The sequence below is a fragment of the Hibiscus syriacus genome, unplaced genomic scaffold (genome assembly GCF_006381635.1).
Source record: "Hibiscus syriacus cultivar Baekdansim isolate YM2019G1 unplaced genomic scaffold, ASM638163v2 tig00110656_pilon, whole genome shotgun sequence".
NCBI classification, from domain to species: domain Eukaryota; kingdom Viridiplantae; phylum Streptophyta; class Magnoliopsida; order Malvales; family Malvaceae; genus Hibiscus; species Hibiscus syriacus.
Window position 1 is genome coordinate 1291456 of NW_024062816.1, and position 72089 is coordinate 1363544.

General features: G+C 34.8%; 9 pseudogenes; 7 read left to right on the forward strand and 2 right to left on the reverse strand.

Annotated features, from left to right (window-relative positions):
* Positions 1-15741: 15741 nt before the first annotated feature.
* On the reverse strand, positions 15742-17538 carry LOC120137280 (annotated as a pseudogene).
* Positions 17539-18491: 953 nt separating this feature from the next.
* LOC120137281 lies at positions 18492-20856 on the forward strand (annotated as a pseudogene).
* Positions 20857-22747: 1891 nt separating this feature from the next.
* LOC120137339 lies at positions 22748-24831 on the forward strand (annotated as a pseudogene).
* A 1479-nt stretch (positions 24832-26310) lies between these two features.
* Positions 26311-26963, forward strand: LOC120137282 (annotated as a pseudogene).
* A 444-nt stretch (positions 26964-27407) lies between these two features.
* Positions 27408-29832, forward strand: LOC120137313 (annotated as a pseudogene).
* A 216-nt stretch (positions 29833-30048) lies between these two features.
* LOC120137314 lies at positions 30049-33106 on the reverse strand (annotated as a pseudogene).
* Positions 33105-35522, forward strand: LOC120137315 (annotated as a pseudogene).
* A 1834-nt stretch (positions 35523-37356) lies between these two features.
* Positions 37357-40040, forward strand: LOC120137316 (annotated as a pseudogene).
* Positions 40041-55976: 15936 nt separating this feature from the next.
* Positions 55977-57933, forward strand: LOC120137342 (annotated as a pseudogene).
* The last annotated feature ends 14156 nt before the right edge of the window (positions 57934-72089 follow it).

Genomic DNA, 72089 nt, shown 5'->3' on the forward strand with positions numbered 1-72089 from the left:
ATATGCGTCATCGACATAATACCTTGGACAATTGATCTCAAATGGAGTAAACTATGTTGATTTTGTAAAATGGAATGATAACATTGTGGATCTACTAACCAAAGGGTTAAATCAAGATCACATTGAGAAAACATAAAAAGGAATGTGACTAAAGCCCTTAAAATTTAAAAGCTTTGTGTAAAGGAAAACCTACTTTGTTGACTGGGGATCCCAAGATCTAGGTTCAAAAGGACAACCTAATTGCATATGTAACTCCCCAAATTCCAAGCTAGTAGTTTTGGGTTTACCCGAGAGGTAAGTAGACCTCATAGAATTAATAATTCAAGTCGTTGGACTTAATTGGGTTTGTTTTGGCCCAATTAGCCATAGTTGGGATTTTGCATTATAAGAATATGAGGAGGGACCAGTAGTGTAAATCCCCATTTTAAGGATAAGAGCTTTTATATTCTCTCATTTCCTTTTCTTCATCTCATTTTCCATTTAGGTCTTCTTCCTCCTCAAGCTCCTTAAGTCAAGGTAAGTCATTTGAGCCATTTCTTACCTCTTTCAAGTTTAACTTTTGCTCTTAATCCCTCAAGCAACTTGGATTTACCCATTCAATCCACGGGTTCTTTGTTTGTAAGAGAAAGTTGGGGGTTTTATCATCCAAGTCGTGGTGGGGGATGATTTCTAGCTAAATGAGCTTAATTTCGGGATTCAATAAGCAAAGTAGTGTATTTATAATCATTTGAAGCACTAAGCTTTCATAAATTTCAAGAATTTGCTAAGATTTGTGTAGTTAAACATTTTAGGGTTCAAACTTGATTCATAACATAGATGATGTTTTAGATGTAAATAAAGTGATTTTATGATACTTTAAGACCTACATGATTTAGAATTAAACCATAACCTTTAGGGTAATTTTTAGGAGTTTCCCGAGCCTAAAATATCCATTTATAGGTATGAGTATCGATATTGGGATGAACAGTATCGATACCATATGAATCAAGGCAAAAATTTGAGTTCTTGGTCAGAGAGTATCGACACTGCCAAAAGAGTATCGATACTACCCCTTCAATTTCGAAACTGAAAGTGTTGGTCTCGAGACCAGGCCTCAATTTCAGTAGCAGAATGAATTTTTGGTACCCATACTCATAGGGGTATCGATACTTGACCGTAGGGTATCGATACTACAACTAGAGTATCGATACTACCCATCTCATATTATCAGTTTCGACCCGATTAAGGTCCTTAAGAGCTTGGGATAGTCTATAAGGATAAAGTTTAGTCTGTGAGGGACATAAATGGGCAAAGGGACCCAGAGACACTCGTAGGAGTGGGTTACAACCAATGTAACCATAACAGGTGTAATGCGTCTAAGTATCTTTAGTATGCATGTAACAAATAATTATAGATAGAGGATCAACATACAAGGTGTACCGACGAGAGGTATGACCAATGAATCAAATTATGAGACAATAATGACGTATATCGCAAGAACGACCGAGAATTTTGGACGCACATGTATTCTTTTAATTCGAGGGAAAATGTATGATTAGCGAATAAAGCATCGCTACCAAAAATGAATTCGAGTCAGATACCAGGCCAATCAGAACTCTAGCCAGTAAATAGTAGACACAGTAATCACCATGAAGTCTCGAAATACGTAGAGACTTCCACAGAGTCAGAGAATGACTAAAATATCCTTGAATAGCATATAACCTAATTTGTGTAGATTATCATAAATAACATACTAGTAATTCCACGTATAACATTCTAGATTAGAGGATGAGCGAGTTAACAACTAGGGTGAATAGTAAAAGATATCAGTAATAACTCAAAACAGTCAGAAACAGTAACAGTAACATCCAGAATAGTAACAATAGCATCTAAAAAAATTAACAGCTAAGATGTCATAAAACTAGCATTCGTATGACATTCGAGAAATAGCCAGGACACCCAAGTTACTTTAGCAGAGGATGATTGTCTTGTTTGTCAGTCTGTCCCAGTATATACCAATCAGTACCAAAGCAATACTTTTGCCAGCTGGATGTAGATGCCCCAAGACTCGATGAAGTAAGTTGGTGGGGTGTTAATTTTCGATGCAGCTCTAGATTTCACCCCATATATCTGAGGGGTCGGGTGTACGTTTCTGATGCAGTTTTGAATCTAACCCTAGTGTACCCGTAGGTATTTAGTAGGATAGAGGGGTGCGTGAACTCTAAGATATAACCCCTCAACCGCACCATGATACCTACCATAGCTAGTATATGAGTCACACCAGAGTCAGATTTACATTTAGATAATGCAAAGTATAGCCAAAATCCCATTTAGATCATGCGTAGAAGATTCAGAAGTTTGGGTTAGAGACCCATACTTCAGCGATAGAACCATAAAGCCTTAATTAGGTAGTGCTTGATCCACATTATGTATGTATCTACTACATAGTACCTTATCTTCATCATGCTTGCATTTATGAAATTCTTATGCTGCTCTTGATTAGTGATTATACAACTGGGCTTTCTAAGCTTAGCCTTCGGATGTTTTTCGTTGGGCGGTTAGTAGCATGAGTAGTTCGTAGAGCATCATCACGGAAGGACGTCCAACATCTCTTTTAGAGTAATGTACCATAATTTAGTGGGCATATGTATTTATAGAACCTTATTCATGTATTCAATTACTTAAACTCAGAATCGATATTATTTTGTCTTTAAATTATGAGTCACAGAGCTTTGATTTTGTAAAATAATTTTAGTATAGTGTTTATGTTTTATTAATGATACCGTTCAACATTTTTAAAGAAAAAATGTACATATTTAAAAATCAAGGGTTGCCTCGGTAGCCTAATGTGACACTTTAGACCCAATTGGGTTTAGAGTGTTACAACAAAAATTGTGTACGATTACTGTGGGAGTTTTTTATCTCAGGTTTATTCTTATGATATAAACAATGATCAAAGTGGTATAGGATAAGAAAAGCTTTTAGTGACCATTGTGTTCTGAGGTGAACTGAGCAACATAAGTCACTTATGTGATAGTGAAGTGGGGTCACTTCAACCTATGATATAAACAACGATCAAAGTGGTATAGGCTAATCAAAGCTTTTAATGACCATTGTGTGCTGTGGTGAACCAAGCAACATTAATGACTTATGTGAGAGTGAAATGAGGTCACTTCAACCTATGATTATTGGGTATAGTTCTTTCAAACTCTTGCAGAACCATGTAGATGTCAATGGCTTTAAGGACATACCCATGAGAACTAAATTCTTATTAAAGAGGTAATTGTATTAAGTATGACATCGTTTACACAAACGACATAACAGTTCAAGGACATTGCATCTACTATTTAACCAGTAAAGTAAATATATTTTCACAAGGGAAGGTTCAAAATAAGGCACCTAACTATCCTATGCAATTATCGATCGTAGAGGCTATCACCACATCGTGTCAAAATGTTTTTGATAAAATCATCAATTATATTCATGTGGGGGACTGTTGGAAAAAGGGTGAATTTAATTGATAGATTTAATATTTATATTAAATTTATATTCCTTTTAACTATTAGAAATTAAAAGATAATTTTTAATTTGAATATTATTATGATAATTAATATTAGAATATGTCAATTTAAAATTGTATTTGTTATCTTTTGAACTTTGAATATTAAAGATAATTATAAACTTTTGTATATTTCAAATTAAAATAAATATCTATTTAAGTTTGAATGGTAAAGGGAGTTTATCTTTTGAATATTTTAAATTAAAATATATTTTTATCTGTTTAAAGTTGAATATTAAAAGATATTTGGTTGGATTAAATCTCTCTTGAAAATCCCCTATAAATAGTGAGTTAACGTGTTAGGTTAAACAGAAGTTTGAAAAACAAGTTCTCGTATGAGATTTCAATAATTTCTCTTATCTTAAAAAAAGTTTTCTCTTCCACTAGTTTTTCGGCTACTGTAGTTGATCATCTAGTTGTTTTATCCTGAGAGCCATAAGACTAATGAACTCGAGCAACAAATGAGTGGCCAAAAACATGTCTTAAGCAAACTGTGTAGCAAAAGGCCTCAACTATTTCAACTCACAAAATCAAAATAAAAAGAATATTTTTCTTTCTATATATTTTTATCTTTTTTTAAGATGTTTAACTTCTTTGTTTTATTTTCTCAAGTTTGATTTCGTCTCATATTGTTATTTTGAATAACAATATCAAGACAGAGCAAACTAGTTATATCACTTTGATTTTATAATGATATGTTTCATTATTATTTTTCTATATCATTCTCAGATTAGCGCGTATTTTTCTAACATAATGACTAGTAACAGTTTGGTGAGAAAAACATAAATAGCTGAGGTAACGACATCTAAGGATGGATCACTCTAACATTCCAAAACATTAGACATAAAGAGAAGAATAAAGAAATTATCCAAAGTGAACGAATGAAAACAATCTCCCCTTAATCGTAATTAACTGTTAGTATCATGAAAAAGAAATGAGTGAGGACAAAAGACATGTCATCGAAAAGAATTTATATACCAAAAAAAGAGAAACGTGACTAAGGGGTGACATCGCAAGATTATCGAGATCGGAAACCAAGTAGACATGTTGAATATCCAGACTGTGCATAAAACTCATTGTGAATGAATATATCAATTATAGTCTAGACAAATACTAACCAACACACACACACACACACACACACACACACACACACACACACACACATATATATATATATATATATATATATATATATGAAAACCAATAAAATGTTATATATAAACGAACGGAGAAACCATGCATCAGCAAAGAAAGCAACTAAGGAATCTCGTAGAACCTCATATCAAAAAGAAGACCAATAGAAAAAACCTACACCAAGAGCCTAAAAACGCTAGTAGCTATGATACATTTTACTAAAGAAAATATCAAAAATTATTATAAATGCATTAAAATATAATTGAAGTGATAATAAAATTGAACAACATCCAACTAAAAAATAAAAAAAGACATAAAAGTGGCCAAGAAAAGTCATTATCGTTGTCCTCAACTCCAAAAGCTTGTGGTAACTATACCACCCTAAATTTTGGGCTAGTAGTTTTGGGTTTACTCGAGAGGTATGTGGACCTCTTGAGGTTCATAATTAAAGTTGTTGGACAATTTTGAGCTTAATTGGGTTGAAATCGAGCCTAAAAGGGTAGAATAAGGAGATTTTTTAATAAAAGGAAAAATGTGAATGACCAAAAGAGTAATTATTCTATTGATGAAAAGTAAGGCTGATATTAGAGATTTTGTTACATATTGGGCGTGGGTTTTTTGTTGGATAAAAAGCTTTTTTTTCATCTTCTTCTCTTTTTCTCTAAGATCAGTAGATCAAAGTGGAAGGTAAAATCTTCCTTCCTCACTTCTATAGACTGAAAATCCATCCTCAAACCTTCCTATAATCTTCTTTTTGCTAAAAGATTCTTGGGTATCTTGTTTGAGTAGAGAAAGAGTGAGAAATCAACCAAGTTTTTGAGGATTTGAGTGTGCTTATAATCTTTTGGAGTATCAAGGCTTTCATAAGCATGAAGATTATCTAGTAATTGTGTATTTGATCATTTTAGGGTTTATGCTTGATTTCATGATTAAATGACATTTTAGATATGAAACATGTGTTTTTATGTCACTTTAAGACCCTACGTAACTTCCTAAAACTTTAGTAAAACTTTAGTACATGATTAGAAACCAAAGTAAGATCTTTGGGAAGATTTGTGGGTGTTTCTTGAGCTTAAATAAAACATTTATGGGTTCGAGTATCGATACTAGATAAACAATATCTATATTGGATGAACTGAGATGAATTTTGGGCAAATTTGGCTGGGAGTATCGATACTGCTAGGGAGATTATCGATATTTCCCTTATAGTATCGATAATCAGGGTAACAATATCGATATTTTGGGCAAATAGAGTCATTTTGGTAACGATACTCATAGGGGTATCGATGCTGCAAGTAGAGTGTCGATACTACCCACTTTGGATTGTTAGATTTAACCTTTTTAAGGCTCGTATGAGTTAAGGATGATCCATAATAGTGTAACTTGGTCTGTGGGGGACATAAATGACCAAAAATACCTAAACAACTCGTAGAAGTGAGTTACAACCGATGTAACCATATTAATCATAATACGTCATAGTATCTTCAGTCAAGCACATATCAATAGTTAAAAATGAGGATCGTTATAGAGGATGTATCAATAAGTGTTATGCTAAGTAAGTTAAATTCAGTAATAATAGAAATTGCGTGCTTTGAGAATGTCAGTGAATCGAGATCGTATAAGTCGTCCCTCTAATTAAAGGGGTATTGGACAAAAGTATGATAAAAGTGATTATAGTGTCGCTACCCAATAATGAACCCGAGTCAGGCTTTGGGATAGTTAATGTTACAGGTGGTGAATAATAGGTGCAGTAATCGTCATATAATCATGAAATGCATATAGACTTCTCTAGAGGCAGAAAATGACTAAAACACCCTTAAGTAACGAATGTCCATAATAGAGTAGCTTAATAAACTAACGGAATTAATGAACTAATAAATGCTTAAATAATATTTTAAGTAAGAGAACGAGTGAGATAGCAACTTGTGAGAGGATGACCTCACTTTAGTATGTTTAGCTATGCTAAAGCGTAGTCAGGCTACCTTATTTGCCATAGTGGGGCATTGTCAACATTAAGTTGCCTTAGGGCCCTCAGATATGCATGTGTAGTTGCTTCAGTCCAGTACAAAAGAAATACTTAAAGCTTGGTTTAACAGTTATGTGACACTGGGTTCCCCCTCTATGATCTACCTGATGGCTATGTGAGATCAGAAGATCATTAAGTAGTTTAGTGGAAATTGTATCGATATTATGTGGCACGAGGTTCCCTCAGTTAACTAGTGTCTGATAGCTATGTGAAACAAGATAGTAGCAATGTTGCATTTAGATAATACACAATAGAGTTAGTGTCACATTTAGATAACACAAAGAAGTTACAGTCAATATGGGTAGAGACCCAATAGAGATGTACTCATAAAGAGGCCCTTAAAAGAGGATTAAGGGAAGCGTGAGACTCTTTCTTCAGCGATAGAATAGTAAAAGCTTAAAGTAGGTAGCACTTGGTTAAGATCATGCATGTACATACTGTTTAGTAATAGTTCTTTAGCATGTTTATGTTTATGAGACTTATAATGCTGCTCTAGATTAGTAATTATACTCATAGGCTTTGTAAGCTCAGCGTTCAAATGTTTTACATTTGCAAGTTATTAGCTCGAGCCTTTCGTGGAGTATCGTCGTAACAGGACTTTCAGCATCTCCCTCAGAGCACTGTACTATAGCTATAGTGGGCATATATATTCATAGAACCTTAATCATATATTTGGTTTATCAAACATGTCATGAATCTTTGATTTTTATAAAGTGTTTTTATAACTGTTATTTATATCTATTATGATACCATTAAGTATGTTTGAAATGAAAATAAACATATTTTAAAAATTTGGGGTTGCCTCGACAGTCCAATATGGTACTTTAAGCCTAATAGAGTTTAAGGTGTCATATTTAGTAGCATCAGAGTGTCGTTTGAGTCAGTCTTAAGACCTAGGGGTCAGTTATAGAATGGTGTCAGTGAAAACATGTCCCTAGGTGCTAATAGTACTCGTATAATTATGGAATCCTGGTGGTGCTTCTTTTCTTTGTTTGTTTTGTTGAAATTTTTTATGGTCGACAGTTCTGAACATGATCTCAAGGGTAGGATGGAGAACAGTGTATCCCATCTCGATAGTATCAGCAATGAGTTTTTGCTTAGGGTAGAAGATCATGAGACCATGTTTAGTGCGTACGAGAGTCACAAAGATGACTTTCTTTAAAGGTTTACCTTTCACTCTTAGGGAAATAGTGGATGTCATTCCTAGAGAACAGACCGTTCAACTAATCACCTAGAGTGCGTTGTGCTGATAAAGTCCCTAGTAGAGAGACTGAAGAGGTACAGGATAGTTGACTTCTATGGTTCAAGTGATGATGATTTGATTTCAATCAATCATTGGTTCAGAGGGACCATGAAGACCTTCAGACAATTTCACCTTACCCCAGAGGATAAGTTAAAGTGTGTCACCACATTGCTCAAGGGTGATGCTATTGACTGGTGGGAGACTGAAAGAGATGGCTCCACAGTCAGAGGTGCCTACGTAGGATCATTTCCTAAATAAGTTTAGAGGCAAGCATATCGACAAGACACAAATAGATTGTTAGAGGATGTAGTTCTCTTATTTAGTTCAGGGAGATCGCTCAGTGTACGAATACGAGAGATATTTTCTTTGGTTGAGTTATTACAATCTAGAGTTAGTTGGGACTGAGTCCTTGAGGTGAAAGAGGTTCATTGAGAGACTTCATATTGAAATCCATGCACAGTTGGCAATAGGCCTTCATATAGTGTTTTTAGAGTTGACATGACATACTAAGGACATGGAGATGGTGTAGAATATGAGAAATAGTTTGTTGGGCGAATCAGGTATCCCAAGTATGAGGGCTTGTATAGCAGTAGATCTATCTCAGTTAGTGGAAAAGAGGGCTAAAAGTTCATGCAAGTAGAGGAGAGTGACATCATCTTTGTCACTCCAATCAAGTCAGGGGTCTAACCTAAGGTCTCTTAGGAGACCACTAGCTTCACCGCTCTGATAGAGTTTTGAGGTATCCAGAGTGCGAGCATTGTGGAAAAATCATCGAGGAATGTTCTTTAATCTTTCTAGAAAATGTTATAGATGCAGATCCTTGGTGCATTTAGTGAGGGATTGTCCTAGTTTGGATGGTGATGTATCAGCTTGACTTGGGGAAGTGATCCCACTAACTCAGCATGGTAAAAAGCCTACATAGAAAGATGCTAGTTTTATTCTCGGACAGGAGAGTAGATGAGCAGATCGACCTATTCTTGATTCGACTATGCACGATTCTTCTTGTCAAATCATAGAGAGGAAAAGATCGGACGTTGATGATGCAGATGGGATGTCAAGTATGTTTTCAGCTATCTCAGTTTTTTGTGTTGCTCTAGTGGACATAATGGTGTGCATTCTTTTGTAGTGTCAAGTGAACTAAATGGAAAAAACTTTTTTTAAAGTATCCTGGTGAGAGGATCTATGTTTCAATTTGGTTGGACTTAATGGAATAGACAAGGCTACCTTTGATATTCTTTGGGGGCATAGGTCAGACTTAATAGTTGACTCAAGGGAAGTCGTTAAGAAAAATGTTTCTTTTACCTCAAGGTTGCGGGTCTAGAGATATGAGTATACATGATTGTTCCTTGTTGAGTTGAAGGTAAACTCTAAGAAATGTGTATCCGCAGAATCTTCCACTCTTATGTGTTCCCTAGGAAAATATCCGTACGTGTTGGCAAGTTAGATATAAGACTATAAGGACGTCTTTGAATTTTTAATTAAGGGTTCGTGTGGCCTATCCCATAGAGATTTAGTAATCTTGGGTTTAATCTTGGAGCCAGAGATCTGTAAGATAGTCTTAAGAAAACCCAAGTCACTCTAACTTGTAAGATGATCATCCTAGTAGTCAGACTATTTAGAATATATCTCAGCTAGTTCCAAGGCACTTTAGTTACTAACTGGGCACAGATGCTTCAAATACTCATAAGAAGTAAGTTAGAAGAGTATATATTTCGATACTACAGTTTCGAAATTCCATTTTAAGTATTAAGGGTACTACAGGTTAAATAGTAAGTTACGAGTCTTGAGGTGATTCCTCTGATTTTACCAGGATGCATTCATGCTTGAATAGTAAGTGATTTAGCTAGGTGAGCCAAGCCTCATCTGTGATGCCTTCACATTGGTATATGAGCGTGAGCTATATATAACATGTAACGGTATGCAACGTTGTGTAGTACCATGGATTTTAGTGCCTAATATTAAAGAAAATCAAGTACGTTCAGCATCGTTTGACTAGCATTAGTTGTCATCTAATAGTTCAATGGTGGTTAGTGAGTGTAAGACATAGAGTCTCAAAACCTTTAAGATAGAGTACAGTTGTGTGAGATCTCTGCTTTGTGAGGTGTGCTCTTCAAGAAAACCATATATTGCTAATTTTGATATGTAAGTGGCTGATTTTCAGTTATAAGTACCTTAGACACACAATCCAATGAGTTGCACGTATATAAAATACAAGGCAAATAAGAAACAATCAAGTAGCATGGTTGAATATTGATCAGAGTTACACAATGAAAACGTATATCAATATGTAAAAAGCTAGGAGTTGTTATCATATCTTCAGTGGTTAGTATCGATATCATGTTGGCAAGTGCCTGTAAGATCTCGACATGTAGCATGACGAGTTACATATGTTCAATAAGTAAAAGAGGATATAGGGTTATGCAATACGTTAACTCGATTGAGTAAGGTTAGTCAGTGAAGGGTTTAACGATAGTAGTTGAGTCGTGGAGTAACATTTTCCTTATGAAATGTTCTAAGTATTCAGTGTTAGGATAACCAGATTAAGAATTGATGATTTTTTGTTTCACAAAGGTTGTTCCTTAAGGTTTGACATAGGTAATACCATATAGAAAAGGGATCCTAGATCGATTTTGTGAATTATTAAGTTGTATATCATGTGGCATGGACTTCTTCCTTGATGATCAGACTTGACAAGAGTTTAGGTGCTCAGAGGTTTCTAAGTGTATGACCTAAGGATATGTCATTATTCAATCTAATTAAATTTCAAGGATGAAATAACTTTCAAGGTAGGGAGAGTTGTAACACACCAAATTCTAGGCTAGTAGTTTCAGCTTCACTTGAGAGGTATATGGACCTCCTAGAGTTCATAATTAAAGTTGTTGGACCAAGTTTGGACTTGACTGGGTTAAAATCGACCCCAAAAGGTTATAAAAAAGGGATTTTTTGAATAAAAGGCAAAATATGGTGAACCAAAAGAGTAATTATCCTTTTGAAGAAAAATAAGGCTGATATTAGGGGTTTTGTTACATTTTGGGTGTGGGTTTTTTGTTGGCTAAAGAGTTTTCTCTTTATCTTATTCATTTCTCTTCTTCTTCAAGCTCCAAGATCAAAGTGGAAGGTAAGTTCTTCCTTCCTCACTTCTTTAGACTGAAAATCCTTCCTCAATCCTTCATATGATATTGTTTTTGCTAAGCGATTCTTGAGTTTCTTGTTTGTCTAGAGAAAAAGTGAGAAATCAACCAAGTCCTAGAAGATTGGACTGTGCCTAAACAAGGAGATTCACTTTGGATCCTAACATCAAGATAGTGTATTTCTAATGTTTTGGAGTGCTAAGGATTTCATAAGCATGAAGATTATCTAAGATTTATGTATTTGAGCATTTGAGGGTTTATGCTTGTTTTCATGATTAAATGATATTTTAGATATGAAACATGTGTTTTTATGTCACTTTAAAACCCTAAGTAACTTTTTAAATATTTAGTACAAGATTAGGAACCAAAATAAGACCTTTGAGATGATTTTTGGGTGTTTCTCAAGCTTAAATAAAGACATTTCTAGGTTTGAGTATCATCCAGTATCAATGCTGGACGAACTGAGATGAATTTTGGGCAAATTTGGCTAGGAGTATCGATACTACTGGGGACAATATTGCTAGTAACCCTAAAATATCGATAATCAGGGAAACATTATCGATATTGGGCCACGTTTTAGCAAATAGAAGTCATTTTTGGTACCGATACTCATAGAAGTATCAATACTTGACCCTAGGGTATCGATATTGCAAGTAGAGTATCGATACTATCCACTGTGGATAGTTAGATTTAACCTATTTAAGGCCTGTAGGAGCCAAGGATGATCCATAATGGTGGAATTTAGTTCGTATGGGAGAGAATAACAATAAGAGCGATTAGAATATCGCTAACCAGTAATGAATTCGAGCCAGGATCATGCAAGCTAATAATACAGGCGGTGAACAACAAGCACAATAATCGTCTTATAATCACAAAATACGTATTGACTTCTCTAGAGATAAAAAATGACTAAAATAACCTTAAGTAACGAATGACTAAAATATAGTGGCTTAATAAATTAACAGAACTAACACACTAATAAACCCTTACATAATGTTTTAGGTAAGAAATCGAGCGAGATAATAACTAGTGAGATGATGACCTTACTTTAGTGTGTCTAACTATGCTAGAGTATAGTCATGCTACCTTAGTTTCCCTAGTGGAGCATTGCCAGTTTTATGTGACCTTAGGGCCTTCAGATATGCATGTGCAGTTCCATTAGTCCAGTATAACATAAATCCTCAAAGCTTGGCTTGAAAGCTGTGTGAGATCGAGCCAATGCTTTAGTTGAGTGGGAATTATACCGATTCTATGTGACACTAGGTTCCCATATATGATCTACATGATGGTTATATGAGACCAGGGGATCATTCAACAACTTAGTGGGAATTGTACTGATGTTATGTGACACTGGGTGTCTGATGGCTAAGTGAGACTAGATACTAACAGTTTTGCATTCTATAATGTACAACAGAGATATACTCATGGCGGGGCTCTTAGCATAGGATTAAGGGAATCGTGAGACTCCTAATTCAGTGATAGAATAATAAAACCTTAAAGTATGTAGCACTTGGTTAAGATCATGCATGTACCTATTGTTTAGTACCATGTCTTTAGCATGCTCATTTTTATAAGACTCATAATGCTGCTCTAGATTAGCGATTATACTACTGGGCTTTGTGAGCTCAGCGTTAAGATGTTTTCCGTTCGCATGTTATTAGCTTGAGCCTTTTGTGGAGCACTGTCACAGTAGGACTTTCAGTACCTCCCTCATAGTACCGTACTTTAGCTTTAGTGGGCATATGTATTCATAGAACCTTACTCATGTATTTGGTTTATCAAACTTTGAGTTTGTATTATTTGGTTTTAAATGTCTCACGGAGCTCCAATTTTTAGACATTGTTTTTATAAATGTTATTTACGTCTATTATGATATCATTTAGTATGTTTGAAATAAAAAAAAAAGAATATATTTTAAAAATAAGAGGTTACTTAAGCAGCCCAAATGTGATACTTTAGTCCCAATCAAGTTTAGAGTGCTACAATAACCTCCCAAATGCAAAATTTATGAAGAAAGTTAATTCAATCATTTCAAATTTCCTTTAATTCACTGATAGTAAGTTTTTCTTCCAAATTCGAGCAATGGAAACGTAAAAAATAATAAAAAATTGCAATATATCTTTATTACAAGCATATCAGATCCAAAGAAAAAGAAAAAGAAAAGCTAAAAATATTTTGATGTTAGTTATGTCACAAATGTTAATGGATAGTGAAAAAAATAGAAGAAAAATGTTAAAAGTTTATGTCAATTTCAAAAATAAAAAGCCCAAAACCGTAACACTTTGGTACTAACACTAAACAGCTAACGATAAAAAATAGTTTACCCATAATAATAGTATGGATAAACTATACCAATGGTCACTAGTACTTGAGTAAGTATTCATTTTTCTCACTAACGTTTCAAAAATAACAAATCGGTCATAAATATTATCGATTTGTAACAAAATGGTCACCAACATTACCGATTTGTAACAAAGTAGTCACTATGTCGTCATCTCGTTAAATTGATGATGTGACAATGTTAACAAAATAGTTAATATTTCATTTTACCTCTAACTATTGCTAAAACATCAAATAGGTCATTGAACAATGAATTTATATGTAATTCACCCCAAAGTTTTCTAATTTTCATTTTTTCCAAAACCCCACCATCTCCATTATATTCGGACCACATTTATTAGAAAACAAAAAATACACTTAAACAATTAGGGGCGATTTTCTTGGTATTTGTTTCAACCACACTTAAACAAAACATTTATATTTAGGCAATAAGTTGTCTTCTCTTTTGTTGCAAAAAAAGGTATTTTTTTCATTATATATTGTGGGCAATTAATAACCCACGAACCCAAAAATCAAATACTAAAGAGAGAATAGAGAACACAAGTAAATACTTTACTCTAACGTAACGCTACAAGATATGAAAAAAAAACATTGTGTTTCGAAGACTAGTATTGCAACTGAAGATAGTTTTAGACTTTTAGGTTTTGTTTAAGTGTGATTGAAACAAATACTAAGGAAAGTGTTCCTAATTGTTTAAGTGTGATTTTCTTTTTATAAGGATCTTGGTTCGAATATAGTGAATATAATGGGGTGTTTGGAAAAAAGGGAAATTAGAAAAAAAATTGGGGTAAAATAGATTTAAAATCATTGTTCAAGGTCTATTTGGTATTTTAGCAATATTTTAGTGGTATTTATTACTTTTAAAATTTTAGTGGAGAAAATGAAAACTTACTCAAGTACATTAATGACCATTGGAGTAGTTTACCCTAATATTATAGCATGCAACGAACTTTTTTTAATTAATCTGCGATAAGTACAAAGTAGTATATATTTAAAAATAACTCTAAGCTATTTGACATTAATCGTCCACACCTCTGACATTCCTGATTCTCGACTTCAAAAAAAAAATCTTGTGCATGCAACCAACTGAATTCCGGGAAAGTCATTTTCATTATGTGAGAATGAAGCATCAGTTACATTTCTTTCTCACCATTCAATGTGCAGAAAATTCATGAGACTTTTCTTCGGGCTTTTTTTTTTTAGGTTTAAGGGTCAATTTTTTTCTATGTAAGAAGCTCAATTTATTATTTTTTTCTTATGATTTTTTCGTATTAATTTAAGCTTCGATGTTATTCAATTACATAAATGTTTAAAATATTACTATTATTTTGAGTTTTAAATTAGAATTTAAAATTTAGAGTTTATTATTTAAAGTTTAAAGTTAGAGTGTAGAGTATATATGAACTAAATTAATACGAAAATATCACAAAACAAAAATGATAAATTAAATTTATTAGGAAAACAAAATGATCCTAAAGTTTTTTTTATTGATATTTTCTCTTGTAATCAATTCTGATTTGATTGGTAAATGAGTGATATGTTTTCTTCCCCTTTTGGTACAACTAAACTCAACGTGGAAAGGGATCCTTATTTTCTCTGGGTAGTTTGTTCAAACAATCAATATAAACGTACCATCCAAGCAACTCCTCGATACTAACCCCACCACAATGAAGTCTTCAATCAATTTAATTTTGCAACTTGTTGGAAAAACATCCCTCCTAGTAACTTAATCTTTTTTTTTTTTTAAAAGTCTCTATTGTTATTTTATTATAATATTTATATTTTTTTGATAAATTTATATACACCTTATAAATACTATTATTTGAATTAAATCATAAAAAACATATCATGTTATATTTCTTCTTGCGGAGGGATATTATGCAATGAAGAAGGTCAATGGCAGCTAGGTTTCTATAAATCAATAGGTACATGTATGGCTTTAGAAGCGGAGCTACGGGGGAGTACTGAAAGAACTCATCGGAGCATGGAATTTTGTTACCCTGGTGACTCTCGAATGCACTAAAAAAACTGCAGCTTAATGCACATTGAAGATGACTAATTCTTCCATTTTCAAACTCAAGGATGAAGTATCTTATATTAGTTACTGCAATGCGTGACTCAGTTAACTAGTTTCTGATTGAGTTCATTATATTCTTGCCTATGATTTTGCCACAAAGATTGAAGTTCAATAAATTTTCAGGATATGCAGAGTATGCTAATAGGTTACTAGTGCATATATCAATTACAGAAACACAATCAACGACCTCTCGACAGGAACGGTTCAGTGATTTTAATTACTGCTGCAGTCGACTTTTTTGTCCATGGTTCAGAGTAGTCCAAGTTTCAACACTAGATTCATTTCCTCAATGCTAAAGTCATTCTCAAGTTTGGAGTCTGCTGTCTTCAAGATTTCCCCTTCCTCCCAGCATTTAAACATCCAATCCAACAAACTCACTTCCTCAGCTGATGCACTTTGATTAACTTGCCTTCTACCACATGCAACCTCGAGTCAAAATGCCCCAAATGCATAAACATCGGTGCTTGTATTCGCCTTGCGGGTTCTAGCAAGCTCCTGTGCCATGTAGCCAGAGGTGCCAGCTACAGGAGAATATTGAGGATCCCATGCAAGTTTGCTACATCTAGCAAACCCAAAGTCGCTTAATCTTCCATTAAACTCACTATCTAATATTACATTGCTTGCCTTTATATCTCTGTGAATGATGGCTCCCGCCGGTCCTTCATCCAGGTAGGCAACTACAGAGGCCATATCTTTGATTATGCTAAACCTTTTATTCCAATTCAGGGTAACCTCGGACTTGTGGAGGAACTTATCAAGACTTCCATTCGGCATAAAACCATACACCAAAAGTAGCTCATCCTTACCTCGAAAGTAGACCAAGAAGTGGTACTAAATTGGGATGTCTTAGAGTTCCAGTGGTATAAATCTCTCTAAGAAATTCAGTCATGCCTTGATTAGATTTGTGGGAGATTCTCTTCACTGCAATTTGGTCTTTCGACACCGGTAATTCACCTTTGAAAACCTGGCCAAAACCACCTTGTCCAAGGAGCTCCTTTTCGTTGAAGCCTTTAGTTGCTAAAGCAAGATCCTTGTAAGCAAACCTATGAAGTCCGAATCGAACCTCCAAAGCTTTTCATATTTCATCAGCTATGGTAACTTTTTTCGCTTGCCAAGACGAAAATTGTAGAGTATGTCAAGGCCACCAAAATTATCCCACCTAGAGACAACCCCACAGGCACAGCTAGTGCTATTTCTTTTTCCCTCGACTCGTCCATGCTCGGGGTTGGTATATATGGAAGTTTGGTTAGATCAAGATCTTTGGCCATCCCATCTATCTGAAAGCTCCAACCTAAAACATAACTAGATGCTGTTTGTTGACCAGGAGAAGCCTACATACATTTGATACGAAATTATTGGTGATAAAAAAATATCCAAAGACAATAGCGGTTTTGGCTTACTAATGTTAAATGGGGATAGCGTGACATTAAGTTGATGCTTTGTACTATCATATTCCGCCCAGAGTTGTCCCCTTCCTTCGCTAGCAAGATCGATGACAGACAATTGATTGCTTCCAATGACATAACGTGCAGAAGCAGAACTCGACGACCTTAAGCCGTTGATATCGATCCCGACGTGGTTATCGTTAGGATCTCCTAACTTAAGGTTTTTGAATGTATCGAGCTCGATAGCAACAATATGATTGTATGGATTTCCATCATTTGTGATGTTGAATAGGCCCAGATGTTGGGCAGATGAAACCTCTGGGCCTGATATAAAATCCTTGTGAGGAGCAAGCACGAAGGCCATACCGTGGCCTCGAGAGTTCTCAGGGACCATAACAAACACGAAAGTTGTAGAGAATGAGGAAGCCTTGGCATCTGTCGAGTTCTTGAACCTAATCGGATGAGGATAGAAAGCGTGGCCAATCACAAAAGACTCTCCATTTGTAAGACTGCAAAGACCATCAGCATTCACTTCTGCAACGCAGCTCAATTCTAAGCTTGTATTCAATCCTAAACTGAAACCATTGAAGATGAAACCTTCATTGCTTGAAGCTGCCATTTTGATTATAAAACACAACACCAAGTACTGTTTAAAACACATGATTGGAACCGTGATTGGAATGTCCTGGTTGCTGTCGATAACTTTTATGTTCTTCGGGCAACAGAAAATCTGGTCCAACATGGCTGCACCCTGAAGGGCTTTCACAGGATTATAATACGAAATATTTCTTTGTCAGATAGCAACTATTGGTGGGACGGAGTTAACTGATCTTTCCCATGTTACATTTTTCATATATATAAATAGCTGGCCAAGGGTTGGTCATGGTTTTGTTGCTTATTAAGCATATCTTAAAATAATTGATCATCCATTTATTCCTTCAAATCTGAATATTTTTATTTGGATTTCTTATGTTTGACCTTACAATGTGAAGGAGCAGCACCCTGAATTTGACCATACCTACTGTCACTGTAATAATCAAATCTAAATATTTTATACATCACTTAAAAATTATGTTACACCGTTTAAGAATCGGTAATTTAATATATTGAATAACTAATTTGAATCGAGTATTGTAAAAATATATTATGAAGATTAAAAACGATCTTCTCAACCCAATTTGTTTTATTTATAACGTTAAGATTTAAACCCTTGATTTTTTTTGTTTAAAAGATCTAATGTCTTGTCTTACTATACTAAACGTTAAAAGGGCGTTGTTGGGTATCTTTCATTGTTGATTGTTTAGCTGAGTTTTGATGAAGGATGAAATTGAAGTTGAAGAGGTGGTTGATCAACATGGAGGACAACGAGCTCTCCAGTATAACGGTCAGTGTTACCTATAAGCGATTAACGAGCCCGATAAACATTTTGTCACCCACATTAATGAATATTAATATCGGGTGACTAATTTGTTATAAATCAATAATTATAACGATCAATGTGTTAGTTTCAAAACTTCTGTAGTGAATACAAAAATTTACAATAATGACCATTTGTGTCTTTTGCCAAAAAATATATAGAGCGGTTCGATTTACCCGAGGTATGAGATAGACGAATAAACCCGTGTTCTACTCGGATCTTTCATAAACTTCAGCATCTTGCCTGCCGATGTTCGATTTGATTTCCGAATATTAATAACTCCACGAAAATCCGAAACAATGCCAGTGAGAGTCGCGGAGAGCTCCACACCTTCTCAAGTTTCAGGTTTTTCCTTTTTCATTTTAAGTTCCCTTATTAAGAATTTTGAATTTGATCTGGGTTTTTAAAGTTTCTATCTTTTTCTCCATTCATATTCGATAGTTTTGTTCGATTTTGAAGGTACCAATTCCGGAGATACTTCGCCCCCAGCTTGTACGCTTTTGAGCGTTGGACAGGTCGATGAATTTTCCCTTGGGACTTTGAATTTTTTATCTTATTCCTTAAAACCCTTTTGAATCCATTGATAATTCGTTATCATGGGAGTTTCGATTTTAGTTTCTGAATAATTTTTTTTAATGTTAGTTGGTTTGGGTTAGTTTAAGCATATCATTTTATGGGGGAAGGAATTTATAAAATTTTAGGAAGGCAAACTTATAAGATTTCTGGAGGCGAAAATAATTATCAATAGAAAATAGTTTACCCAGAGTCTTGTTCCTACCTATGAATTAATCCTGTAGTGGATTGTAGGACAACATCGTTTTATTTGCAGACATTTTCTGGTACACAAAATGTCTCTAGTTTACAAAAGAGGAAGCATGGAGAGTTAATGTCCGAATACAAGGATGTGATCTCAAACACGGGTATCTTTGCGGGACAATGGAAGCTCTAAATGTTCCTATGGCCGATACACCAGTAAGTTGAATGCTTTAACCGACCGGATAGGTTTTGAAATGTTTTCTGGGAGTCATCCTCTTAAGTTTCATAGTGTACTGGTCATTTGATTTACAATGCTTGATGAATTTTTACCCCGGAAAGCTTATCAAGTTTTACTTTAAGATGGACATTGCCTTCTAGTGTGACTATTTCCGTCATATATCTTCATTTCTAATACTTCGTAGATTTTAGCCGCCTAAGTTTTCCCTTTCTCAACCTTCTTGCATTAATCTGTCATCATCATGGTATACGCAAGAGGCGTTATCGCGTATGGTTTTACTTCTTTAATACAAAGCGTGATGAATATGACACGTGGTAATGAAGAGATATTATGCATATTCTTTTCAGATTGTAAGCGGTTGTAATCACTTCTGCAATTGTTTCCTAAGTGTGTCCTTGTTGACACCAAGCCAATATGGGAAATCTAGTCCGACTGCGGAACTTTTGATCTTACCTCTTGCACCATTTGTGTTTTACTTTTTTGATGTTTCTCAGGTGGTAACCTTTTGGGAAGGGGAGATTGTTGATACAAAGAATTATACTTTCTATACCGGCAAGTGGGAAGCGTCGTATGTTTCTTTCTTATGTGCATCAAATTTACCAAGCGATTCTTTGCATTGAAGTATGGAAAGTTGACATGATTCATTTCCCCCTCAAGTTTATAAATCTATTAACAGGCCAGAGGATGATAAAAGGCATTGGACAAAATTTCCATCTTTTTCGCCACTCCTGGTAATAATTAGTTAGAGCCTTTATAAACCATATGCGCCCGAACTGTGCTCACTTAGCTGGTTTGATTCTTTTCAGAGTCAAGTAGAGGTCGACGGTGGGAAATCTTTGGACCTGTGTAATTATCCGTACATATTTATGGTAATCTAATCTCATTTGTTTTCATTAATGTGAAATTTTCCTTGTAAATTGGCTGGTGATTAGTAACCTCTTTGTTTCTCTTATTTTCCTGGTTCAGAGATGGAAAGAGCAATACTTTGTAAATGTCGGAACAGACTGCGGGCTGACCATAGTCGGGTTTTACTACGTCTGCTTCTCTTGTAGCGACGGTTCTATCAGTGGCTTCTATTATGATCCTAATAGCAGGTAACTGTATTTCCTCATGGTATTCCACAATTTTGTTTATTATTCAATTATGGACGACTCGTTTCTAGTTCTCCAAATAATTCGGCAACCTATAACCGAGTCTATGACAAATATTCAACTCTTGGCATTTCCCCCTTTCACTTTTGTGTTCAATTGTCTGACCAAATTGTTCTGAAGAACATGCAGCCCCTTTCAGAAGCTTGAGCTGAAATCCACAAATGAAGGAAGATCAGGATTCAGTTTTTCGTCATACGAATTGCAGTGAATAAGAATGCAGGATGGTGATTCCAATATATAACAAGGAACAACTGATCTCTCAAATAGATGTGGAACTTCATGACATATTTTCATATACCTGTTTTGTGATGTTGAGACTTTGATGTGGTAATCACCTGGAATGCAAGACATTGATCTTTCTTCGAAATCTTTTCTTAAGAACGAAATTATCCGACCATTATATTCGAAATGTTCATCGACTAGATCAAATCGAATCGCTGCTAATATGTTTGTGGTCTCTTCCATAAAATGGCTGTCATTTTGTTCCCATATGTAATGGGGTAAGGGGGAGGTAAGATAGTAGGCTGTCCCCAACACCAGGTTGAGAGCAACTTACGTAGAAGACCTTCGAATTATGAAATGCCCTCCGTGAGACTCGATCTCACGATCTCAAGGTTAAGAACCTTGGTTTGTTTGTGGTCTCTTCCATGAGTTCTAAAATATTGATTGATGCTTGCAATTTGATGGTAATAAATAGGGTCTATAATCAAACATATGATGTTAAGGGTATATATTTTTTTTATTAGTATGAGATAAATATAAGATAGTATTTATTTGAAAGATTCAATAATTTAATAATGAACATTTATATATTTCTACATAAATGTTTAAACTCAAGATCTCAAAGAATAATAATAAACTTTTAAATTGAGGTGGTTTGATTCGCGTGGTGTAGAAACATTCAGTAGGCAAAGCATGAGCAAGATATTTTTTGGTGATATGAGGCCGAAATATTCAGCTACGTGCTATGATTAGTTGGGGGTATTTCTGCTTTATGAAAATCTTAATATACGGAAATGTATTACCGGAAATGTTAATATTTTTTAAATATTTCTAGTAAAATGTTACTTAAAACATTATATTTTTTACTGAAAATATTAATTTCGCTACCTAATTTTCTGTATAAAAAATAACACTTTAGGTAACGCCCAATATTAATATTTTCGGTAGAAGAAATAATATTTTAGGTAACGTTTTACCGGAAATGTTAAACATTTTAGGTAGCGCCTAATATTAACATTTTCGATAGAAAAAATAATGTTTTAGGTAATTCTTTACCAAAATATTAAAAATATTAATATTTCCTGTAACACCTTTCTTTAGTCATATATTAAGATTGTCGTATATTATACCTCTTCTATTAGTTGGCTTCACGGTGGTGCATGCAGTTACTGCGGCCTTATGATCCATTCAGTTAAAAGCTGGAACTTGGCCCCACGAACAACTGGCTAACCGAACTTAAGGATGCTAAAACTTGACTAGAAAATTACTTTTTTATTTTTATTTTAAGTTATTTGTGTTAATTTGATTTATTTAATCGGTTCTTGAGTTTGAATCGAGTTTGTATGATACCTTTATTTTTTTTCAATCTTAATTTTTTTAAATTACATTCTTCTAAATCATTGCAGAACACCTATGCATCTTTAATTTCTCTTTTTAATAATATTTTTTCTATGCATCTTTAATTTCTCTTTTTAATAATATTTTTTTTAATTTCGTCTATCAACTTTGAATGATTCCTTCATTTTTTTTCATTCATCTTTTATTTTAATTTCCTTTTTTTATCATATTCATCTTCGAGGATCTCGGTTCAAACATCACGGATGTAAGCATTCAATGTAAGAAGATTAAGAGTTATCTTTAAACAAATATCTTATTATACTTGTCTTAGATTTTACCCTTATTAATTTGTTAAATATTTTGTACTCAGATCAATTGCTCATCCCTATCAAAACTGATGCCCTGAGCCACTGACTTTAAACGACTTTGATTAAAATAATAAAGAAACGGCCGTGTTTCTTTACCAATGTTAAGGTGGATGAACATTAATGAAAAGACCTCAACCATCCTCGTGCGTTCACGCAATTGGCTACTGCAGAGTCAAAAAAATATACATATCGCCACCGCCAGCATTTACCTCCCTTCATGAGGTTCGTCTCCTCCCTTTTATGTCTGTCCCATTTCTCCATTGCTTATAACCTCCCTTTAATCGCCTAGGCCCACCTAGCCTCCATCGTTTCATCCCTTTGTTTTGTGGTGCCAAAATGGGATGTACAGTACAAAGGTGACTATCATGTCAGACTATAAAACTTTTTGCGTACCTTTTGCATATGATTTCTTTCTCGAGATTTGAACACAGAATCGCAATGGAGAATTTGCTTTGTGATGAGGTTTGGCTTTCGAGTCCTGAAACCGAGCATTCTACGTTGAAGGACAGTGGCTATGCAGATTCATTTTACACGACCAAGGAAGACGCCGAACGGGCTATCGTGATTTGCCTGGAGAAAGAGCTCAGTTACATGCCTGAACCTGCTTATCTTCATTATCTCCAGTCTAATAACCTGGTTCTCGCAAGGTTTAGAGCGGTTCAATGGCTTATCAAGGTACATAGTTTGCATAGGGTTTTGTAATTTTATTGTAAAAATATCAATCAATTCTCTCTGATTGTATTTTTATTTACAGACTTGTTCTCGGTTAAATTTCTCCATTGGAACCGTTTTCAGTGCGGTGAATTACCTAGATCGTTTCATATCAACGAGTCAGTGCCATGTAAGGAACATTCAAATTCTGGGTTTCATTTCTTCTTCTCTAAGGCATCAAATAATCTTCTACTTTTTCTAGGGATGGAAGAACTGGATGGTCGAGTTACTATCCACTGCATGTTTATCCATTGCCTCCAAGATCAATGAGATTTCCCTCGCTTCCATGGATGAACTTCAGGTGAAAACTTAAACTCCTACGTCCGCCCTTGGCGACGATAACTATTCCATTTCCATCATATATTGATCAGTGTGTTTTATTAACTGAAGATGGAGGACTTGGAGCATTGTTTTCAATCGAGCACAATCCAACAAATGGAGCTGATGGTGTTGCAGGCTTTAAATGGCGTCTTTCTTCCCCAACAACATACTCTTATATAGAATTGATTACATCAAATATTATCTGTGATCTCAGTTATTACCTTCACAAGGAGTTAATCAACCAAGTTAATAAAACACTTCTCAAAGCCATATTAGGTATGTGCATATAAAGTATAAACATTCACTCTTCTTTCTTTCTTCTTTTCCTTGAAAACGAATATGATCTTATAATGTTAACTTGCCTGCAGATTTCAAGTTGTTGCCATATCCACCGAGCTTCATTGCAGTATCTGCTCTATGGTGTAATCTGGAAGAGTTAATCCCATCGTCATATAATGTTCATCTCACCAAAATTATGAAGCTCATAAACCAAGATCACGAGGTAAAGGTTTCCTTATCTTGAAATACATACTGTTCCATTGATTATATAACTAAAATATTCGGAGTGGGGCAGGATGCAACGATCCGGTTCCACTCCCGGAAATTTCAAATTTACGTATGTTTTAGATTTTTTCAATGTATTTTTGTTGATAATATTTTTTCATTAAAGTTTTAGAGTAAAGTACACAAATAATCTCCAACTATAGGGTGTTGCTTTGTTGGGTCTACTGACTATTAAAAGTTACAAAAAATCTTCCAACTATATAGGATGTTGCTTAATTGAGTCATCAACTATTAAAATTTACAAAATGCTCACCCGACTATTTATATATTCCAAACTCGTCATTTTTTGTTAAAAAATTGATGGAAGTCCGAGTAGGATGTTAACCTATTGTGTGAGATATGATAGTCGTTATATTTTGTAATATCACGGTCAGCAAATTAGCGTCCAACTCAAACTGTCGTCAATTTTTAACAGAAAATGACGAATTTGGAATATATGAATAGTCAGAGGACCATTTGGTAACTTTTAATAGTCAAATGACTTAATAAAGTAATATCCTATAGTCAAGAGACCTTTTCATAATTTCTAATAGTTGAGGGACTCAACAAAAAATTTCCTTTAAACAGGGCACCATTTATGTATTTCATCCAAAATTTTATAAGTTGGTCATCAAACATAAAATCTTGAATCGGTTTTGACAGGATGAAATTATGGAATGTCGTAGGATAATGAAAACATGGCTGGTTCATCCATTCTGCAACTTTAATGCTGCAGAGCAGTACCCTTCGAGTCCTGTGACTGTGCTGCTGATGGAGAGGATCGTTGATATCAATGATTGCCGGGTCGATCTTTCGGTATTCGGGTTGCCATTGCCGGGTTCAAATGTTAATGATGATGGTGGGAATAAAAGGAAGAGAGAGGAATAATGGAGATTATGGAAAATCAATGGTTTTCCTTTTTTTGTTTACAGTCCAAGACGAAAAGCCATGGTTTGGTACTTTGAATAAGGATGGTAGGAATAATGTTGAGCTTAATTATCGTGTTCAGCCCCTGCATTTAATCTTTGCCACAATAGTGTGATTGATTGTTGTGACTGCAAAAGTATGTTCATGATCCTACTTCCTTATTTAAGTCACACAAGAATCAATTTGGTGCTATAAATGTCTTCCAACTTTACTCCATGATCAACGTGTACATGTTAACGATGAGGAAATGTACATTTTTTTTAATTAATTACTCATATTCGATCTATTTACCAACTAATTTAGATCGGGTTTTATATAAGCTTATTATGAGCTACCCTCCCAACCCAGATTACTTTCTACGCAAACGCCAAGATTTGAACTCCTGATCTTTCTTAAAGAAATTAATGTCTCATCCTATTATACCAACTGGTTGTTGGTAGGAAATGTACATTTTATTAATGTTAATAATGTGATAATATAAGATTAAATCACATGTTAATGATAATATTAACATGTATTCTATAAAAGAAATAAACTTAAAAATAATAAAACAGTAGATGTAATTGGAGTTTGAATATCAATTTGGATGTCAAAATTATCTTACGGAGAAAATGTCCAATCCAAATATCAATATATATTTAAACATAATATTAAAGTCAGTAATTATTGATTACATCATGTATAGATTTGAGGATAATATATGGTGTTTTAAAGCTCGATTCGATATTAATAGAAACTTCGGTTTTTAATTTTTTTATTTTAAAAATATACTTTTTTTCTGAAAAAGGTAAAATATTTGTTTATTATTTTTAAAATTTTCATATATTATTATTTCTTACAAGTAATTTTAAGAATTTAATCAAACGCGTTTTTTATTTCCTAAAAGAAGGGAAATAAAATTATAATAATTTTTAACCAAACCTTAGATTTTAATTATTTTCTTCTACTGTGTTTAATTATTTTCTGTCATTTATAAAAGAATGAAACATTATATGTTAAAAAGACTAAATACTTAATTTTTAGTATTAGATTTTATAAACATTAAATTTGTATTATAAAATTGTGTAGTATGTTAGTAAAATTCAAACATCAAACATAATTATATTATTCAATAAGTATAAATTCTAAATTCTGGAAAAAAAAAACTTATTCTATGATGTTAACTTTATTAACATAATTACGTATAATTTTTTTAAATGCATATTTGTGTGTATATATATATATTATTAATTTGATATAAAGTCTAATATAATATTTATTTGAAGATAAAATCTTAATCATTTCACATTTAAAATTTCCACCTTTAAAGGGTACTTCTGTAGCATTTCACGAATAATTTGTTGGAACCGCAATGAGTTGTGCCCAACAACCACAAGCTCTACTTCTGGGGGGACTCACCAGCTTTGAAGGTTGATGCAGATAAAATCACAGATGAACCACACGATAGCTTTTGGATTTGGCTGCAGATTCAGAACAATGGCTGCTACTTCACTCACTTCCTCGACGTTTCTTGTTCCCACTAAACCCTTAACAATTCAACGCCAAAACCAGCAGCACCACAACACCACAAGCTTCAGGAACCCACTACCTTTCACGGTCCAAGCTGCCAAGCTTCTTGCTGGGGTACTATACACTTTTTTTCTGGGTTCCGATTCATCTAATATTCCATATATTTCTGTTTTTTTTTCTCGTAAGAACTTTGTTTCCTGTTAACAAAATAATGATTAAGGTTGAAGTGCCAAAAGTGGAGCCAAAATTCCAAGCACCATTCCTGGGGTTTACGAGGGTAGCTGAAATATGGAATTCCAGGGCCTGTATGATTGGCATAATTGGTGTTTTCATTGTTGAACTGGTAAGCTTTCTACCTTCTTCTTCTTCTTCTTCTTTTTTTTTTTTTTTGTATCGGCCATTGGCATTATGGTGTTGGTGTTTGGTTTTTGCAGGTACTAAACAAGGGAATACTTCAAACGATTGGGGTAGATGAGGTCTTGATATTCCTCTGTAAAGAGTCAATCCATGGAGATAAGAACACTTGATTGGTAGCAAGTAAAGACATTCATGTTGTATTAAGAGCCCAAATATCTAAGCTTTGTAACACTTTACATATGAAATATTTCATCATCTGTGATCAAGCTGCAAATTCTCAGTTTTTACTGTACAATCTAAATTTTGAAATCATGACACTTTTAACAAGTTTGCGTAGTATATACCCTACAAGATAGGGTCTACAGGTGCTTCTCTTCTATTGCACACCACCATCATCATCTGACTATCTGCTGAATTTAATTTATTGCTAAGGATATTCCAATATAACTAATCTAAGTAAGCTCTGGATGTGATGGAGGTGATATAATTGTTACAGAGGCCCCGAAGTTTAGCATATTTATTCGTTGATGCATAGACACAAAAGCAGAGATGATTGTCACGTTCGAACGAATTGAAGATGATCTACAGCACTCGGCTAATTCGAGCATCTATAACTGGCACCCTACTTGAAGGCTCTGAGATGTCTAATGCACCTTGCTTGAAGGCTCTGAGATGTCTAATGCATCAGCTAGTGACATTCCACGGTTACTTCATACAGCTTCTGCCCATGTCTTCATTTTTCTCACCCTCAGTCTTCCTGTTCTGTTGAATACAAAGTACTTCTGCATACCCACCTGAACAAAGCACAACCAGCCTACCCGGTTACTGCAGTGCACTATGGAATTGAATTTAAGCATAAAATTCTTGTTGGCATTGCACAATGCTCAATCTATATGATATGCTGCGGCTGGTTTTGTGTTAAATGCTAGCCGTGTCACGCCAATTTTTAGGGTATATAGTGCCCAGATTACTAATTCCCCATGTGGAACACTAAGAAGATGTGCAACAATAGGCCATACCTCTTGCAAGAGCTAAAATATCTCCTCTGTCCAGTTTTGTCTCAGCACCAAGGAAATGAAATGGGGAAACATTTATTCAATTGCTTAACACCGGGAAACAAAAATATTCTAATTTTCCAAACCTTTAGACTCCAATGGAGGTGCTTTCAGAAACTCGATTGCCCTTCTGTAAAGTCCCTGCCAGCCACGAATTATCAAATCAATGCCCCACTTAAACTCTGAAATAGATTCGAAGTTAATTTTATAAAAAATTGATTAACATTCGATTTGAATATACTTGTTCGAATTTGAATTCGACTTAACTTTTAACAAGTTGAAGCAAATTCATGTTCGAGTTCGAGTTTAAATTGAAATTGAGCTTGAGGAGCTAAATTTGATAATGTTTTGTATTCATTTTTTTGGAGTTTGAGTCAACTTTAATTTATGATTTTGAATTCGAGCTGAACTCGACAATTGTAAGTATCTGAGGTTTTGAATCAAGTCGAACTCAATTTTGAACTTTTCAAATCCGTTCGAGCTCAATAATACTCGAATTCGACTCTTCTCATTTATAACTCTAATCATTTCATAGAAGTGATACCTTTCCTGCTTATCTCAATCAAGCTTTAATTGCAGAGAAAACCCTTAAACCACACGATTAAGAAAGCAACAAACATAATCATATCAAATCTCCTGAATTCCCTTGCACTTTTCTCTTTAATTGTTCTTATAAACTGATAATACTTTTTCTGGATATTTTTAATTGCAATTTGCAAGCCTTCTTTTTTTAGCTGTGTCTGGGAATTGGAATACTCTCAACACTGTTGTTTTAGTTTCAGCTCACATGGTATGATATTCCTAGTAGACAACTTTATGCATGTTGAGGCTACCACTGCTAAAGCTCTGATTCTAAAGAAGAAGATCCAAATGTATTTTTGGAAGGTAAAAGAAAACCCTGATTTGAAGCAATGGATATATTCCAATTTATCATCAAAGTGGAAAAAGAGCTGAAAAAGAAAGCAAAAGGACACTTGGGGATGCAGCTGCAGATTTCCTTTTTCCTTAGCCATTTAAGTTAAAAGGCGGGCGTTGTCCATTGCTATCGTTGTCGAATTCGAAAACTTCACAATGGCAGCTTCTTCAATCCTCTTTTTGCTCTTACTATCTGTTAGCATTTTCCTACATTGCAGGTACATGGTGAATTGTCATTGGCTTGTTCTTGCATGATAACGTTACATTTTATGTTTTTTTTTGTCCATTGCAGATGGGGAGCAAGTCATAGTAGTTAACAACTGCAGGGAGAGCATTTGGCCTGGGATACTTGGCGGTGCAGGTCAGTCAAGTCCTAAAAATGGCGGCTTCCATCTCGGTAGCGGTGAAGAAGTAGTTCTAGACGTTCCACAGAAGTGGTCAGGGAGGATATGGGGCAGGCAAGGTTGTCATTTCGACAGTAATGGCAGGGGTTCTTGTGATACCGGTGACTGCTCCGGAGGGCTTCAGTGCCAAGGAACAGGCGGTGCACCACCTGCGACCGTGATAGAAATGACTCTCGGCTCATCTTCTTCTCCGTTGCATTTCTACGATGTTAGTTTGGTTGATGGCTTTAATTTGCCGGTTTCGATGAAACCAGTCGGGGGAGGAATCGGATGCGGTGTTGCATCGTGCGAAGTTGATTTGAACGTCTGCTGCCCATCAGCATTGGAAGTGAAGAAAGGTGCCAGGGTAATAGGATGCAAGAGTGCTTGCTTGGTCATGCAATCAGCTAAATATTGCTGCACCGGGGAGTATGCAAATCCGAAGACCTGCAAGCCGACGCTCTTCGCGCACCTCTTCAAGGCTATCTGTCCAAAGGCTTATAGCTATGCTTTTGATGACACTAGCAGCCTAAATAAATGCAGAGCTTCACGTTATGTTATCACCTTTTGCCCTCCTAAATGAGCAATGACAAATAAGTAACAAGCTCGGCACCAGTGTTAGGAAGCCGATACCTACACAAATAGGTTGCTTTTTATGATTTCTACCTGTAGTTATTAGTTCAAAAGCAGATGGATCAGTTAATTTCTTCCCCTCATCTTAGGAGCACGACGATCTGTCAGTAGTTAAATGGATGGAAATATTTTCTCTATGCTTTGAAATATCTTGCTCAATTAATAGATTTAGCACAGATGCATGTTAAGTTCTGCTTGTGATACAAGTATCATTTTGTTAACAATGACTCAGTTGTTGTCACAACTTAAGTTATCCGAACTCGAGTCGGCTGGATATTCATGCGACATAGTATTTCCAGTTAAGCCAATGGACAAGATATGTATGCATACCTAGTGGTAATCATATATTAAATTTAAAATATGTAAAAGTGAGCAATAGGAAAAACAACTCTGAAAAACATGCCAAAATAAACAAATCTAGTGCTAATCTTATCAGGATAGGCCTAGGGCATTATGAGAAGATTTAACATCAGCTTCAGTTTACTTGTTCTACTGGTACCTTGACTATTGACACCACCAGTTTGAAGGGCTTGGTCCTAATGATAGATGAGCATCTTGCTTTTACAAACTGGAGTTCGAATCGCTGGTACGAGCCCAACCTCTGAGAGAGGCTCAAATGCTGGCTGGCAACATCAGGACGAGGCTCATCTTCACCGGGAAGTGCTAAAAGTCCATTCACTCTATGGGAAGAAGGCTCCTTATGACCTACTTCAAAGGGAGTCCACAAGCTGCCTCAAAGGGAGTCCACAAGCTGCCTCTCCTCTCTGGCAGCACCAAGGTCTTCAGGAGATATCAAACTGATAGCTTTAATTTGTTCTTCAAGGATTTGATTCAGCTTCTTGTCGTCTTCACCTAGACCACAATTGTTCCCACCCGTCTTGTCCCGGGCAAGCTCAAGGAGACAACGAAGAGCAGCTTCTCTTACTTCTGCATCCTCGCTAAAGGCAAGATGTAACATTATGCGGAGAAACCCCAGCTCGCTCAGAACATTGAATCAAGTTCAAGGCTTTCCTGGAAGAAAAAGGCAATTAAATTAGAAAACCGGCAGGGACACAAACTACAAAATAATAAACACATGAACATGGAACTGTAGGTAACTATTTAATATTTAGAAATCATTTATTTTTTACAGTGGAAACAATTCAAATGCAGCCAAAAAACCTATTATCGAAAGAATGATAAAGCAAGCTTGAACTGCAAAGACTGATCTGAAGTTTACCTTTGAAATCTTACATCCTCAGTTCCCAAAGCATCTCTCAAGGCCACATAACCATTTGCAAGTCAAAATACTGCAATACCGATTTGTTGTGGCTAATCAAGGCTGAAATCCAAGGAGAGAAGATGCCTCGTCAAAATACTTCAAAGATTCTGTACGAGCATGTTCACTGATTAAGAAGTATCCTACAGAAATTGTACTCACAAGTTATTGCGTAAAGTGCTTTGGTTCGTACAGTTGGTCCATAACCAACTGTCGACTCTGAGGATTATTCTGTACAATGGTGCATACAACTTCTGCACCTTTTGCTCGAATGTTGGCATGGCAATTCTTCAAATAACCAAGGAGAGGAACCAAGCTACCAATTGAGTGCAGATCTGCCTCAAGCGAGCACACAGACTGTATAAGCATATATAGTGTGGATCAATTGAAAAGACTAAAAGTGCAAGACTTATTTAAGCAGAAACAGCACCAGAACCAGAACGCAAAGGTTATATGATGCAACAAGTTAACTAAAATGGAAATAATCGATTCCATCATTGGTAGCATCCTCAGGATACTTATCCCATGAAACACAAAAAGGATTCTCCTTGCATACAATCTAACCCTAAGCAGCCAACAACCATAGCTAACACTGGAGATATATAGCATCAAAAATGATAGAGAAAACTTACCATTGGCCATGTCAATAGATTCAACATGTTCTTGCACTCATCCAACATATCTTACACCATCAAATCAGATTGTAAACAAAGCTACCCATAAACCCCAGAAGAAGAAAAAACTTAAGGATTCTGCAACAGTACCTTCAATATCAGCAGCCGTAGCTCCTTGAGCTTCCAATACTTGCTCTGGAGTTGCAAAACCAAAGTTATCTCCTTCATACGCTGAATCTCTTTTGAAGATACATTAAAGAAGAGAATCCGGAGAACTGAGCTGAGTTTCCTTCAAATAGAGAATTTCAGTGAAAATTCCAGGCGATTTGAGACTTTTCCTTTGAAATTAGAAAGTGGCGGAAAGCGCTGCCGCGGCGGCGCCTACCGAAATTTGTCGACTGCAGACCAACGCTATGTATTTTGATGATCTATCCATTGGCCCATTTCACTATGTAGGTTTGGGTTTATAGAACCCAATAATCTAGTATAATTTCTCTAATTGTTAGGATAAACTGCATGTTTAATACTCTCATTATCACTTTTGTCTGTTTTGGTCATCTAACTATTTTTGTTTAAAAATCAGACCTAGTGTTATATTTTGGTATCACTTTTATCACTCCGTTAAAATTTATAGAACTGCTGACATTTAATTTTTTTATTTTTCAATGATGACGTGATATTATGTTAAGATGACACATCAGTATCAATGTTAATTTTTTAACAATGAATTATAAAAATGAAACGAAATTGTAACATTATATATGATTTAAAAAACACATAATTGGATGACCAAAACAAAACAAAAACATCATCGAGATACTAAACATGTGGTTACTTTTTTTATTTCTTTTACAAATATTTTTGTTAACGTAATTTCAACCTAATTATGGTTTTAATATTTTTATTGTGTTAAAATTGAAAATATTAATTAAAAATAAATTAGTTCTTCAATTTTTAGTAATATTAACTTAGAAATGTTTGGGCTAATTGATTATTGAATTTTAGAAGGGTCAAAAGATAGTTTTCCAATTAATAAAGGAATCATAAGAGACTAAATTGAATTATTGGTCAAAAGTACAATTTTCCATTCAAGGGGCCATCGCCCTCTTCTCCTCCGAGATCACTAACGTCGTTAACTATACAACTGAAGAAGCAACCAAACTCCGTTAAAGAAGTAATTGAAAGCGTAGAAACCACGCGCTCATACGTTAAGTTTTCCACGCATGACGCATCTTTTCCCCTTTTATCATTTCTTTCTCTCTCTAATTCTAGGGTTCTTTAAATTCTTGATTTCTCAATTTCTACGTTTTAATTTCTTGATAATCTTTTTTGGGTTTATATGGAATCGATTAGATCTCCTATTGTGCTACAGATGCAACCGCTCATACGGATCCGGCTCCGGCTCCGATCTACCCAAGATTCGCTCATCTGCCCCGATTGTGGCGGAGGATTCATCGAAGAATTGAAACGCCCTCTCGATCTCCATCCACCATCGTTTCCCTGCCGCCGCCATGTATTCCGACACGTCGGGGTCAGGTTTTGATCGGCTTCTTGATCAGTTATCTCAATTAGAAGCCAACGGAGTTGCCGTCTCGATCAACCGCCTGCCTCCAAAGCGGCAATTGAATCAATGCCGGTGATAAAAATCGTGGGAAGCCACGTAAGATCGGAATCTCATTGTGCAGTTTGTAAAGAGGCATTCAAGCTCCACCGAAGCTCGGGAAATGCCTTGTAAGCATATTTACCATTCAGATTGTATTTTACCTTGGCTTTCTATTCGGAACTCTTGCCCTGTTTGCCGCCATGAATTCCCAACAGAAAATAACGGAAATAACTTAGTGGAAAATAATGCTGTTAGAGATGAAGAAGCTGTGGGATTAACCATGGAGGTTACCGGGAGGTGGGTTTTCTGTGGGGAGGTTTACTGGAGGGACTAGAGCAGCGGAGAGGGAGTTTCCCGTAGTGTTTACTGAGATGGATGGTGGGTTCAATAATGCGGGTGCTCCCAGAAGGATTTCATGGGCGCCTAGTGGGAGAAGGTCACAAGAGAGTAGGATTAGGTCGTGTTTTCCGGAATTTTGTTTTTTTTTTGGAAGATTTAGGAGCTCATCGCGATCGGGCTCAGATTCTGGATTTACAAGGAGAAGTAGATCGAGTTCAGTGTTTGGGAGGTCGTCCAGAAGGGATAGCGAATGGGATTTTGAGGATTGAATGGTGGTTGAATGTATCATCTGTTCAATGTTATGTTAACCTTTCTTTATAGTATTGCAGTTTTCCTCAAGGAAGGGGATGTTTGTAGATTGTATGATTTACTTTGATGTAAATACAACACTTTTTGTGAAGAAATGAAGCATTAGTCCCGTCAAAAGAGAAAGAAGCTTTGATGAGTTGTTATGTGCACGAATGAGGCAGAAGAAGTGGATGGAGAAAGTTTTGTGGCTAGTAGGGTTGTTTAGTGGTTGCTGGGTTAACTTCGCATATAAATCAATCGTAGGCCTAAAAAAGTTCAATTAGTAAGTTTTGTCTCCATAATTTATGCTTTTTTTTTCTTACTTAAATGTACTTATTATCAGAAATCTGTTGTTTATTTGCTGTTCTAAATTCAATTGAGTCGTTTATGTTATTTTTGTGGTTTACTTGACTGGAAGCCGAACTATCTGCAGCCATTGCTCTACTTGATTTATCTTTTGTTTGAATTGTGCATTAATGTAGATGTGGATAGAGACAAGTATAAGTCCAGTGTATTTGTTGGTTGGACAGCTTGGATACTATCTTCTCCTTGTTAATCAATTATAATTTACACTGATATAAATTAATGGGAAGGGGTCCTACTGGCCTTCGCTTCTGTTTGTTCCTGGTTTCAAAATGAAGGCATTAATTTGTGGAATTAATTGTTATTGAAGAACTATCTGCCATAGAAATCTGCTTAGACATGCTGCTTATGATAATATAATATGCATTTCTGTTTCCCTACAAAAGAATTTTTGTTGTTGGAAAAAAGAATTCCCTTCTCTTTCTTCACTTGGATGGCTGGTGAGATGGCCTTCGTCATTGGATATACGAATTTAGAATTAGAACTAAGTAAATGGTATTGAGGAGCATACATATTGTACAATGTATGCAATACATCTTTTTGTATATTGAGGAGCATACATATTGTACAATGTATGCATACATCTTTTTGTATATGCTTTGTATGTTGTAATCGTAAAGTTTTTCTTTGATTTTCATGTATCATCAAATTAGAAGACCTGCTAAAATTTATGATTACATTTTTTTTTATGCCCTGTGGAATTATGGTTGGTGTAAAGTGTTTGGAAATTATCAATGATTTAACCATACATGCCTTATCTAAAGAATTCATTTGAACTGTGATGACAGATCTTCACCGTGGCTTGTGGTTTGCATATCATTTTGGGTTAATTTTTTTTCAATGCTTTCTTGGACGTCATGCTTCTTGGGAAATGAGGTTCTCATGTCGTTCATGTTAGGATGGAACGTTTGACACCATAGAATCTATTCCATTTCAACTAGTTTGTGACTTTGTGTTGGATTGTTATATTCAGAATCTGGAGTTCCAACTACTGACGGACTGTAGCCGTTGTAATGTAGTAGCAAACTCTGTAGACAAATGCTGAATTGCGACCCTGGCACAGGACCTGCTGTGTCTCTTGTAACATTCACAACCCGAACCTTGTTACCATTTTCCGGCCGAGAGTAAACTGTATATATGATTGCATCTTTGCAGACTTTATCTGCAACATCGTCTAATACTGTCGCTCAATATCTAATTAAGCATTTTATTTGCCTTGTAAAAGATCCCATCATGTTAGTGTTGTGCTTTTATCTGTGTACTGAATTTGATGGTGGTGAACCCGGATAGGGAAGCACACGTGCTCGTTGTAAAGGCAAACCGAGTCAAATTAACAAATGCTATAATAAGAAGAAATTCATTCCTTTTATTTATGGTACAGAAGTGATGTAATAGAACTTATCTATAAAGACGGATTGATATAATTAAGGGCCAATAGTTCTTTTTTGTGTATATCGAGTTTGGAGTTGGATGGTATAAAAGATAAAGATGAAAATGAAAACATGTCATGGACAAATTTACTTCTTATTATGGTTGGCCTAAGAGATTCCACGTGGTATCAAGCAGAGCTGACAGTGCTTGAAAACGATGGCAATATACATAAAAAAAATATTTTAAAAAATAATTTTGATAATGCTTGTTGAACACATTTATGATATACTTAAGACATTGTTTGTATGACAATGGAAATAATGTTACGAACGTGATGGGAATTCGAAAGACGAGCATTTCATACTTTTTGATATAAAAAATTACTTTACATTTATTAACTGATATTTATAAAATATAACTTATGAATGAACCGCGAGATGAATATAATGGAGATAAGTAAGTTTCGTCACACGTAAATGCTGGAACAGGATAATTTTAATCTCGCGTGTTTCAAACGGTTAATTCGGCCACCGATTGAACCAAATTACTATTAGTCGAATTAATCGAACTTTTTTCTTTTTTTGAAAATATTAACTGAACTAAAAAAGATCGGTTGTTTTGGTCGTTTAACTGAATTAACCAAATATTTTTATAAATCTTTTTAATTAGATTAATTTGAATATAATAGAGATATTTTTTTATTTGGGTTAAAATTTAATTAGGTATTGATAATTTAGTGAGTATAGTGTGGTTAAAAAATAAATGGGTCTTAATTCTTATTTAAGCACTTAACATATATAATATGTTTAATATTTATAATTTCGGTTAATTTGGTTAATTCGATTAATTAACCGATTTCGAACCGAATAACCGTTAACCGAATATTAAAATAATTATTAATCGTTCCCTGGTCAAACTAATTCGGTGACCGACCAAATTAACCGAACTAATTTGATTCATAAGTTAATTAAGTTAAAACCAAAAAGTGAACATCCTACTTGCGTGTCGCGGGATGGACTTAATTTTGGATTTTGGATTTGTAATATAGGTCACATGACGGGGATAGAGATAAAAATTATTGGGAGCGACTTTGTAATCTTTCAAAAAAAAATATCTAATGGCATTTTAAGTCCTTGGGATTTAAACATTAATCGAATTAGTCCTTGCCTCCTAAAATTTAAGGTTAAATAACTATTATGCCTCTATTTAATTTATGAAGTTTAGCAATTTGACCTCTCTCAATGTTTGATCTAATCCCATCTTTACACCTCTCAATATTTGATATAACTCTATCTTTACTGATATATATACCTTAATCATGTTATAATGTTAAATTGTAACCAAAACTAAGTAGCAGATAATAAATCCTACCTAGTAGGGAAAACAAAGCTGATGTGGCAAATGAGGAACATGAAATGCAACCCACAAGTTCGGATCTCCTCAAATGATCGCTATTAATGGTGAAATCATCATAGGATTGCCACGCGTTCACTTCGACATTCATATGACACAAATGACCAGATCCATGCGTTGCAGTTTGCATGCATGCTGTAATCATCCCCACATTCATTACATTTTCCATCATGAAAAACACGTAGGAGAAACAAACACAATCAATCCGCCTCTTTTTTCTATTGTTTCTCACTCCGTTTTGTATTACACAAATTTAATTCTCCCTGGAAGTGGAAAAAGAAAAAACATATCCCTCAGTTTTGCTGTTCCTTAGGTATAGATATATATACACAAATATATATATATGTTTGTGTGTTAATTTTGTATAGGAGAAAAGAGGGGAAGATATGAAGATTGATGAGGAGGATATTGGTGTTGGTTTAGATCGAGAAGATGCATTCCAAACAGACGATGAAGAAAATCGAGCCGAAAGGGTATGCGGACACGCCGAGGATGACACTGAATCCGATTTCACCTTCCCGTCTCGAAATTCCTCCAACAATTTCATTGGAGCTAACAATTCCAATTGGCCTCAAAGTTACAGGTACGAACATGGGTGCAGATTGTTATTATTTGTTATCCAAGATGGAGCTACATTACGATATCGAAACAGAATCATGCCTCGTTGAATACTTGCAGGGAATCAATGGATATGCTCAAAGGGCTACGCCTCAATCCCTTAGTTTCCTAAAGATAAGTGGTGTAACAGGATCAGTGGGGAGCACCAGCTCAACTTGCAAATATCCAAGTCTCAATGATGAGTCTTCTTCCCTCGGTAATCCGCTGTTTTCGAGACGATTTTGGATGAAGAAGCGCATACCCCTAATCTCATAGCCTCGCAGCAAAGTATATCTATCAACGGATCAATACCACCCTTAGAGAATCAGTGTTCATTTATCCAAGCACTTATTAAAGGTAATGAACCATGTAACAGGCTGTTTGAGCGGCTAAAAGCTCTACTTTGGTGGCTGATTTTGGATTATAGACGAAGATGCTCAAGGAGCTCCACTAATTTTAGATCATTGTTTCATTTTATGTAGGAGTCAATGTTCTGTCGGGCATAGGACTCCTTACAACTCCTTATGCAGTCAAAGAAGGAGGGTGGCTTAGCCTCACATTACTCGTAATATTCGGTATCGTTGCCTGCTATACCGGGGTTTTATTAAAGAGATGTTTAGAAAGCTCTCCTGGTCTGCAAACTTATCCTGATATTGGTCAGGTTGCTTTCGGTGTAGCCGGTCGCTTAATGATATCCGTAAGTTGATCATTATAACAACGTATATGTTCTGTTTGTACTTAGAGATGTGATACTGACACTTTGGTCTTAATTTCTGAAATGCAGGTGATTTTGTATGCAGAATTATATGTAAGTGCACTGATTTCTCTGTCATTTGTCTATTAAGTTCTCTGTTTAATATGGTTTCCACTCCATGTTCTGCACTAAATTTTGAGCAGCACCCTCTGATCTGTAGGCGGCATGTGTGGAGTATGTAATAATGATGAGTGATAACCTGTCGACGATTTTCCCAAACACCGGCATGCATTTTGCCGGAATATATCTCAATGCTCCTCAAGTATTTGCTATCATAGGAACTCTTTTCATTCTCCCAACTGTTTGGCTTCGAGACCTTGGCTTGCTCTCGTATCTTTCAGGTTTTCTCCTTTCACCTCCCCACACATGTTTTAGCATATGAATGCTGATCTAACCTTTAAATTGTTCAGTTGGTGTAGTTGGAGCATCAATTTTAATGGTTCTTTGCTTGTTATGGATCGGAATCGATCATGTCGGGTTTCATCAAGGCGGAACCTCCCTTAACCTCGCAAATCTTCCAATCTCGGTCGGTATATATAGTTTCTGCTACGCTGGCCATTCAGTTTTCCCAAATATATATTCTTCCATGAGAGAGCCCTCACTATTTCCTTTTGTTCTTATAGGCAGGTAACATAAAATTTCACCTTCTTATAGCTATAATCAAAATTATTTATGTTCTCTTATTACAAAATCTTTCGGAATTATCGGTCTTGTTAACTTCTTTTGTCCTCTTTTCCAGCTTTACGTTTTGTTGGTTCCTTAGCACAGGGATAGCAATCTCTGGCTTTCTGATATTTGGTGACTCAGTTGAATCTCAGTTTACTTTAAACATGCCCACGGAATTTTTGGCTTCGAAAATCGCAATCTGCACCGTCGTATGTTAAACGAGACTGATGCTCCCGTTTGGTTTCTGGTTCCTCCTTTTGGACAGTCCTGGATCACTCTTATCACTTATGCATTAAGCAATTAATGGTGCTGCTCATTGAGGTAAAGTATTTTAAGCATGACATATACACATTAATCTCAGGTTATCATAACAATATCGAAGTATGCCTTGACGCTCACTCCCACTGCATTGAGTCTCGAAGAACTCTTATCTTCGACGTGGTTTAGATCTTACGGTGTTTCAATACTCATCAGAACAGCATTAGTGATTTCAACTCTAGTCGTCGCGATGAAAGTTCCCTTTTTCGGTAACAACATATGGTTCTGATTATTTGTTTGGTTACTTTAGAATAAGCTTCATAAGCCCAAAAGTTCAACTGTTTTTCTTTTCTTCCACTCCAAGCAAAACGGATTACTAACATATGAACGTTTGTCTACTCTTGTGCAGCTTTTGTGATGGCATTGGCAGGATCTTTGTTGGCAATGTTGATAGTAAGTTCCTCATTTGTAGACTACTAACACACAAACTTGGTCCGAATATGTATCGGACATCGATATCTATGAACCAATTTCTCCGTCTAATGTTTTGTCGCAGACTATTGTGTTCCCGCATATTCGGCGATCGATTAACCAAGTTACAAGTAAGAATCCTGAGCTTATCCAAGATCAGCACATATATCCGCAGTGCCTATTGCAATGAAAATGGCCTCAACCTTGGTGTTTTGTGTCGTGTATTCAGATAACAGTGTGCATTTGCATCGGAGTTCTGGGTTGATAATCGCCGGTCTCGGCACATACGCTTCGATCATAAGAATAGCAGGCCAACTTGGGTGAGGTTTATGCATTGTTCCAATGTTCAGATGATGGATACTTAACATCAATTGTAACTGACTTACAAATTACAGATCCATCAGCTTGTAGGCAGGTTCCTGAGTCTTTTAATATCTTTGGAACTTCAAAAATATCTCATCAATTGTGCTACAGAATATTACTGTATTTTGTTGAAACATACAGAAAATCATATAGTATATCCATATTAACAAAATATCATTTCTCAATCATACATGGAATTGGACCCAGCAAGTTTATTTCCAGAAGGTGGAAAACGCATTAAAGTTTAATCTAAAGCCTAATGAACATTAAAGTTTAATCTAAAGCCTAATTAAGCAAGAGATTGACTTGGGACACTCGAGATTTTACTCCGCTGGAATAAGGATTAAATATATAATTATACGAATTTTTTTAGCTGCCACGTCAGCACTTCCGTCAAATGCCAACGGCTAATGGTTATATTGAACTCATTTAAATAGTGCAATGGTCGTATTGACGCAAATTTGAAAATGGTGGTCATATTGACACCAACTCTGTAGTTGGGTGGTCATTCAATTAGTTTATCCTTGCAAAAATAGTGGTGTGAAGCGAAATCACACAAATAACGATAGATTACGGCCGTAATTTAATGGGTAGCGATTAATTGCGACAATAACGGGCCGTTATTCTTTCTATTGTATTTATTCCGATATTCTATTTTTTTTTAAAAAAGATTCAGTTAATTTAAAAATAAAACTTTAAAAAAATTTCGACCGCGATACCTGCAATGACCGCAATTACATCCGTTATGTCCACAACCGCGATAAACATAATGTGACCGAAAAAATATAGAGGAGTATTATTGTAATTTTCTCTGAATATATAAGGAATAATTATAATATTATGTCGGGTTGGATTTTTTCACCTTAAACATGACCTAACACCGTCTTTTATAAAAATTTAATCCGATTTGACCTGAATCTATTTAAAAAAAAAAATTAATCGCTTCATCAAATCGAATCAAAATTTATCAAGATCAAAAACTAATCCAATAGTTTTAACGCATTTAAACACATTATTCTTTGTTTTAAAGATTCTAGGCATTGTTTCAAAAGGTACTTATTACAAAAGGTGTTTATGGGTCAAATCAAGTTTGGACTTGATCATGTAGTATAAATATTATATATGAGAACGATAACTTTTAATTATTCGAATCTGAATGCGTAATTTATATTCGAAAATGACAAATTTTCAATATTTGTCTATCAGAAAATTCGAATTTAACGTTTTAAATCATACATGGAATATCCGAATTGTCGTTCAGTTATTTAAATTCAACTCGATGTAAACTATGTCAAATTTTATCCAAAATTTCATTAGGTTAATGAAGTTAAGGAGCTGTAATATTAATCAGCAGCAGGTTAACATCAAAAGCTGTTAGATCAAGGATTTGGACAGTCAGGAACAACCGACTTACTAACCAGATTGCCTTAATCAGCAAGTATGAGAACATTAGGTTGAAGCAAAGAAATCCCAACCCACACATCGCTCAATGGCTCATATTCATCAACACCACCAAATTGAATAACTTAACCAGCAGGAATCTACTTACATTAGTGCAACTTGTTGCCGAAATCGTACCTAATTAACAAACCGTTACCGTTTGTCCCTCCTTATAAAACCAGAACATCGTTCACTGTCTTCACCACTCCCTTTTCACCATTTGTCATTGTCCAAATCTCAAACAGTTTCCAAGACAAGGTTCAGTGACGTCTTCCCAAATCAGAGTTGTTGTTCTTCCATTATCTGCTTTTGGTTATTGGCAGAGGTTGCATCTGCAAAGCATGGAGCCATTACCAGGCACTACAAGTTTGATGTACGTATGAAGAATGTGACAAGATTGTGCCAATCGAAGAGCATCGTGACGAATCAACGGCCGGTTCCCGGGGCCAGGGATCGTAGCGAGGGAAGGGGATCATTTGGTTATCAAGGTGGTTAACCATGTTCGATACAATGTCACTCTTCACTGGTACTGTCACAACCCCATTTTAAAATAAAAATTATAAATTAATTTGGTTGATTTATGGACTAAATTGCAAGTTTCACAAACTTGCAACTCAGTTTTGAACTTGTAGAAAGTTCAGGGACTAAACCCTGAGTTTATCCCTTTTTGGTCAGTAGAGAAAAAATAAAAATAGATAAAATAGGGTGCCTACCAAGTTTTTAACCCACACTTAAAGGCATAGCTAGTTATTCCCCTACCAACAAAGCTAGGCTACTATTAATAATTAAAACAAATAAAAATAATTTTTATTTATAATTGGCTCGGGTTATAACCCAAAAATCAATTCCTCCATTTCAATTTAGAATCCCCAAATTCCTAGTTACCTACCACCCATACCACCACCGAGCATCAATCCGACCGCCATAGCTTCCGCCACCACCCTCATCCAACTCGCCATCGACCGACGACCAGAACCCCTCTAAACCCTCACCGAAATTCATTGTCGATCACCGTGCGAAGCTCGCCAAAGCACTGTCGAAAACCTTTCCCCCATCGCCTCGATAAATCATAATTTTCGGTCGCCTCGGTCATCGACTTGCCTCACCGTCATCGTAGCTGGACTCATCATCCCCATGCGCTCGAAACCCAATCGGCGGGTCACCGTGTCATCGTCGTTTTCACCGATAACCATTTTAGGTAAGTTCCAGTTGTATTTCGTTTATTTTGACATGGTTTTTGGTTGATTTTTAGTTAAATCTTGGTTGTGAATGGAGTTTGGATGCGGCCAGAGTACTCGGTCGTCTCCTCTTACCCCATCGCTATCGCCACGTACCGCCACGCACTATCGCGTGCGCGTGGGGCTTTCCCCGGTATTGGAACCTCCTAGAACCGATTCGAGTCTACTCGAACTGGGCTGAGTCAACTCAGACCAATACGAGTCAACCCAAACCGGTCTGACCCATTGACTTTAACCTTCCCGTTAACTGTTGACCAGACCCGTTAACTTTAACCTTTGACCAGCGTTGTCTTTGACTTTGACCAAAAAGTCAAAATTCCCAAAAAGTCATTTTTATGTTTTCAATGTCCTAAGTCCAAATCTGAAGTCCATTTTGTCAAATTTGGACTCAATATGCTTTTTTCATCATTTTATCTTCTGATTCGATCCGTTTTTCCAATTTAAGATCCATTTTTGATGCAATTTATATTGTTATGAATTCGAGATATTATGGGATGTCGAAATCAAGTGTGAGGGCGATCGAATGAAGTTTAATTGGTCAATCGATATGGACGAAAATCGAGGTAATACTTTACTACCATTTTGCATGCTTTATGGAACATGTTGATATTGGATAAATGCATAGATGTATATGATTGGTCTATTATGCATGTTTGATTATGGATGAACTCGAATCGAATATCGTTTAAGTGATAAATTAGTTAAGACTCGATTGAATTGCACAAAGAATTGAAAGATTGATAAGAAATAAATTTAAGGTTAATGATTAATCAACAAAGGAATTAATCTTAGAATCCTTAAACTTTGAATATTATCGTTAAGTGTTTTGATGTCAAAAACGTTTGGAAAGAAAATTACGAAATTACCCTTATGAAGTAGAAAGAGAACGAAATTGACCCGAATAGTGGAATTAACCTGATAATTCATTCCTAACTTGATAGAACTACAAATCCACCGACTAAACTCCTGACTTGATTGGAAGACATGAAAATCGGTTCATAATCATTGAGATCAGTAATAACTAAAATAACCCTAAAAAGTCATCATTGATATGATAGACTAGTTATTCACTAAATACTCGGTTTGTTAAAAAATATCATGATTATCGGTTTTAATTCCCAAGGCGGTAAAAGATTTAGAATTTCTAATTTCGGAATAATCACCCAATGATTAAACTATTGGAAATGATATATATATGACTTAATCAAAGAAAATGATTGGAATACCCCTCGTGTTTAGAAATGACAAAAATAACATCAAATGTTGATATAACCAAAATACCCCTGAATTTTAAAAGACCGAAATACCTTGAACTCTAAGATGGCCGAAGCAATCTCGAGTACAAAAATGACCCGATTACCCTCATGACCTAGAAATAAGTGAATGTTATTGGATAATTCTGGAAACACCGAGAAAACCTAAGTGTTATACGCCTTTAAAGGTTGTAGAGTACAACTCAAGTACGTCGGTATCTTAGAGACTGTTGCAATACATAAATAAAACAAATAAAATCGGAATACGTACAATTCCTCAAGATCCATTCAACGATGGTTCTAAAGATGATAGTTCGACTAGTGTTGTCAGTATTAAAGTGTGAATATTCTTTAAATGCATCGATTTGAGTTGTTGGCATGCATCGCAGTGCTGGGATTTGTTCAGTTTGAGTTGGCCGATATCCTGATAAATCGACATGAATCTTGAATATCGTAACTCATCGTTTCACCCTTATTAGATTAAGTTGCTAAGAATCCATTAGAAATCAAAGTGTCTGAGCCTAAATAATGGAATAGCTCTAGTTATATCTGAAATCTTAATTTATTCTGATGTAAAGGTTCCTGAATACCTTTTTAATACACCTGAAATCCTAAATGATCCTGAATCATCAATCTTTGAATGTCTATTTAGATCTGTTAGTAATTAAACCCTTTTAATAGGGACCTCGATCCTAAAATCCGATCAATTTTGCGTAAGTTCATATTTTCTATTCCTAATAATTTCCAAGCGTATTCAAAAAATATTTGGATCCTCTAATGTGTTCCCTATTAACAAAAATGTTTTCTTTAATTTATATAAAGTACGGTTTCTAATATTTGGTTTCTGATCTAACACAAGCTACTATTAGCTCATGATTTCTGATATTACTATCTGCTATCTGATCTATTTTATTGGGGTATTGTCTGGGTAGGTATTTGGAGACTGTGAGGTTTAGCTAGCCGGTAAATCCTTTCTATTCTAATCATTCATATTGGACTCCTATATCCTAGGGGTCTAGGGTAAGTTCTTATGAATGTATGTTCTGGGGTATTGCATTTGGTGTACGGTTGGAGGGAAACTTTGTATTTTAAATAAAAACCCAACTTATGTTTTCTATTTTCTTATATTACTGGTTCTATCTGAAACTGTATTATTAAGGTATTGTTTGGGTAGGTGTCTGGAGTCTCTGAGGTTCAACTAGCTGGTAAATCTTTTATGTTCTGATCATTCATATTGGACTCCTAGATCCTAGGGATCTAGGGTAAGTCCTTATGAATGATGTCCTGGGAATTTTAAATGGAGTATTCGGATGGATGGTACTACAATGATTTTAAAAACATGTTTTACTGAAATAACTACTACTGTTTTTAAACTATGATTACATTTTAGTCTAGTTTTGAAGGAATACACTAGACGTCTGTTTCAATCTCTAAACCTGATCTTCTGAATGTTTCTTCTAAGCTATAAGCTACTTCTCTGTTACCTGAAGAAATATCAGTGGAACCTTAACTCATCATGGAAACCTATAGATGCTTGAAATCAATAAGAAAATTTTTATGTTTTTTATTTATCTGCGTGTCTTTCAATATCACCTGATAGTTCTATATTACTGAGCTTCCCAAAGCTCACTATGTTATTCACCATTTCAGGTTAAAAGATCGATCCAGTGCAACTATCGACTTCAGTAACGGGAGTTCCTTTGGCTTTGTTTATAGAGTATGGTACAAGTGTAATTAGGGTGCATGTATGTCACATTTGATTTTTATATTGAGTCTGAAACTTTATGATGAGAGGTATGAACGAATTCTATTTATGATTTGAAAGATTTCTGCACTTGTATTTTTACATGTTTTAATAAAAAATTTAAATTTTCTGTTTTTTTTTTATTGTGGGTCGCTCTAGTGGACCTAATGTGAAACCTCGGATTGGATCGGATCACCGGTAACAGTCTAGGGTTGTTACAGGTACGTAACAAAACAATTTCTTTTTCTTCTGTCAGACATTACTTGACATTGTTTGTTAGTTGTTACTCTTATTCACAATGCTCCCATTGATGGTGATACAGGCACTGAATTCGGCAACTAAGGACCGATTGGGCGGACGGACCGACCTATATAACACACTGCCCTATTAAAACGGGGCAGTTTTATGCATACAATTTTATTGTCACCGGCCAAAGGGGAACCTTGTTTTGGCATGCTCACATTTCATTGCTTAGAGTAACTCATTATGGCCCTATTGTCATCCTCCCCAAGTGACATGTTTCTTACCCATTTCCCCAACCCTTCAAAGAAGTTCCCATCGTTTTTGGTAAAGAAAATTACATTAAATTATCAATTCTCGTATCGGGAAACAAAGTATTTACCTATACACAAATTATAATTGCTACAGGAGAATGGTGGAAAGCAGACACAGAGACAATTGTCAGCCAGGCCCTGCAGACTGGAACTGCACCAAATGTCTTTGATGCCTATACCATTAATGGCTTTGATGCCTACACCATTAATGGCTTACCAGGTCCCTCCTACAACTGCTCAGCAAAAGGTAAATATATTGTACTGATTGTTCCGTTGCAAATATCCGAATCCGACACTATATGGAACTCTTAAACATTATGTTGAAGCACATACATTTAAACTCAATGTCAAGCCTGGCAAAACCTATCTTCTTCGGCTGATCAACGGTGTAAGTTAGCCAAACTAAAATCAAAATCTTATATCTGAAAATTTAATCCAAAACACTTTGATTTCACTTATAATAACGAGTTGAGTACATAAAAAAGGTAAACCACCTATTTTATCACCTATATATTCCCTTATTTCTATTCTGGTCACTCATCTATATATATTTTTTAAAATTTTACATAATGTTACGTTTTATTTTTGCTTTGAAAAGTGACCGTTAATTTTTAACAAAGATGTTAATATGTAATAAAACTTATGTATTATATCTATTAAATTTCAATTCAAAATAACTCAACAAATACTTAGACTAGACCCCAAATTTTTCACCATCATTTTTTTCTTCAGCAACCCTTCTTTTTCTCTCTTTTTGTTTCTTTCTTCAGAGATTATTCATCTTCTATATCAAACCCAGAAAAAAAAATGAGCATTGAAGTAAATTTATCGGCGGTTAAATTGTTTTCAACACTAGCTTACCAATTGATGGTCCAACATCCACATTGATTTCTCAAGTTATCGACATGGCTATCGACAATCAAGATCTTCAATGAGTTCTTTGAAAGAGATAACATCTATTCATCTGTGTTTTCTCCATTATTCAATAAAACAAAAGATTTTCTCACTGTTTTCTTTACCAAATCTCTGTGAGCCTGAAATAAAAATCAAATAGGTAAATCCTGGTCTACCATGAGAGTTTGTGTCAAACATTGTAAATTTTTTCCAACTTATATTTACCTTTGTATTTACTTTATCAGTCATCTAGTTTCTCCCACATATTTCAATATTCCTTCTATTGTTTGCTTTTATGAATAATAGAATCAGATTGTTGAAATTGTTGTCTGCTCACGAAATTAGAAATTAAGAAAAGTATAATGACTACTTTGATAGGTAAAATTAAGTAAACTCAATACCAATAATAAGACTCATTACAACAAAATTATTCTTTAGCGGCGTTTTGAGAGTAAACACCACTAACTTTAAATATATAGCGGCGATTACATTTCAAAGCGCATAAAATGATAACATTGGCGGCGTTTCTTCGACAAACGTCGCAACAGAGTAGTACTTTAGCGGCGTTTCTATAAAAATATCGCAGTAGGTTAATCTATAGTGGCATTATTTCAATAAACGCCGCAAAAGATCAGTACGTTAGCGGCGTTTTATAAAATGCCGCAATAGGTGCATCTATAGTGACGTTTTTCTCACAAACACCGCAAATATATAGTGATTTAGCGGCGTTTTCCCAACAAACGCGGCAACAGAGTTGTATATTTTTTTAAAAGAACAACCCGCAGCCTCTGTGTCTCTCTATCTTCTGTCTCCCTTAAATTATTTGTTTGGTCTTTCTGTTACTTCTTTTTCTCTAACCTTCGGGGTTTTTTCAGAGCCTTAATAGTAATATAAAAAATTAGTGAGCAAAAATCACATCTCCTAAAATATCTCTCCAAATTCCACCAATAAATCAGGTAAAATGTAACTCTTACTAGTTAAATTGCTGTGAATTCCTCCTAGCTTCGTTGCCTTTCTTTTTCTCGATCTGTGGTTTGTTGATCTCTATTTTTTCTCCATTTTTTGGTGAAATTTTCGCGTATGAATTAGAAAGTTTGGATTTTTTACATATCATGTAATAGTAGGGTTTGTTTTTGTTTCTGGGTCTGTTTTACATTTAGTCAAAAGCTATGTTTTTTTCTCTCGAATTACTATTTCTACGGTTATATTTATGAGTATGGGTGGAATTTGAATTTGGGTTTTGTTTTAGTTGTTTGAAGTAAAATTGGGTTCTGCTGGAAAATTTAAGCTCTGAATTATCTGAGTTTTTTAGGTTTACTGTTGTGAATTGTAGAACTAGAAAGGAATTTATGGCGTTGAATAATCGTGAGCAACCCCGAATTGGTTTAGAGTAATTGTGCTCAACCCCGAATCGGGAATCTTGGTTCTTTTTGTTGACCCATCAATTGGGTTTTTTTTCCTAGCTTTGTCTTGCTCCAAAAACATTAAAATTAAAGATCGGGATTTATTCTTCTGCCTTGTTTATCCAAGAACAGGTACGTTTGTTAAATTAATCAAATATGTTGGTTTATGCTTGTTGCAGTGTAAAATACGTTTAGCATGAAAAAAGGTTCCCCTGAATCCTGAGCACAGAGCATGTGAATTAAGTAGTACTTTTTACATAAATGTGTTCGATCCCCTGCATCTCAAGAGGATTTAATATCTCCATGTACCAAATATCATTCGATGTAGTGGCTTAAAAATATATGTCTATTACTAATTTTTCTTTCAATTTGTATGCTTATTTGATGTACAGAAAGTTAAATGAATGAAGAGAAGTGGATATTAGCATATTGTATAAAGGATGCCACCTACACTATTTTTTTGTGACTAAATTAAAATGTCTATAAGTTATATATCCGTTTAAAAGTTTGCAAGTTGTTAGTTTTCAGTGTATTATACCAACAAAAGGTAACATTTGTTGGTGTTTTCTGTTCATGATGTAAAGTTGCATGTAACCTATAGTTTGGTAGTTTTGAACTCTTGAGGTCCAATCTGTGTGATAGGATTTGGTGAACTTGAATTAACTTTGGTTAATGATTTATTTAATTACAAATCTGTGTAATGCTATTTTGTCTAGTAAGAAAAACAAATTATTGTTATACTTATCATGCTTTATGTTAACTTGTCAACTTAAGTAGTTAACATACACCCTTTAATTGAACAGAACAATTTTTCTGGAAGCCCAAGTTAATGATCTTCTTTTACCGACTGAAAAATAGAATGCTGAAAACTTAAGTGCTGAAAATAGAATGTTTTATATCTTAATTTATTAATTTATAATATTATAACTTTTAACATGTTGTCCTTCAATATATTCATTAATTAAACTGTTTTCTTACTAAAATGTTGTTTGTTTATTACAAATATCATGCCGAGGAGAAAATAAGTTTTTTGCGGATTGTTCGAGCTTCTCAAGAGTATGAACAAACAAATAATGAGGAATCAAATGTTGTTGACTCTTCAGAAGTTCCTATTACTGTTGAAGAAGCTGTAGAAATTCATGGTAATATTCGACACTTTATTTAATTGTTTTTTTCATTTTGAAAACTTACATTTAATTATTCCTTAATGCTGGAACACGAGAGACTAGAGGACGTACAAAGTTGAAGGAATTATACCAACTTCCTCCTAGGCATCGTGTGAAAGTTTCAAGAAACGATATCGGTCAACCTATTGGCCCAAAAGCACATCTTGTATCCGGTTACTTAGGCATGGTTGGACGTAATGCTAATATTTTACCGATCAATTATGAGTCATGGCGTGAAATGCCAAATAGTAACAAAAATCGGGCTTTGGATTTTGTTAAGGTAATAATGTAATTATAATAGATAATCTATAACAATTCAATAGTAATTTATACTTACTTTGAACACTTATGTTATGTGTAGGAGAAATTTTCTTTAGAGTTCTCTGACGATTATTTGAAGCAAGCGTTAGGGAAGAGATGGAGAGACCACAAGAGTTCATTAAAAAAGAAATATTTCAAGAATGATCTCAGTCTTGAAGAAAAGCTACAAATTGTCTCACCTGGAATGCTCAGGTATCAAGGGAAGATACAGTCAGGTTTTGGAGTTCACAAAAAGGATATGTATGATGTATTTTTCAATAATAATATTAACGAATTATAATATTGACTATATAAGTGGTTGTTTGAAATTGTAGGACCGAGAGCATGTTGGTGTTGCTAGCAGGCAACAACAAAAGTTTACTCACACGGCTGAATCGAAGAGTTTTGCTTGTATGGCTAATTATGAGGTATTATAGATTATTCACATAATGATTTACAATCCCATGTACATACTAACGAAAATTAATTATATTATTCTACATTGTAGGAAAATACATCTGGTTCTAAAGTTGGACGAATCTTACTCTTTGACATGACAAATACAAAAAAGGATGAAACTCTTATGATTGTGGAAGCTGCATAAATTATGGTACATTTATTGGACAGATGATTTGAATTATGTTTTATTTATATCTATAGTATGACATTCTTATTTGAAATAATTATTTACTTTATTATTAGGAAAATTTGAGGGATAAAAGAGTAGAGTATGAAGGTACGGCTTCAAGTCATGGTATTGTAAATGTGGATGACATCGAAAATCAAGTTATTAATGACGTTTTGGGTTCTGAAAGATATGACGAGTTTCGCTGTCAAGGATCATTCGTTACTCCCACCAAATATTTTTGGATCCAGTACATGTCATCACAGACTCAGTCTTCCCAATTAGAAGTTAGTCGTTTAAAACAACTGTTGGCAGAAATATATCAAAAAATGGCTAACATGAAAGTCGAAAATGAAGCGAGTGAAGCAGATAGAGAAGCAACATATCAGCAGAAATGTCAAGAATTTGAAAATTGACTAAAAGCTATAATGCAGATGATACGAAAAAGTCAACCTCAGAGTCCACCATCCTAGCTCTTATTTCAGTTATATGCTTTGTTCATTCTACTTAATGCTAAATTGCATTACATATTACATTAAAGTAAACTTTGATTTACTATAATGGATTTTAAGTTGGTTGTTATGGAATTAAAGTTTGTTGTTATATATGTCATGTTTATTGGATAATGATACAGGTTGAAAATGTAATTTTGGGTAATAGAAGAGCGGAAATCAATGGTTGCAAAATATGTGTTAATTAGCGGCATTTGTATTAAAAACAACGCTAAATACATAATCAATACCGGCGTTTTACAAAAAAAGCCACTAAAGTTTTAGATTATTTGCCCTGTTTATACAAAAAAAATGCCACTATAAAATTGTCAATAGCAGCGTTTTATTATAAAAACGCCACTAAAGTGTTAGATAATTTGCGGCGTTTATGACTAAAAACTCCACTATATAATTGTCAATAGCGGCGTTTTAATATAAAAATGCCGCTATATGTTGTGACATTTACCGGCTTTTTTTTGAAAAAATGCAACTATATGTCACAAAATTTAGCAGCGATTTTTTACAAACATCACAAAAGGAAAATATATAGCAGTGTTGCTTAACAGCGCCGCTAAAAGTCATATTCTTTAGAGTCGTTTATGGAAAAAATGCCGTAAAAAAATCATAAACATTAGTGGCGTTTTAGACTAAAAACGCTACCACCTTTTGCGACATTGGTTTCAACGGTGAATTCGGCGGCCTTTTTTTCGCCATAATTGTTTTAGCGGCATTAAAAAATGCCTCTAAAAACTGTTTTGTTGTAGTGACTGTAACATCCAAATCCGATCCGACCTAAAATCTGAAGGATTTGGATATTACACGGAAACACCAAAGTGACTAACCATTTTTTAAACATTTCTCAAAACAAAGTAATCATCCATAGATAAAGAAAACATAATCGTTCAAGTTTATAAATGGGGAGCTCCCCAAATTTTAAAATAATATCTTAAAATATAACATCAGAGTTTAATTAAAGAGTTATAACTCAATTATAGACAAGGTCTATGAATACATACCCTTTAAAATAATCTAGATGTACTCTTGTAGCTCGACTAAATTTGAAATCCAAGACCTGGATCCTGGATATAAGCTTCTTGATATGGCACCTAAGAACCTACGAACGAAAACAAATTCTAAACGCTGAGCTACAAGTTTAGTGCCACACAGATAACTCAATTAAACTATATGTATCCCTTAAATGTGTATGCTAACAAGTATATTCATGAGGCAACGAAATTCACCAAGCATCGTTTACATTCAAAGTACAAGGTATAATGGTATTGCCATCAGATAACTAAAATGCCTTAGCACTAGTACTAAAGTGACTCAGCACTGATACAGAAGTGCATTTGGACTGATACTAAAGTGCCTTAGCACTGCTGAGAATATATCTAGATATCTTATATACATATTTATTAGATGATCACCATACATTCAAGTGGCTATAGTTTCCTAGTTGATTCTCGAGTGTAAAACAAAAGCATAAGTCTTATATATATTTTCTTCATAACGTTCTCATGCTTATCAGACAACATTAGGACTTCTCACTTTTAAGCTTATTATTAGGGAAATTTTGATGGTTCTAAACCCCTTTCTCAAACTCTTAACCAAACATTAGGCTTTTCCCCCCAAATTTAGTATGTTGATCAGTATCAATACCCTCCCTTGGTATTGGTACCAAAATTGGTCGCTAGATTATGAAGAGGCTTTGGAGTTTCGGTGCTCTTAGGGGGTACCGTTACCACTCTAATAGAGCACCAATAACATCGTATCGATACAAATTTTAGGTTCAATGTTTTTGAGAAATTAATTCAGTATCGATTCTACCCAAGTGTCGATACTAAAATGGGCTACTTGAATTTGCAGCACAATGATGGTATGGATTCCCTACCCTTGGTATCGATACTATTCGTATCAATACTGCATGAATAGAGTTTTGGTACTACTAACCAAAATCCCTTGACTTTGGCCCTTTTAGACGAACATCCAACATCGATACCCAACCTAGAAACTCTTTTTTCTCACGAAAAAATCATCTCCTTCATACCCAAAGCCCTCATAAAGCCCCCTAAATGTTATTTAAAGCTTATGAGAGTTTAAGGGGAACATAATATGTCATTTTAGAGTATAATAAACATCAAAATACCTTATTTCTCTCATGAGCCACATATAACCCAAAATGCACACATGTATTCATACAAGTAACCAAATCACATATGTTGATCAAAAAGTGGTATAAGTAAGTTTAAGAGTGTGTTACATTGACTCTAGTTGCTGGGAAAACACCTCAAGGTAACCCAAGCACAAGCTTCTCCTTGTTTTTCTTTTGGAGCTTTCTCCAACTTCCATCACTAATCAAAAGTAATGAAATGAATTACTTGCTCGTTTAAGGACTTAAAAGGAGTTTAAAAAAGATTTTTACCCCCTAGAAACGAATTAGGAACATCCTAAAACTTTGAAACCCAAAACCTCTCTAAAACCTCGTCATGGCCACCATAGCCAAAACTTGAGATGGTGGGCTTGAAATGAAGCTCTAAGGGAGGAGATCACAGTTCTTACCTTCACAAATCCGAACTAGCAATATTGAACAACAAAACTACTACCTTTGACAAACTTGGAGAAGGAGGAAAGAAAAAAACAAAGAAGAAGACAAGGGAGTGACCCTTTCCAACGGGTGACATGCATTCTTTATGAGATCAACCTTATTTTCAAACAAAGGTCTAATTACTCCCTTGTTCATTCCTTTTTTGTATCTAATTTAAAGATGTCATTTTTATCATCTTTTGGGCTCACTCAAGCCCAAACCTAAGCCACACTTAACCCAAATATTTCATAAAGGCCTACCGTAACATTCTAGGCCCAAACGATTTACCCGAAAATACCATAACGCTAGGCCCAAACATGTTTTCAAGATAATAAAATGATTTATTAATTTCAAGATAAACACGAATACACTCTAAACCTAACGTGGATCTACCACTATTCACCATTATTTCTTAACCTCTAAGAAAAAAAGTTTCAAAGGAGGACTAGAAAGACAGGAAAATGTTTGAACGAATTTCATGTTCAATATTTTCAATAATCTAATGTTGTCTGTTGCAGATTGATTCTACACGGGTTTGAGTTGGAGACAACGGCGACAGGTCAAACTGCTCCATTTTCCTCCACACGTGAATTGTTTGTTTTCTTTAAGCTTTTGAGCACAAGCAGGGTCTTAAATCTCACAACAGGTGTCGCTAAATTACAGGGAAAATGAAAGGTTTGACTTTTGAGAGAACGTACACATGGATTTGGTCTCATACAGTACAAGACAACCCACCTTTGGCTAGATGCTAAGCACACCGCCCCTCCCCTTGTTGAAGTTAGCAGCCAAACCTAAGCCCACTCTGATAAGTCAAATACAGATTTGTCTTCACCTTCGTCATCTTTCGTTTTCTAGGATTCACAAAGTCAATGCCCAATCCCTACAAAAATTTCCCTCACTCTCAAGTAAACTGCTCCTCTCGTGTTTGATGACTCAAATTCTTTTTGATTGGACTTAAGATAATGAAGAGAAAATCAGTTAAAATAAAAGTTGAAATGAAATTAAGATGGAATTTTACTTTTTCTTTTAAACTCAAATAAAGAATAAAGATTTATTTTGAACATATTTCTCTTTATATGCAAGTTTTCTTTATAAACTAGAATTTTATCCTCATAAATCAATACTCTAAGGGTTTAAAATTAAGTTAATTAAATCCTGAATTATATTTAGACACAAATCTTCTCGCTCTCATTTGACTTTGTGAATTTTATTATCTTCTATTCGTTATTTTTTCTCGAAAGAGTATTTTTACGTTAAATCTTAATTTTTTTTTTATTTTACTTTAGATTTGTTATTGTCGTAGTTATATTATTATAAATGTGGAATTCATTTTGGTAATAATTAAGCAAAGAATATGGGGTCACTACCTAAAGTCTTGGTTTAGTTAATAATTATGCAAAAGGCTTATGCTCAACTGCCCAAAGACTTCAATTATTTGGGCAAAGGATATAAAGTTAAGGCTAAAGTAATTGTAGGGGTATATTATCTAATCATTCTTTGGGGTTGACCCTTGCTTTGGTTGTCACTAGGGTCCCCATTAGATGCATCGATCCCATGAAAACAACTTAACAAGACAAAATCCGGCCAGTTTTTATTGAATCAACCTAAATTATTGGTTGGACCATATCATCATTGGCAGCTACAAGCATGAAATATCACAGTTACTTACCATTTACTTCTTTCATTTTTGCATGCTAATCATCGATTATGCACTTGAAGAGACCAACCCTATCAAGCAAGACACAAATATAAAATTTTATGTTAAAAAGTATGAAACTCATAACTTATATTAAAATTTTTAAAATTACTGTTGCACCCCGAAATCTCTTTCATCCAGTGGCAGATTTATGTATAAATGAGGGGTGCACTTGTCCAACCAAAAATTCGAATATTTTTATAATTATTTATTTTATTGATTGTATTCATCCCGTATAACAATTTTTTAGTATTAATATATATATATATATATATATGTTAATCTTTAAAAATATTTCTAGATCCACCACTTACTCTGTCCAAGGAAATATGTGTGATATATATATATATATTGTTATCAAAGTCAACAACCCATCAACTTATCTTCATAAACAAAACCCTAATCCTATCAACTTCCTTTGTTCATCTGCTCCACTACTCTTCACCATAAATTTTGTACTTGCTGGTGACTTAATTAATCCATTATCCCGGTGGGTTTCTTCTTCCAACAGCCGGGTATTTATTTCAGTTCAACTTAGTTTAATGCAAGGCTTGATTTATTTGTATCTTTGAGAGTATTCTAATGGAGAAAGATCAGAAGGACGATGATGGCTCCGACGACGGGCTAGTGCGAGAGCTTCTCGATAACGAGTCTCCTTTCTTTGTTGTATCTCAAGGGACAATGCCATCCAATGTGTATTCGGGGCCAAGGATTCAAGATATCGAGCATGCTCTATCGGTGTCGAACTGGAAGGATGTGCCCCAAGCACAAGAGCAAACCAGGTTGATTTGGTTTCCATCTGGTTCTTTTTCTTGAGGGCACGATTAATATTGCATAGCATTTCATGTTAAACTGATAATATGTTTTCTTTCTTTTTGGCAGGATTGGTTCAATGGTGGAAAGAAATTTGAGTAGGATGGAGTATAAGTACACTCTAAAGATCAAAAGCTGCGGCAATGGCATGGCTGATGATGGCTACAAATGGAGGAAATATGGGCAAAAATCCATCAAAAACAGCCCATATCCTAGGTTATTATCTTTTGTCTCTCTCAGTCGTCACCGTCTTTAATTTTGATATAATATAAAAAAGGTATCTGCCAAAATTAACTTTCAATATTTATTAAAATAGTCATTTTAACTCCTATTTTTTAACATTTTGACTACAAACATTTTATTTTAGGTAAAAACCCCTAATATTTGACTAGATAACCATTATTCTTTTTCAGTGCATTTTGGGCTCAATAGTTTATTTTAGGGTAAAATGGGCGCCAATTGTTTTGGCAGTAAGGGCCCCAAAATAAACATTAGAGGTCAAAATGCTTTTGAAAAAAATAAAGACCAAAATGACTATTTTGGTAAACAATGGGAGGCTAATTATGACGTTATGCGGTTATGCCTATAAAAATTCCTTAATGTTTCAATAAATAATCACTTTGGTTAATTTTCTTTTTTTTTTTACATTTTACCCCCGCTCCCCAAAACACACCATGTTTTATTTTAGGGTAAAAATATCACTAATGTTTAATCAAATAGTTACTTTAGACCTCATTCTTTTTTCAACATTTTGGCTTCTAATATTTCATTCTAGGGTAAAAGATCTTATTTTAGGATGTTGACAGTTTTTTGAGGAACGACTTCTACAGAGTGGTCGTTTTGCCTCAAAAAAAACATTAAGGGCCAAAAAGCTCAGAAAAAGAACAAAGGTCAAATGACTATTTAGTCAAATGTTAGGGACAATTTTGACCTTATGCCTTAATTTTTTTAATTTAATTGCATCAAACATCCCCATTTATAATGAAGATTTTAATTTAGTCCTACAATTTCCGAATGCGTCAGCTTCCTCAAATGTCGACATAAAGCAATAGAAGAAGTTTCCATGCATGTATTAAAGTATGTAATTTCTCCTTTGAATTGGCATGAAACAGGAGCTACTACAAGTGCACCAATCCAAGATGCAGTGCCAAAAAACAAGCGGAGAAGTCCAGAGACGACCCAGATACACTCATCATCACCTACGAAGGCCTTCACCTACACTTCGTCCACCCATTTTCCCTTTCCATGACGATAATGCAGCGATCAAGAAACAGAAGAAGGCGGTTTCGGAATCCAAGTCACCGGCTCATGAAGCTTCACAAACTGCAACAAATGATATCAACAACAGTGAGCCTCTACAGCCAAGCCCTTGCCCTCAAGAAATAGCTTTGGAAGGAGGGTTTGGCCAACAAGGGTTGCTTGAAGATGTGGTGCCTTGGATGATAAGGAACCCATCGCACAACAATGGTGCTTCTTCCAATTCATCTTCTTGTTCAACTTCTTCACGGTCACGTTCTGCTCCTGCTTCACCCTCTTCTCTATCTTGGTCTCCTGGTTTTGATCCCTGGCCAGTTTTTATATAAGCATACACTCTAGCATTAATTAGGTGAATATTTTACTTAGTGGGTTGAAACTTGAAATCCCATTATATTAAAGTAAGTCAACTACTTTGCTTTTATTAAGACTTATATCATAAATAAGTATAATAGGTGTATTGTCTTTCTATTTAAGTATCTAAAGTTATCTTTGTTGTCAAAATAAGTACTTAAAGTTTTTTTGTTGTCAAAATATGTATCTAAAGTGTTCAATTTATTTCATCTAATTTCTAAAAAGTTGACATGTGACATCAATTAAAGAATTTTGTAGGTACTTCAATGAAAAAATTGAATACTTTAAATACCTATTTTGACAAACAAAAAAGTCTTCATTTACCTTTTTGACCAAAAAGATAATTTTATGTATTTAGATAAAAAATAATATACTTCAAATATTTATTTAGAATAGAAGCATTTTATTAATGTGAAATTATTTTTTCTTCTTTTAGTTGATTGACTCTTAATTTGATAAATATGATAATTTGTAATATTTAATAGATTTTAATTTTGGATGTGCGTAAAATATCTACTAATTTATAAGTGAAATTTTAAATAATTTAAATATTATATTAAATAAATTCTTATATTTAGTCAATTAAATATAAGTTGACAATGCGAAGACAGGAAAAGGCTTTAAACCTCCATAATTTGATCTTAAAATGAATCCAATTTGATTAATGAAATACGTGGCCCATTTGATTATCAATAAAATAATACATGTGGATAAAAGTAATGTATTATTATATGTATATTTTTTCTCGGATCTCGATATAGCGTAATTTTTTTTTTGAAAGAGATATAGCGTAAGTTGAAGGTTTTTTTATATAATTTGAAGGTCTATTATGGAAGTTGTTCTTAATTTAGTGTTGGGGATAACCTACTATCTTATCTCTCCCTTATCTCATTACATATAGGAACAAGGGACAACCATTTTTTTATTGATATTTGATTTATTATTCAATTAGTTTAGATTAAATATGATATAGATTTATTATAAGAGTGATTTTGTCAATTGTATTTATTCTATTTATAATGTTAATATTTAGATTTGGACATTATTAAAGGGATGTAGTATCTCATCAAACTATATCAATTAATAATTAATATCAACTTGATATATTATTAAATATGAATATTACACATAAACTTGATAATATTATCCCAACTACATGAACCATTGACTTATTTGTGATTTTATAACGACGAGTAACCATTGATACATCAACAAGATCTTTGCACTCATGGGCAGAACTTCAAGGGGTCAAGGGAAGCCTTGGTCTCCGCCAATTACATTTTTAGTATTAATTAAAATTAAAAATATATATTTTAAAAAAATAAATAAATAAAATTTTATCATACCACCTCAATTAAAAATATTTTAAAAATATATATACTTATCGTGAAGGTAACTTTTGTGCTGATGCTCTTTCAAAGATGAGTTATAATCTTGATGTGGTTGTTTTTTATTCTCCACCAGCAAAGTTTTTCGTTCTAGAAACGCTAGAGGTTTTCATTCCTATGTTCATGCATCTCTTTCCATTTTGTAACAAAAAAAAATTGAATTTAGTGATTAAAAAATGATTATTATCTCTAGAGTTTTAGTTTGAACACCAATGCTGCAAGTATTTATGTTTATTAAATGATTAAGTCTTTAAAACAAATACTACCACTTATAGGCACTCTATATTAATAAAAATAATAATAATACCCCAATCAAATCAAACCCGAAATACAAGATATTCAACCCTAAACAAAATAAAAAATTCAACCCAAACTCATAAATACAAAATAATATTTAATTAAAAAAAGGTTTTGACCAACAACCGGTTGATCTAGTAGGATGAGGCACTAGATTCCTTAAGGAAGATCAAAGGTTCGAACATTGGCGTTTACGAATGGAACAAATTGGGTTGGGAGAGTCGCTTTGGCCTCTGCAATATCAAATCTGGATTAGTCGATCAATAAATCGGATACTAGTTGCCGCGGCCATCTTTCGGGTGGGCCCAAAATTGGGCTTCGATTTGAATAGAATGGGGTTAGAGTCACCACCGATCACTTTAGAACATTTAGGTGGATCAGACACCATCTTACCTGATCCGCGTTTTACCATAAATGTGTCAGGTTCGGGAGTTGGTTACAGTCAAGGAAGGATTAGCACCCTTGTACTGCCCTTTCCGTACCAATTAATTTATCGGTTATCTTAATTGCGAAAATTTGAAATTAAAATTAAAATTAAAAAGTCCTGATTTGAATTACTTACCTTTGATTGGTTGAAATTACTACTGAAGAAAGTCAAAAATATTTGATTCAAACATACCCAATTTCAACAACATGTATCAAAATTATTATTCAAATTCTTAATTAAGACCAAAAGAGAGATAATTATTGAATCATCAAATTATTTCCTTATAGTCCAATTACAAATAAGAATAATTAATGTGAGTGTCTAGGTATCAAAATTAAAGTCAATTAAAACCAATTAATAAAAAATGTGAGTTTAGTAACACTAATTATCTAACTTAAAATCCAATTAATCCATTAATAATTATTATAAAAAACCAGTCGATAATGGAAATAAAAAACACTAAGTAAAAGGTACAAGCCTAAAATAACTCCAGACATGCCAATTAACATCAAATTGAACCAATTAATGTTTTAATTACAAATAAAAAATTATTTCAAAATATGGATCAAAAAGTGAAATTCCAAAGCCATTAATGGCAACTTCTATTCCTTGCAAATCAACTATTGAAATCAAAATTACACTACATGCCGAGAATAAATTGATTGACCAAAATAAATCTTTAACCAAGCCATTGAAATTAGATGACCAATTATGCACAGTAGTCACGTTAATCTCCAGTTGGCTAATCAAGGAAATAAATAATTATGTTTCAAAATCAAACTAAAAAACATTAAAAAGCAACCACGTAATTGAGGGTAAAATCAATTTGATAGATACCACCATTCAAACATTGATCAGAACAAGTATCTTGATTAAATGAATTGAGTAATTAAAGCCAAGTTCAGTGAAGCATATTAGCGACGAATGAAAACATTAAACCATTAATCACGCAAACCCCAAAAAATATGTAGATATACCAAGAAAGTAGTTCCAAATTCCGATTCTGTTACCTTCTTCAAGTCTGGAAATTCAATGTTGAACGCTAGCTTGTTCAAGACTTAAAAGTCCGTTCGCCACTTGATGCTTTTGTTTTACCTCCCTCGATCTATAGAGCTCTTTTTTTTTCTTTGCACAAATTTCTCTTCTCAAAATTCTATGCTTTTTGCTATTTTTCTTTTCAGTATTTTTCCTCCCCTTTACATGGTGTGAAGATGGGTTTAAATATGGATGTATGGGAAATGATGGTGAGAGTCCAAATTGTATGGGATTCTTGGGGAAGTTGAGTTGTAGTGGGATATTGGATTTCATGGGATAATGTGGTTATTAGTTTAAAAGATATGGTGGTGGAAGAGTCCACCTAGGAGAGGAACTCTTGTTAGTTCTACTTTTTGGAAAAAGAAAAAAACAAACAAATAATAAGAAAATGAGTGTCTACAGTTGCCCCTCTTTGTCCTTTTTCGTAGAACGAAAAATAGAACAAAGATAAAAAGGACACAAATTTTCGTTCGGTGGAGTTGCAAATTGATTTCGATTAAGAATAACTCCCTGTCGAATTATGTTGTGGATGACTCCTTCGCGAAGTCAGTTCCATCTTGAAATGATATGGAATTGAAGCCGTGGTTCGGAATTTGAATTTGAATGTGTCTTCTCGTTCCCAAATTATAGTCAACTTCGGTCTTCTTCTCGATTTAAAGACCTCGGTTAAAAATTCGATTGGACAGTAGTTCCTTGACTCCACCATGTGGTTGATAAGCCCTCGAGTTGAATGGAATCGAACTCAAAAGGTCTTCGTTGACAGATAGTTTTTCTTGACTTAAGTTATGCTACCAAAAAACAGCTTTTGTCACTAAGGCACAATTAACCCAGATCTTTTTCTCAACTTTAAAACCTTTGTACCGGATAGTAGTGATTGAAGTGTCATCGAGCTGAATGGAATCGAACTCAATAATTTATTGACAGATAGACCTTCTTTTTTGAGCTATGCTGGGAATTTGATTTGCCTTTGAGCTGTGTAATCGAACTCTAAGATCTTTGTGACAGATAGCCCTTCTCGCTTAGCTATGTAAATGATGCCTTGAGCTGAGTATCGAACTTGAAGGTCTTTGTTGCAGATAACCCTTCTAGCCTTGAGTTATGTAAATGATGCCTTGGAGCTGAGCGTAGTCGAACTCGAAGGTCTTTTGTTGCAGATAACCCTTCTAGCCTTGTTATGCTACAAATGTGTGCCTTGGAGTAGCATAGTCGAACTCGAAGGTCTTTGGTTGGAGATAGCCCTTCTCAACTTAGTTATGCTGCAAATAATGCCTTGGAGTTGAGCGTAGTAACTCAAAGGTTTTTGTTGGAAGATAACCCTTTAGCCTTGAGTTATGCTGCAAATGATATGCCTTGGAGTGAACGTAGTAGAACTCGAAGGTCTTTTGTTGGAATATAACCCTTCTAGCCTTGAGTTATGCTACAAATGATGTGCCTTGGAGATGAGCGTAGTAGAACTCGAAGGTCTTTGGTTGACAGATAGCCCTTCTCGACTTAAGCTATGCTGCAAATGATGTGCCTTAGAGCTGAGCGTAGTTGAACTCGAAGGTCTTTTGTTGGCAGATAACCCTTCTAGCCTTAAGTTATGTAAATAATGTACCTTAGAGCTAAGCGTAGTTGAACTCGAAGGTCTTTTGGTGACAGATAGCCCTTCTCGACTTAAGCTATGCTGTAAATAATGTGCCTTGGAGCTAAGCGTAGTCGAACTCGAAGGTCTTTTGTTGACAGATAACCCTTCTAGCCTTGCATTATGCTACAAATGATGTGCCTTGAGCTGAGCGTAGTCGAACTCGAAGGTCTTTTGGTGGTAGATAGCCCTTATTGCCTTGAGCTATGTTGCAAATGATGTGCCTTGAGCTAAGCGTAGTCGAACTCGAAGGTCTTTTGTTGGCAAATAGCACTTCTTGCCTTGAGCTATACTGTCAATAGTTTCTTTAAAAAAATGGCTTCATTTCACGGGTCTATGCTGGTCATAATTCTTCAGGTGGTTCTCTGAGCGGGTCTGAACCAAGTAATATAATTTTTGGATGACTCCCCATCACGGGAAAACCCACTGATAAATTCTGTCAGCCAGATATCTTCCGTCGTGGTATTGAAATCTGGCTTGAAAATGTTAACTGGAAACCTGCTACTCATTATTGAGTTAAGCTGATCTAGATTCGTTCTGAATTGGCTCTCGAACTCATCTGAAATTAATTATGAGATCTGTAGATATGTCAAGTCGGTTGAGTTGTAGCTTCTCACTGCTGAGTCAAGCAACCACCATCGATCTTTAAAGGAGCTTTCGAAATCAGTATCTTTCGTCATGAAGTCAAAACTTGACTCTGAAAGCTGCAAAAAATTATGCATGTGAAAAATGATAAATGTAATGCTCTTAAGTATGTCTAAGATGCATGCAATATGAATTAGCCTTGGACGGAGTATTGTGCTTTGTCTGCCGATCTTGATCCTTGGAATAGATCATGCCCCATTTTCTTCTCGGGTTGTAGCCTTTCACATTTGAGACTGACATGTTTGAAAATGTTTTTTTCCTTCTCTTTATTTAGAGGGGAAAAGGGATATAAAAATAGAGGAATTCTGTAAAACATTGCCTCTTAATTCATGATCACAATCAAATCGAATCAAATTATAAACGAGTTCAAAGAATATCAAAGGAATCAATAGCTCTTTTAATGCTTTTAGAGTTATATCTCTTTGAAAAATATTCAAGTGGATGAGTTGGCTTTAGGTTGACCTAAGGTTTCAGCCATAAAAAAATGTCATTTTTTGGCCATTGCAACATGTTTTTTCTTTGGCTTAGCATTTTAATTGGATGCGGACAAAATGACGCAACTAGCATTATCAATTACTAGGCCCTCTATTTCGGTTCTCTGAAATCTTCCATTTGTTCAAGTTTTAAGCTCTTCTAACAAAGGTAGTGCAGAAATATAGGTCTAAAAATGAAATTCCTGAGTGTTTGTGTGAATTTGACTATAACATGTGTTCCTTAACTCCCTTAGTCCATTTTTACCGAAACTCCTTATTTAAATTTGCCATTTTTTGGCTAGCTAAATCCATAAATCTGGGGCGTTTAATCGATTTTTCTAGAGGGACAACTTAATATCATTGTATATATATATAATCACCTTTATCAGGCTAGCTGAATATTATCCATAAAGCCAGGGCGTTTAACCAATTGCTCTAGAGGACAACTCAAGCTTTATAGTATATAATGCTGAGCATAAATTCATTGAAATATCCTCATAAAAAGAAATATGTCAAATTTTAAAAGCAAGTTTCAAAAAGAAATATGAGAAAGTTAAAAAAAACAAGTCCAAATAGGATGCTGCAAAATGGAATAAAGTCTCATCAGGATTCCCCACTATTTTCAGAATTCGAGGATTAGGGCCTTCATCTGCACTTTTTCCCATTTCTTAATTGTTTCACTTGTCATGGCTTTTTATGAAATACCCTCATACGCACAAATTTCTTCTTCGGGAGTGTCCTTGCTTGAGGTGGTACCTCCAGTATTTGTGTCTTTTGATGAGACGTGTTTCTGTTAGTTAATGTGAATGTAAAGAAATGAAAATAACAAAATGAAAAATATGTTTATATGCATGATGCATGCAATATTCGAGACTTTGATCCAAAAAACATTTTGATTGTATAGATCCCGAACAACCTCTGAAAAATTGATTCGTCTTTTTTCTGTCACCGGTTGAATATCCTGTCGAACCTTTCTAGCTCCTTTGGCTAAACTGTGCAAGTGACGAGCTACTTGCTCCAAAAAATATCGAATAAATGCATCTCCGTCTTTCACTCTCTGTTTATCTTCTTGTTTCTAACGAAAGCTTCATTGGAGCCCTCCATCGAAAGGAACTATTTGGAGTTTATCTGTTTGTTTCTTGAATTCATCAATAATGGTCTCCAATTCAGCTAGGGTTTCGCCATCTTGTTCTTATTGTCTTTGAATGGATACTCCAGGTCAGTAACCTTTTATTGTATTTCCCTTACAACCTTTCCCAACACGAAAAGTCGACTTCTGGTGTGCATAGTGTAAATCCTGGTCCATCCTGGGTATTCTTTGGCCATAGCTGGATTTATGAGCTTTTCATCTCTTGTATTATAATCCCTTTGTCCATTAATGCAAATTATTTACGTTTAACAAAAATGTTTTTGGTGGATCAACATCTCTTTTAAATTATGCAAATGATGAAAATAAAATGAAATAGAACAAAAATGAAAAGAGTTAGTGAGGTAAATCAAAACAATAATGAAAATAAAAAATCATACCCCGTATGATATCTACCTCACATGCTTATTATTCCTACTCGGACATGATCTCTATCCCGTAAGTTGATTTCAAACAAGTCCTAACTGCATAAATTTCTAGTTCACATGCTTTAATTTGAACATGAAATAAAGCAGGAAATAATATCAAAGCAGCCTAGGGTTTGAAATGAGACTTTGGGGTGGGCTTTAATTCATTGTAGTCTCCTAGTTTAGGTTCTAAAAAGGTACCCGAGTTCTCCTTCTTGGTGCCCCCTTGGGCTTACCAGACCCTTAGTCCTAAACCTATCATAGGCTTGTGTGGACTAAGTTTAACTCGAGAGGACACATTCCCTTATGTCTGTACGGTGAATAAATTCACACGAAGACATAAGGTATATGAATCCCGAAGGTTACTTGCTAGGCATGTGCGGAGAATAAATTCTCACGAAGACGTCGCTTTTATCCCCACTTAAAAAGGGTTTGGAGCTCGAGTATAGAGCCAGAGATAGAAACTTTTCAAAAATTTGAAATCATTGAAAAAAATGTTAGTAAAACTATTTGTTTGAAAAATAATCAAAGGTAAATAATTTGAATCGAATAAATAAATTAAAACAAAAATTTACTATTTTCTCATAAAAGGACAACCGAAAATTAATTCTGGCATGACTCACTTACCTGTCCCCAGTGGAGTCGCCAAGTTATCGTGGCCGTCTTTCGGGTGGACCCAAAATTGGGCTTCGACTTGAATATAATGGGGTTAGAGTCGCCACCGATCACTTTAGAATATTTAGGTAGAACGGACACCATCTTACTTGATCAGCATTTTACCATAAATGTGTCGCGTTCGGGAGTCGGTTACAGTCAAGGAAGGATTAGCACCCTTGTACAACCCTTTCCGTACCAATTAATTTATCAGTTATCTTAATTGTAAAAATTTAAAATTTAAATTTAAATTTAAAAGTCCCGATTCGAATTACTTATCTTTGATTGGTTGGAATTACTACTGTAGAAAGTCAAAAATATTTGATTCAAACATACCCAATTTCAGCAACATGCATCAAATTACTATTTAAATTCTTAATTAAGGCCAAAAGAGAGATAATTATTGAATCATCAAATTATTTCCCTATAGTCCAATTACAAATAAGAATAATTAATGTGAGTGTCTAGGTGTCAAAATTAAAGTCAATTAAAACCAATTAATAAAAAATGTGAGTTTAGTAACACTAATTATCTAACTTAAAATCCAATTAATCCATTAATAATTATTATAAAAAAACAGTCGATAATGGAAATAAAAAACACCAAGTAAAAGGTACAAGCCTAAAATAACTCCAGACATGCCAATTAACATCAAATTGAACCAATTAATGTTTTAATTACAAATTAAAATTATGTTCAAAATATGGATCAAAAAGTGAAATTCCAAAGCCATTAATGGCAACTTCTGTTCCTTGCAAATCAACTATTGAAATCAAAATTACACTACTGCCGAGAATAAATTGATTGACCAAAATAAATCTTTAACCAAGCCATTGAAATTTGATGACCAGTTATGCACAGTAATCACGTTAATCTCCAGTTGGCTAATCAAGGAAATAAATAATTAAGACATGTTTCAAAATCAAACTAAAAAGCATTAAAAAGCAACCACGTAATTGAGGGCAAAATAATTTGATAGATACCACCGTTCAAACATTGATCAGAACAAGTATCTTGATTAAATGAATTGAGCAATTAAAGCCAAGTTCAGTGAAGCATATTAGCGACGAATGAAAACATTAAACCATTAATCACGTAAACCCCAAAAAATATGTAGATATACCAAGAAAGTAGTTCCAAATTCCAATTCTATTACCTTCTTCAAGTCTGGAAATTCAATGTTGAACGCTAGCTGTTCAAGACTTAAAGTTCGTTCGCCACTTTGATGCTTTTGTTTTACCTCCCTCGATCTATAGAGCTCTTTCTTTTTCTTTGCACAAATTTCTCTTCTCAAAATTCTATGCTTTTTGCTGTTTTCTTTTCAGAATTTTTCCTCCCTGTACATGGCGTGAAGATGGGTTTAAATAGGGATGTATGAGAGATGGTGAGAGTCCAAATTGTATGGGTTCTTGGGAAGTTGAGTTGTAGTGGTGAGAGTCCAAATTGTATGGGATTCTTGGGGAAGTTGAGTTGTAGTGGGATATTGGATTTCATGGGATAAGTGGTTGTTAGTTTAAAAGATATGGTGGTGGAAGAGTCCACCTAGGAGAGAACTCTTGTTAGTTCTATTTTTTGGAAAGAGAAAAAAAAAACATATAAGAAAATGAGTGTCTACACTAGGATTAATAAAAAAAATAAAAAGGTTGACAACAATAAAAATTAAAAGTTTAAATATGCATTTTGTACTTTTTTTTCTTTTTGGATATTTAAATGCATTTTTAAATTTAAAATAGCATAAACAAATGTATGATGGAGATATACTCCGAAAGTCATACTCAAAATACAAAAGGGATAGTTGATAAGCCCTCGAGCTGAACTCCACATGTGTTGATAAGCCCTCGAGCTGAATGGAATCGAACTCGAAAGGTCTTCGTTGACAGATAGCTTTTCTTGACTTAAGTTATGCTACCGGAAAACAACTTTTGTCACTGAGGCACAGTTAACCTAGGTCTTCTTCTCAACTTGAAAACCTCGATTGCAACCGGATAGTAGTGTGATTGAAGTGTCATCGAGCTGAATGAAATCGAACTCGATAATTTTATTGACAGATAGACCTTCTTTTTTTGAGCTATGCTGGGAATTTGATTTACCTCTGAGCTGAGTGTAATCGAACTCGAAGGTCTTTGATGACAGATAACCCTTCTCGACTTAAGCTATGCTACAAATGATGTGCCTTTAAGCTGAGAGTAATCGAACTCGAAGGTCTTTGTTGATAGATAACCCTTCTAGCCTTGAGTTATATTATAAATGATGTGCCTTGGAGCTGAGCTTAGTCGAACTCAAAGGTCTTTTGTTGGTAGATAACCCTTCTAGCCTTGAGTTATGCTGCAAATGATGTGCCTTGGAGCTGAGCGTAGTCGAACTCGAAGGTCTTTGGTTGGTAGATAGCCCTTCTCAACTTAAGCTATGCTGCAAATAATGTGCCTTGGAGCTGAGCGTAGTCGAACTCAAAGGTCTTTGGTTGGCCTTTTAGCCTTGAGTTATACTACAAATGATATGCCTTGGAGCTGAATGTAGTCGAACTCGAAGGTCTTTTGTTGGAAGATAACCCTTCTAGCCTTGAATTATACTACAAATGATGTGCCTTGGAGATGAGCATAGTAGAACTCGAAGGTCTTTGGTTGGCAGATAGCCCTTCTCGACTTAAGCTATGCTACAAATGACGTGCCTTAGAGCTGAGCGTAGTTGAACTCGAAGGTCTTTTGTTGGCAGATAACCCTTCTAGCCTTGAGTTATGCTCAAATGATGTGCCTTAGAGCTAAGTGTAGTCGAACTCGAAGGTCTTTTGGTGGTAGATTGCCCTTCTCGACTTAAGCTATGCTGCAAATGATGTGCCTTGGAGCTAAGCGTAGTCGAACTCGAAGGTCTTTTGTTGGCAGATAGCCCTTCTAGCCTTGAGTTATGTTGCAAATGATGTTCCTTGGAGCTGAGCATAGTCGAACTCGAAGGTCTTTTGGTGGCAGATAGCCCTTCTTGCCTTGAGCTATATTGCAAATGATATGCCTTTGAGCTAAACGTAGTCGAACTCGAAGGTCTTTTGTTAGCAAATATCACTTCTTGCCTTGAGCTATACTGTCAATAGTTTCTTTAAAAAAAATGGCTTCCTTTCACGGGTCTATGCTGGTCATAATTCTTCATGTGGTTCCTCTGAGCGGGTCTGAACCAAGTAATATGATTTTTGGATGACTCCCCTTCACGGGAAATCCCACTGATAAATTCTGTCAGCCAGATATCTTCCGTCGTGGTATTGAAATCTGGCTTGAAAATGTTAACTAGAAACCTGCTACTCATTATTGAGTTAAGCTGATCTAGATTCGTTCTGAATTGGCTCTCGAACCTATCTGAAATTGATTATGAGATCTGTAGATATGTCAAGTCGGTTGAGTTGTAGCTTTTCACTGCTGAGTCAAGCAACCACCATCGATCTTTAAAGGAGCTTTCGAATCGAGTATCTTTCGTCATGAAGTAAAAACTTGACTCTGAAAGCTGCAAAAAATTATGCATGTGAAAAATGATAAATGTAATGCTCTTAAGTATGTCTAAGATGCATGCAATATGAATTAGCCTTGGACGGAGTCTCATGCTTTGTCTGCCGATTTTGATCCTTGGAATCGATCATGCCCCATTTTCTTCTCGGGTTGTAGTCTTTCACATTTGAGACTGTCATGTTTGAAAATGTTTTTTCCTTTCTCTTTATTTAGGAGGGGAAAAGGGATAGAAAAATAGAGGAATTCTGTAAAACATTGCCTCTTAATTCAGGCTCACAATCAAAATCGAATCAAATTATAAACATGAGTTCAAAGAATATCAAAGGAATCAATAGCTCTTTTAATGCTTTCAGAGTTATAGCTCTTTGAAAAATATTCAAGTGGATGAGTTGGCTTTAGGTTGACCTAAGGTTTCAGCCATAAAAAAATGTCATTTTTTGGCCATTGCAACATGTTTTTTCTTTGGCTTAGCATTTTAATTGGATGCGGACAAAATGACGCAACTAGCATTATCAATTACTAGGCCCTCTATTTTGGTTCTCTAAAATCTTCTATTTGTTCAAGTTTTGTAAGCTCTTCTAACAAAGGTAGTGTAGAAATATCGGTCTAAAAATGAAATTCCTGAGTGTTTGTGTGAATTTGACTATAACATGTGTTCCTTAACTCCCTTAGTCCATTTTTACCGAAACTCCTTATTTAAATTTGCCATGTCTGGCTAGCTGAATCAATAAATCCGGGGAGTTTAACCGATTTTTCTAGAGGGACAACTTATATCATTGTATATATATTATAATCACCTTTATCAGGCTAGCTGAATATTATCCATAAAGCCATGGCGTTTAACCAATTGCTCTAGAGGGACAACTCAAGCTTTATAGTATATTATAATCACCTTGATTAGGCTAGCTAAGTCTTATCCACAAAGTCAGGGCGTTTAAACAATTACTTTAGAGGGACTGCTCAAGCTTTATTGTATATATATAATATTATAATATGGGTTTACGGATCCAATTTCTTAAGTTTGTCAAGAAAAACCTGTCATAGTCTAGGTGTTTTTGAAAGTCAATGAATCTCATCTTTAGAGTTCAATTTCCAAACAACTAACATAAACTAGAAATGTCAAAAATAATTTATCGGTTATCTTAATTGTGAAAATTTATCGGTTACAGTCAAGGAATGATTAGCACCCTTGTACTGCCCTTTCTGTACCAATTAATTTATCGGTTATCTTAATTGTGAAAATTTAAAAGTCCCGATTCGAATTACTTATCTTTGATTGGTTGGAATTACTACTGAAGAAAGTCAAAAATATTTGATTCAAACATACCCAATTTCAACAACATGCATCAAAATTACTATTTAAATTCTTAATTAAGGCCAAAAGAGAGATAATTATTGAATCATCAAATTATTTCCCTATAGTCCAATTACGAATAAGAATAATTAATGTGAGTGTCTAGGTGTCAAAATTAAAGTCAATTAAAACCAATTAATAAATAATGTGAGTTTAGTAACACTAATTATCTAACTTAAAATCCAATTAATCCATTAATAATTATTATAAAAAACCAGTCGATAATGGAAATAAAAAACACTAAGTAAAAGGTACAAGCCTAAAATAACTCCAGACATGTCAATTAACATCAAATTGAACCAATTAATGTTTTAATTACAAGTTAAAAAATTATGTTCAAAACATGGATCAAAAAGTGAAATTCCAAAGCCATTAATGGCAACTTCTATTCCTTGCAACTCAACTATTGAAATCAAAATTACACTACATGCCGAGAATAAATTGATTGACCAAAATAAATCTTTAACCAAGCCATTGAAATTTGATGACCAGTTATGCACAGTAGTCACGTTAATCTCCAGTTGGCTAATCAAGGAAATAAATAATTAAGACATGTTTCAAAATCAAACTAAAAAAAGCATTAAAAAGCAACCACGTAATTGAGGGCAAAATCAATTTGATAGATACCACCCTTCAAACATTGATCAGAACAAGTATCTTGATTAAATGAATTGAGCAATTAAAGCCAAGTTCAGTGAAGCATATTAGCGACGAATGAAAACATTAAACCATTAATCACGTAAACCCCAAAAAAATATGTAGATATACCAAGAAAGTAGTTCCAAATTCCGATTCTATTACCTTCTTCAAGTATGGAAATTCAATGTTGAACGCTAGCTCGTTCAAGACTTAAAAGTCCGTTCGCCACTTTGATGCTTTTGTTTTACCTCCCTCGATCTATAGAGCTCTTTCTTTTTCTTTGCACAAATTTCTCTTCTCAAAATTCTATGCTTTTTGCTGTTTTTCTTTTCAGAATTTTTCCTCCCCTGTACATGGCGTGAAGATGGGTTTAAATAGGGATGTATGAGAGATGATGGTGAGAGTCCAAATTGTATGGGATTCTTGGGGAAGTTGAGTTGTAGTGGGATATTGGATTTCATGGGATAAGGTGGTTGTTAGTTTAAAAGATATGGTGGTGGAAGAGTCCACCTAGGAGAGGAACTCTTGTTAGTTCTATTTTTTTGGAAAGAGAAAAAAACAAACAAATAATAAGAAAATGAGTGTCTACACTAGTGATTAATAAAAAAAATAAAAAGGTGTTG